The 71,327-nt window shown below is 43.6% G+C and overlaps 2 protein-coding genes across 2 annotated transcripts; one reads left to right on the forward strand and one right to left on the reverse strand.

Annotated features, from left to right (window-relative positions):
* Positions 1 to 2,685: 2,685 nt before the first annotated feature.
* LOC120514101 (2-epi-5-epi-valiolone synthase-like) lies at positions 2,686 to 6,639 on the reverse strand. The gene is made up of 4 exons (XM_039734231.1): positions 5,947 to 6,639; positions 4,336 to 4,569; positions 3,432 to 3,684; positions 2,686 to 2,825 (listed from the first exon to the last, which is right to left on the reverse strand). Exons 1-4 carry the CDS (start codon positions 6,637 to 6,639, stop codon positions 2,686 to 2,688), a joined length of 1,320 nt encoding a protein of 439 aa, XP_039590165.1.
* A 10,661-nt stretch (positions 6,640 to 17,300) lies between these two features.
* Positions 17,301 to 45,165, forward strand: LOC120514102 (D-threitol dehydrogenase-like). Its single transcript, XM_039734232.1, has 9 exons — positions 17,301 to 17,367; positions 18,284 to 18,516; positions 25,374 to 25,553; positions 26,253 to 26,312; positions 27,573 to 27,789; positions 32,667 to 32,875; positions 33,389 to 33,461; positions 38,484 to 38,601; positions 44,613 to 45,165. The coding sequence occupies exons 1-9, from the start codon at positions 17,301 to 17,303 to the stop codon at positions 44,806 to 44,808; spliced, it is 1,353 nt and encodes a 450-aa protein (XP_039590166.1). The 3' UTR covers positions 44,809 to 45,165.
* Positions 45,166 to 71,327: the final 26,162 nt, after the last annotated feature.

The raw sequence follows: 71,327 nt of genomic DNA on the forward strand, positions 1-71,327 counted from the left end.
GCCGTTTTATGTTCTTTAGCATATTTTAATATATAATTAAAAATGTGCCTGTCTGCTACCAAGCAACCGAGCACGTCAGGGGCTGATTGTGTTCTGTCACCCACAGCAGAAGTGAGGGTAAAAAATAATAATAATCATGTGTTCACTTTTCAGTCCTAATTGTGCTTCAGCTCCTTGGATGTGTTGCCACAGACACAACCACTGGCTTCTGAAGGCAGAGGCAAAGCCAACATGGGGGAATGGCTGGCAGGTGACCCACAGCTAGGTCACTGTCACCAATAGCACACTGGTCCTCGATGCTGGGCTTTTAATGTGATTCTGTGACTCTTTTTAGTTCAGTTCATCTCGACCCAGCTAAGCTGCACCTTGGCTTTCCCTGGAAATGGAGTTCCAAATGCCTCTGGGCTCCTGAGAGTCTCTCCCAGGACATTTAAAAGAAGCAGCTCCAGATGATGTTTGTATTGTACCTCCATGGATGTAGATGGATCTGGACACTGTGCTGCAGGACACTGACTTGGGCAGGTGATAATCCTGTGCTTCATTCATTTCTAGGTTATCTGTGTGAAAAATGGCCCACAGAGCTGCTGGAGAGGAGGAGGACCATTTATGAGAGTGCCCAGGTGATTACTGTAAGCACAACATTAAATGGCTCTCAGCACCTTTGCCCCTCAGACTGCTGTCCCTGAGGCTCTGTGATGCTCCCCAAAAGTTGGGGTCACAGGATATTTCAGGTTGGAAGAGACCACAGTGGGTCACCTGGCCCAACCTCCCTGCTTGATCAGGGTCATCCCAGAGCACAGGATTGTGCCCAGACAGTTCTGGAATATCCCCAGTGAGGGAGACTCCACACCCTCTCTGGACAGTCTGTTCCAGTGCACAGTCACTGCACAACAAAGTTCTTCACATTCAGGTGGAACTTTCTCTGCATCAGTTTCTGCCTGTGTCCTCTTGCCCCGTTGCTGGGCACCAATGAGCAGAGCCTGGTCCATGCTCTGTCTCCTCCTTTCAGACACTCATGGGCCCTCACCTGCTCTCCTGCCTGTTCTGTCAGAGCTGGTGGATCCCTGAGAGAAGCAGTGATGCTCTCCCCACACACTGGCTGCTGTCAGTAACCCACTGAATGAGCCTGTGTTTGATGCTCTGGAAAAAGGAGACATGTTCACTGATATCCTTAGCCCCAGCTTATTTAACTCTGGGAATTATGGGTTTATTTTTAAGAAGCTGTGGCTGTGAGGATATGCTCTAAAGCTCCTTGGTAAGATGGTACCATCTGTGTGAAACCCTGTCCTGAAACTGGAGGGATGCACTGCTCTGGAGAAGGCTGGGCAGGGCTTTCTGTGTAGTTCTAAGCACCTCTTCTCCAGGATCAAGAGGAAAAGGGATTTATTATACCAGATCTATGCCACACTTCTCCAGTCTGTGTCTCTCAAGCACATGCAAAGGTACTCAGGCATGCACTGTGGGCAGCAATGCAATCATTAGTTCAAAAGTTTTTCATTTTAGTAGCTTTTATTACTTCAGCAAAACAGAAGCCAGCACGTCAGCACAAACTGGTGTGGGACAAAAACACCGGGGGAAAAATCAAATAATGTTGTAAATAATTCAAAGGCTGTTTGTTGATTGCAATTCCTTTGATTGGACCTCCAGGGAGAAGGATGGCATTACTTTTACATTTTTCACCACAAGCATCCATTTTATAATCTGCTCTGAGTCTGCCAGGATCCTGAGGCATGACACTGAAGCTGCTTGAAGATGATGAACTTGCTTGGAGTCCTCTAATTTCTCTTGGTTTTCCCCAGCTGGCCTTATCTAACCAGAAAAGGCTGAGATGGGAGAGGAACCAGGGTCTGACAGGTACGAGGAGCCCTGTGACAGATGTGGGGACACCAGGGAGTTCTGCAATATTGCCAGGAGCCCAATTTTGTTTTCAGGCAGCAGTGCTGCAAGCTGTGCCCTGTTTGTCACCCCGGTGGCTTGCAGGGGCTACAAAGTGAAACCACCACAAACATTTGGGCAGCAAGGGGAGACTTGCCAGCAAGTCCTCAGTATCTGGGAGTCCCAAGACAAAGGGCTGCCTTACTGCCAGGAGGCAGCCCCCACATGCTCCACAGCAGCAATATTTACTGATCTGTGACTTGTGATGGTGCCTGTAATCAGAGTGTGTCATTCCCTTATACTGGGTGCAAAGGCTGGCAGATTAGCTTCTTTGTTTTGCTCTTTTGAATGCAAAACAAGAAGAACACCAAGAAGAAAAGAATGACCAGTGAAGGTGATAACCTACTTGAAATATTTTATGTGGCATAGAAATTTTGCGTGGTGCCATACCATGGTCTATGAGCCAGCTACAGCTGCTTGTGTCAGGGGTCCAAGCAGAAGCAATGGTGGGACACCAGTGGCAAGGGACATGGCAGTTACCAGCTTGGATTAACTAAATAAATGAATAATCCTGGTCGCTTTCCCTGAAAGAAGACCATTTGCTATGAACTACACTACTGGCACTCTCTGGTTTCATTTGTGGGTGGTCACTCCTTCAGGAATAGTAGATTCCCATTCAAACAAAACAATTGAGAAGGCAAATCATGTCAGATGCCAATATTCTGCTTGTTCCATGCAGCTCTGGAGTGTATGCAGTGTCACAGGTGCTTCTGGATTTATCTTTCTCAAAATTCAGTTCTGCCCACTACCTTACAGTGGCACACAGCTCAGGCTTGGGGCAGGACCATCATCTTGGGCTTGCAGCTCTTCTTCCAGCCCCATCTTGCAGTCCTTGACCCACAGCTTGTATGCTCTTTCCAGGGTCTCTTCACTGGTGTCATTGAATATGTCTGGAAAATAAGAGTTGTGGTTAATAGGAAATCCAGAGGAGCTTTTCCTGCCTGCAAACACTGACTGTGGCAGAGTTGCTCCAGTTTGTGAGAGCCTTTTGTCTTATGTGTGTAGACTGAGCTTCATGGAAATAGTGTGAAAAGGAAAGAGATGGCAGAGATCACAACCATGCATTGCTTCTGAGCTAGGGGTTGGTTAGCTTTTATTTTTAAATATTGTGAGTATTTCATCCCTCATATTGAACAGATATGATTTAGTTTGCAAATATTATTTCTAGGCACAGTAAAAAATTAAATTCCTTTTGCCAAGGATATTTAACAGGTATTTTCAAGTATAGCAGAGGAATTATTATTCTCTTTTTCCCTTGCTGGTTTGTCTGCCAGAGCACTGCATTTCCCTTTGCAAAACGAATTGGTTAACCATAATGCAATCAATTAGACCTCATTCCTTAACGGAGTTCTGGGGCTGGTACACAGGAGGGATCCTGTCTCTCGATGGGTTTACCGAGATGCGAAAAAGAGTGCAAGAAATGCAAGAAATGCCCAGCTGCCAACCGCAGACCACATTTCCCAGGCTGCCACTGCCTGGGCTCCCTGGGGCTGTACCTGCCACGCCGAGGCCGGTGGGCAGGGGCATCCTCAGCTGTCCCCCGCTGTGCTTGAGGCGCTCCCGCAGGGCTCTCTGGATGAGGGCCCAGCTGCAGCCGCCGTGCCACACCGGCAGCTCCAGGCCCCGCATGCACTGCAGGATCTGCTCCTTCTCCTCGGCGCCCAGCAGCCCGCGCGCGTGGGCCACGTACGTCATGAATGCCATGTCGACGTTCACAGCTTCCCCGTGCATCAGCGACGGCAGAACCCTCTGCAGCACAGCAAAGGTGGGTGGCAGAGCGGGTTTGGGGTGGCAAAGAGGAAACAAGTGGGGTTTATTGCTAAAAGTGTCCCTGCAAATCGACATTTGACTCACTGCGCTTGCTGGATGTTGGCGTCTTGTGATTTATGGGTTGCTAGGATGATCCGCTTTACACGTGATTAATCGCAGCTAAAAGCTCCCATAGGGATCTAGGATCTAATTCTCTCATCTAAATCACTGATAGAGCGCCATGAGATGGAGGGTTGAGCTCTGGGTAGTGGATAAGATGTAGGTGTCCCCCCTCATTCCTCAATGGCAATTTCTCCCCAGCAATACGGGCTATGGCCTCCGTGCCTTGCTGCTGTTACAGTTTGTGTTGGTGACTTCCAGTGGCTTCACTGCAATCTGGTTTTCTTTGAGCTTCAGTAAGTGCCCAGTAAGAAGCAACAACTGGATTGAGGTCTGAATTAGAAATGAGTGGAGTTGTGGGGGAAACAGGGCAGGAGAAGGAGTCCCTTTGATACCAGGCCGGATTGTTGGGTGAGCTAGCATGTGCAAATCTGGAGTTTCAACTCCTTTTCACAAGGTTTTAATGAAGCCTATTGAATTTTTTAATTTTGTCTTTGAAGGGGATATTGCAATATAAAGTTTGTCACTCACCATTTCTAGCTCTGGGCTAATAAGGTGGCCAAAATCAACCAGTCTGTCCAGGTCATCCTCCCAGAGGTTGGGAGCCAGCTCTTCCAGCATGGTCTCAATGGCAATCCTGGTAGTCTGCAGTGCAGCATCTCCTTGGTGAACAAAGCTGTTGCAAGACTGGAACTTAGTATCCAGTAGGTATTTTCCATGGTTCTTGAGCAGGTCAAACAGCCCTTTGTGTTTCATGAGGGCCATCTGGGACAAAGAAGAGATAATTAAGGATAATTGATCCTTGTATGTGCTGTTGGAAACTTGAGTGTTTCAGTAGATTGGACTGCAATAACATGTTATACACTAGTTCCCCTGCTGCTGGGCAGCTCTGCCCATGCTGGGGGTTTGCTACGTGCTCCCATAGCCCAGCAGGTTGTTTGTAATGAACTTTGGTTATTTGTGTGCCTGGAAGGAAACTTGGGACTGGATGGTGGCCCTTCCCAGGACAAGGACTGGGTGGTGGGGACCAGTGGAGCTGCTCTTTGGGCAAAGGAAGGAGGGAAAACACTGCAGTATAGCAAATATGAGGGCTTAGAAGTGATGTCTTGTTAGAAGTACATATTTTTTCCGTCTCTGACTCAGGCATTAGCCCCACCCTGCAGTGGGGAATGGTGACCTGAGGGTTTCACAGTGCCTGCCAGAAACCTCCAGATATCCTGGGGATTTCTCACTGTGCAAGCACTGAAAAGTGCTGTTGATGAACTCATCTCTAATACACTTTAATAGCTTGAAGTCTGCTTTATCAAAAGTTTCCAAAGCTCTCCAGACATAAAGCCATTTACTATGCACTTTCCAGGTAATTTTAGAAGTAGAATTTGCCTCGCAGGAGATTGATTGACCACACTCGACATACCCACTGAGGTGGGTGCAAATGATCTTGCAGATTATTAATCCCCAGCATAATGAGCCTCAGATTCTCTGCCAGGAGTTCATTACAGAGTGCTATGGATCAGCCTCAATGGAAAGATGAGGCTTTTCTTCCATGGCTTTGCTGTGTTTCCTGTGAGTTTTTGCTGTTTCTGGCTGTGAGTTTTGGCGTTTCCTCTGCAGGGTTAGCACTGGACACTGAGTGTAAGGGATGTTCTAACAAATTTAGCAGCTGTAAAAAAACTATATATAGATTCAATGATAGTTAAAAGTCCTCATGCACCCTCAATGGCCCACTTTGAGTCCTCTAAGTTTTTTATACAATACCATGGATGCTGCTGGACATTTTACTTTCCAATACTTAAAAGGGGAAAGAAAGATGAGGACAGACTTTTTAGTAGAGCCTGTTGTGCTAGAACAGGGATAGTGGTTTAAACTGAAAGAATATAGAATCAGGCTAGTTGTGAGGAACAAATTTTTTACAAGGGGGGTAATGAAACCCTGGAATGAGTTTTCCAGGGACTGGTAGATTCCTGCCCCATTTCTGGAAACACTTAAGAACATGTTAGGTGGGGCTTTGAGCAACCTGAGCAAGTTAAAGTTATCCCTGCTCATCACAGGGGGATTGGATTTGGTGACCTCAAAAGGTCCCTTCCAACCCAAACCATTGCATGACTTTTCAGTTTTGAAAGCTGCAGCTGCAGAAGGTCATACCTTTAAAATTTCCCCGAGGCCGTTGGAGATGTGTCGCCGAGGGATGCTCTGCAGGAAGGATCTGTCCAGGAAACTCGCCACGGGTGGCGTGTAGCCCCCGAGCTTGTTCTTACACTGCAGAAAGTTCACCCCGTTCTTGGCCCCCACGCTGGCATCCACGTAGGAGAGGAGGGTGGTGGGGACCCGAATGTAGGGGGTGCGTCTCCTGTAGAGCGACGCAGCGAGGCCGACGATGTCCAGGCACACGCCCCCGCCGATGGCGATGATGGGCTCCGTCCGCCGGTCCAGGCTGAAGCTCTGGACCTCGTGCAAGATGTTCAGCACCAAGTCCATGGATTTTGTCTCCTCAGTGGTCGGCAGGGCGAGGATTTTGTGCTGGACGTTGTTCTGCTCGAAGTATTCTCTGACTTTGGAGCCGTAAAGTTTGTCGACGACTTCGTCTATGACGATGAAGCGCCGCAGTTTCCTCTTGCTGGCCGTGCCCAGCTCTGTCTGCTGGGGGTCAGTGATGTGGCCCCAGAGCAGAGTGGTGTTAGAGGGTTCCAGGATGTTGTATGTTTCTACCACTTTGTAGCAAAAATAGATGGGAGCTTCAACGATCCAGGAAATCCCACCTTCGGAGATGCATTCACCTCTGGCAAGGAACAGAAAACATGGTTTGAAATCACTGTATTCCTGGTTTGACCTTTGCATGTCTGAGCTAGTTTAAGGATGTAGCTGGGAGTTGAAGAATGTGGAGTACCCTGCCTGTGCACTGAAGAAACATGGGGATGTGAGGGTGGGATACCCCCTGGGTATCAGGGCTCAGCAATTTTATTCATGGAGAAGCTCTCCAAAGTCTTAATGAAGAGTTATATGTCTGAATTTCTACACAGCATTAAAAAGATACAGTCTCGAAGGGCTGGGACATGTTTTTCATGCTAGAAGTTGAAACCCCGTAAAGAATGATCCAGCCCAATCATCTCAGCTTTCAGAAAGGGAGTGGGGAAGAGAAGACGTTGCCAAAATTTTCCACATTTATGGAAGGAGCATCCTCTGATGGTGTATCTGGGTGGTAGGAGTTAATTTATTTCTGTCTATCTATACACAGACACACATCTCCATTCAGACCAGTGTTTCTACAATGCCTTAGTTAAGCTAGCAGACCTCTACCTCTAAATAGGTGTGATAGAAATAGGAAATGCTCCTGGAGAGAGAAAGAAAATGGTTTGGGGATTGGGAAACATTTCCACATTGGAGTTTTCAAGGGTAAATAAAAGCCAAAATTAGTTATCTTTCTAAACTAATGAAAAACATAGTCCTACAACTCCTTTTTTCTGTGGGATGGGCAAAGTAGGGAAAAAACAAAAGGCATTTTATGTAAGACTGGTTTTTGAGCTGCATTTTGGTAAAAAATGACTTTCTGTGATATTCATTGGATAATCAGATTTCTCTACATGCCCAATTTCTTTTCACATGCCTGAACATTCACTTAGAGGTCAAAATAGATGCTTCTCTGCTTTCTTTACCAAATTGTTTCTAAGTCTTGAACTGTTAAAGACTCTAAGCCCTTAAACTCCATAGCTGTTAAAGAAAACCAGTGAGGATTTACACCTTCCAGAAAATTTCTTCTGGGCTTTTCAAATATGGTATCAGAAAAAGCATTGTTGTGTACATTTCAATGTAACATCCTATAGCTGTACTTAACTCCATGTGCATTCATGTCTGGTGTGTGACCCTTCTAAGAGACAGGATGGTTTGGAATATTTCTTGGTGGAATCAGCTTTGGGTGCTGGATGTTGCAACCAGTACCCATTGCAACCCCTCTGCTCTGTGAAAATCATAGGGAATTTGGGGCTGAACCTGCCCTTGTGGGAGCATATGTCAGCTGAGGATTTTTCTATGTGTTCTTGGGCCCTAGATTCATCCTTCTATTAACTGAGGTCCATCAGGCTGTTTCTGGGTCTGCCAAAGTCCTGCTCTATCTGCTGCAGCTCTGCCTGATGCTCATGTGTGGTCACTGCCAGCGCTGGTGAAGGTCCCTCTGACCTGGCTGACAAAAGGGTTAGACTTGTGCCATTAAAATCTGAGCATGACAAAGGCTGGAAAACTTCTGACATGCAGAAGAGAGCCGTATTAAAAAAGATCTGCATCATGAATGGAGCTCCATGTGCTTGTGAAAAGGAGCATGCTGTAATTAAAAGATAATTAGCTGGAGAGATGTACTATCAGCAAAGAGCTGTGTGTATCCCTGGGGGAAAGTTTTGTCTTTGCTCTATCTGAAGCAGCATTAGGTGACTTCTGCAGTTTGAGGGATGTGTTAAGGGTTTTGCTCCTGTCAGTGACAGTTTATTTTTCCCACCTACCCATTTCATTTGTCTGCAACCACCTCTATAAACCCATCTGTCTCCCATGCCTTGGCGTGAGATTTTGCGCGCACACAGATTGAATTTTCACAGAACTGGAGAAAATGAGCCCAAGTGCAGCACACAGATGTCCCTGCGTAAGCTTTTCAGAAGTTTAAAGAAAATTCCTGTCTACAAAAATGGAGGCTATTGATAAAATTCCCTCTGTAACTCTGAGCTGTGTCAAGGAGCGCTGCAACCGCCCGTGCTGCCATACTACCCATGTTCCAAAGCCATGTTCCCAGGTTTGTACACATAGGTCAGGTTGGACAGGGCTTGGAGAACCCTGGTCTAGTGCCCATCTCAGGGGTTTGGATTAGATGACCTTCAAAGATTCCTTCCAGCCTGAACTATTCTATAATTCTGTAATTCCGTCATTGCGGGTTGAAGCCGCCATGGCACCCAAGACGGTTTTTCCATCCCACCAAGAAGACAGCCCAGTTTGGCCAGCCAGAGCAACACAGGCCCCTTCCTATACTCACATTGTTGCCTCAGACAGAGTGACCTCGTCCTCATCGTTGGAAAGGGCTTCTCCCTTCTTGATTCGGCTCCACGTGCTCTTGATTCTCACCAGCTGGAAATCCGTCTGCCGGGGCTCCTGGGGCATGGTGGCTCCTGGGACTGCTGCAGCACACGCCTCTTCTGTCACCAGCATGCTTCCAGAAGGTGAAATCTCCCTACCCAGAGATCTCCCATCACTGGGTGCCTTTCAGGTGCTTTTTAAAGGCTGCAGGGTGACCAGGCATCAGGAGGGGAGGTCTCGTCTCCATGTGAGAGACTAATTACAAAACTGAGATTACCTAATCTGGGATGCATGTTAGGGGTGGCAGGAATGTTTGAAGACACGTGCGACTACCAGGATGGGGTTGTGTAATCAGCTGCTTTTATAATGCTTAAGATGTACAACAGAAGTGCATACATTTACTTCCAACATGATGCCCTACAGCAAATTTAAAGTTATGAAAGGCAGTTTGTGTGATTCTTCACATCATTCAGGAATCTCCTTTGCTGAGCAGAGCCTCTGATCTGGCTGCAGCTCTATGCTGCTCTTATGGGATGAGACAGGAGCAGAAGCATGGGGATCAATACCAGCTGGTTAAACCTCTTTTGAGTTCACATTCCTGGGATTTTCTTGAATTGAGGAACAAAACTATATATATAATGGATATTTTAGCTTTTGTGGTGGGTTTAAAAAAATTATCAGAGAGCGTTTATCTCCTGAAGGGCTGTTTGGGACATGAGCTGGGTTTTGATCCCCACGTGACTGGGGGATGCACAATTCACTTTTCCATGTGATCTTCCAGCTGGGGCTTTTGGAGGGCCTCAGGCTCAGGTTGCCACACAAAGTATTCCCTTGGCACTCAGCTCTGTGTGCTGAGCAGAGGAAGATCTTCCTTTGATTTCACCAGTAGTGCCTGAAGGCACAAACCTGTCTTTGCCACCTTCTCAGACGTGTTTCTGAAAGCTGTCCTTGTTCAGAAACAAAGATCAAGAAAACCAAAATCAGATGCAAAAGCAGAGAGGGGAAAAAATGGGTCTTAAAGAACCCATTGGACAACTCTGTGTCATTGCTTTGAAGGCTTAATTGCAGCCAAACTCACTTTGGAACCTTCATCTATCTCAAAATTAATATTGAGAAAGAGCTGCAAGAAAAATCTCCAAAGCCATGTAGCCCTGCTCCAAGAAGTGTCTAGCTCCTGACTCCAGTCCTCACTGCTGGCTTCATCTCCAGATGGCAAAGTGCTTTTTAAAGAGGACAGGCTGTTAACCCCATTTTGTATAAGAAGAAAATACAGTCTCAGAAGTAAAACAACTTTCCCAAAGTCACCTTAAAGCTAGTGTGTGTGAATTAGATGTCACACTAAAGCTCGTAGCCTGTTTACCAAATACTCGTCTGAAATTTTAACTCCCAATCTAAACACAATTTTTATTGCTTTCTGCAGGAACTGCAATTCTAATGCAGTTTGTTATTTACTAAGTCATAAAATAGAACAATCTTAGGTATGCCAGGAGGTCTGGTTTATTAATCTTGTTTATTTGTTTTAATTAATAACAATACAGTCAGCTTTGAGACTTCTTTTATTTGCTTTTCTTTTACTCCTTCATCGTGTGTATTTGCTTATTTTCTATTTATACTTCCCTATTGTATTCTGAGGACACTGAGATATCTTCTGTTACATTTGAGAAGCTGACAAATTAACTTTCCACAATCCAGCTGCTTGCCAGCACCAATGACTGCCATGTCTCTTTACTTCCATCTTGCAGAGGGGCTGCCAGGAGTCAGGGGCAGTGAGGGGCAGTGTGAGCTCCCCCAGCCTGTTCACCTCCCCTGCCCAGCCCTGGGCTCTCTCTGCACACTTTGCAGGTGCATTGAGTCTGTCCGTGAGTGAATGAGCCCAGGGTGATACCCCCCAGAGGTGACAGATGCTGTTTTGGTTATGGGGCAGTCCATATTTCCTCATTACCTTCAGTTGTGTTTCATCTGAATGAAGAGGAGATGGCCAGCGCAGCTCAGCTCCATCACACGCTCTTTAAGGACTTTGCTTTAACTCCTCACCAGCCCTTTCTGCCCAGCTCTGCTGCAGGCCACCACAGCCTTTGGGATACCTGGGATGTTCCCACTGCTTGCTCCTGATGCCTCCCTCAACCAGTCCATTCCTGGGACCCTTTCTTGGGGCACAGACCAACTGGTACCAGCCCCAGCCTGTGCAGAAACTTGGCCCCCAGACCAGGGGCTACTCCAATGTGTGGCTGTGCTGTGGTGACCTTGTGGCTAAGGACCACTTGTAGACAATCTGGGGTTCAGAGTCCTGGGGCATTTTTGGCCCCATACCTGGTGGTTTAGCCGGGGCATGTCTGTGATATGTAACTAGAAGGTTATGAAACTGCCAATTACTTTCTTGAGAGCCAGCAGCTTCCCAAGGTCAGGATGTGAACTTGCTCTTATGTAAAGCAGAGGCACTGAAAGTCGGCTCTTTTGTTGTGCCTTTCTCATGTCAGATGCTGTTGGATCTCACCTGCTGCTTGTGCTCTGGGTGGGACAGGAGGGTGCAGCCCCAGCCTGGAGCCATCCTTCCCAGGCAGCCTCTCCCCAGGGCTGGAGCTTTGCCCTGGTGATTGAGGGAGGAGACTTTGTCCCCTCACCAGGCACCCAAGCACCAACCTCCTGCTCTGCAGAGGCAGCAAACCCACCACAGCACCCTCTGAGACCAGGGGACAAGAAGGAACATGAATAACCCTTCAGGTAAACTCCCTGTGTGGGGTGGGGAGCTCTGGGAGAGCGGTGTGACAGCAGGGACACCGTGTGATGCCCTGGTCCTGGGTCCCCACCTGCCCCATGGAGAGGGTACCTGCAGGCCCTGTGGCTTGGCAGCAAGGAGCAGAGGGTGGGTTTGTCAGGGAGAGGAGAGAGGCTCAGCACAGGAGCTGGGTTTGCAGGAACCAGGACTGGAAGGAGTGGGACAGTCCCAGGAGAAAGGAATGGTGGGGTGGTGGATGCTTGCAATGTCAAGAGAGCTTTGGCTGTGAATAATTTCTGATGGGTTGTCATGCTTGTTTTAGAAATAATTTCTCTCCCTAATGGAGCTCTGGGGAGATTCAGCTTTTCAACTTATTTTCTAGCAGTAGAACCTGTACCTGTAGAAAATGCATCAGCTAGTGTACATTTTCCTTGCATTCCCCTGAATTTCAGTCAGAGTTCAGATCACTGGTTCATGCCATGAGCAGCAGCATCCTCTGGCTGCTTCCTCAAGCACCCACTCCATCCCTAAGCTGCTGCCTGTCCCCAGGCCATCACTGCTGCTTTGCTGCAGGCTCTGGCACTGTGGATGCTGAGGCTAAGGCTGGGCAGGCTGAGCTCTGCTGGGACATGCCCCCTGCAATGTCTGATGGTCACTCTGCTTTTGGCCACGCTGCCCACCCACCCCTGTCCCCACAAGGGCCATGACAAGCCCTGTGCTGGGACATGTGTTTATACACCAAGGCAAAGAGCTGAGGGTTGGGATAAGCTGCTGTCAGTGCCTGAGGTGCCTTGGTGAATATGATGGCTGGAGCTCTTGGGGATGGTTTTGGCAGACTGAATTTCCAAGTGCTTAGCACTGAGCAGCTCCTGCCAAAGGGCTTGGCACAGGAGCACCAAACAGTCTGGCAGCAAAGAGTTCAGGTGGATCAGGTTCAGTGCTCGGCCCTGGCTGGGGAGGGGGGCTCTTTGGAAGGCATTGCTGGGGCTGCAAAACAGATCCAGAGCCTGGAAGGTGAAATGAGGATAGCCCTAAAATGGGAACCAAAGATTTGTTCTTTTTGGTCTCGTGTTTTTGCTTTGTTTTTGCCAAATCCAGATTGTCTTCTTGTCTATGTGCATCCTTCAGGGTGGCCCCCTGCAAACAATGAAGTGTTCTCCTCTTTTCTCCACCTAAAAAGTGCCATCTGAGCATGAACTGCAGAGTTTAATTGTGATTCTGGAGCAGCAGGTCCCTCCATGGCACTGCACTGCCTGTCTGCTCAGGGGACACTGAAATCCCACATGTACAACCTTGCAATCCTGACTTTGGTCTGAATCAAAAGTTCCTGATTTCAGACAGAGTAGAAGCTGCAATTTACTGTTCAGCTTAGTTGTAAAACAGGGTGGCTGTGCTCTCAGCACCTGCCCAGGAAGATGCTGGGAATCATTCTGCTATCAAGAATGGTCCATTTTAAGAATTGCCACCTTTTCTTTCTTTATGAAGCTGCTGGAGACTTAAAGCAGCCCTTTCCTGCTCTTTCATGGAAGGGCTATTTTCATCATTTTCTTCCTCTGAGTGAGCTGTTTTTCTTTTCTCCTATTGATGATAATGTACAACTAGATGGGAAATGGAAAGAGATGTCTGTGCATAGGGACACAGTCAGGAAATCTGATATAGTGCTTAATATACTCCAGCAGTTTTTCTGGGATTGTGTAGAGCTCTGCATTGAAATGAAGCACTTTTTCCTGGAATAACCTTAAAAAAAAAAAAAGTAGTTACATAAAGTTTAGCTCACCTTAGTGCTCAGGGCCTTGGGCCGGGCAGCCAGCCCTGAGCTCTGCTCTGACTTGTCTGGTGCTTGCATAAATGAGGGCAATTCTGACCTCTGCTGTTGGCCCAAAGCATCACCAAGCTGCACAAAATGCAGCACTCCCTGCAAAGGTTGTGTAAGCTTGGATGGAGGGCTGCCCCTGGCATGCCCTGCCTGCACCCCCTCCCTGCAGCACCTCTTGGCTCTCATGTTTGGTGTTATAACACAGCTTACAAAACCGCTGAGGGTAAGTCTTCTTTCCTCCCCTTTGTGTGACAGGCAATCCCTGTCTGTTACTTATCCAGAAGCAGAACATGATGATTACTGAAAGCCTACATGGATTATAAACATGTTTTTACCCCTAAATTAGCAAAAAGTGCTTGGCAGGGAGGATGAGCAGATCTTCACCTCCAGCACTCTCCAGCTGAGCAGTGGGAGCCCAGGGATGCTTCCTCTTGTAGTGGTGGAAATGCTGCAAGAAGAGTTTGTGTCCTCTTCACTGGAAGTGCAGCTGGGCTGAGGTCAGCAGCCAGCATGGTTTGGGAAAATTCCTGCAGCTGCAATTATTTATAAAACTGCTGGAACAGATAAAACCTGCCCCTGACAGTTAGAGATTGGGATGAGATGAAATCATGGCGTTGTATCACAGAGTCTGGTTTGAAATGGGCTGGTTTGACAAGATCTTAAAACCCATCACATTCCATCTCCCTGCCATGGCAGGGATACCTTCCACTGTCCCAGGCTGCTCCAAGCCCCATCCAGCCTGGCCTTGGACACTTTCAGGGATCCAGGGGCAGCCACAGCTGCTCTGGGCACCCTGTGCCAGGGTCTCATCACCCTCTCAGAGTAGAATTTCTCCCTAATAGCTAACATAAACCTATCTCTTTCTGTCTTAAGCCATTCCCCTTGTCCTGCCACCACATGCCTTGCAAATGGTCTCTCTTCATCCTTCTTGCAGGCTCCCTTCAGGTACTGTAATGCTTTTTTACAGAAGTAGAAGAGATGTCCTTTTTTCACTCACTCCATGTAGTTCTCTGCAGCCTTTCTATCCCAGGCAATAAAACCCTGCCAGGGGCACTCCGCTCCACCCCAGCCTCTTGGCCTGTGTCTCACAGGTGCTTTCATAACCCAGCACGTGCTCTCACACTGGAGGAGTGGGGGAGTTCCTCTGGACCGTGCCTCGCCCTCTGGGGCCACAGCTTGCTGTGATCCATGGTGGATTGCTGCCATGAAGGTTTTCTGGGATCTCAGGGCAGGTTCAGTGCCATGGGCAGCATTGGTGATCTGGATCTTGGAGAGGTTTCCACATTTCAGAAATGATGACATGTGTAGTGCACAGCAGCCTCCCTGGCACAGACACAGACTGGGGACACTTGTACATCCCATTGACACAAAAATCCTCCTTTTTACAAAGCTTCACCCACTGCCTGCATCTCCTGCCTGGTTTGGCAAGACCAGTTTTAGAAAGCACTCTCTTTCCTTCAAGGAAAATTGGACCTGGAGGAGCAAGGTTTATATGCAGTCCTTGGTGTTTGATGTTTGTATTGGATGTTTGATGTTTGTTTTGTCTTTAAAAACAAAATTCATGTGTTTAAAACATTCTTATTCTTGATCAGCTCTGAGGGGAAAAAGGGAGAATGCATGCAGCAAAAATCTGTCAGAAGTATAGGACGTTTTTAGTTTGCAAAGGTTTTTGTGATTGTTTTCATAGCCCATCAAACCCCTATATTTTGTATTTAAAAAAAGCAGCCCTGTGCTTATGTACTTTAAACTCCACTTCCACTGATTGAGCAGTTACAAAATCATTATTCTCCCTTTTAATTTCCATTTCAGAAACTCCGGCTGGGCACATTGCTGAGAACCTTCTCAAAGCCAAAGAAATAGCCCTCAATGACCCTCATGTACCTGAACAGCTCAGGAATTACTTACAAAAAGCTCTTGATGTTGCTCTTGGACTAGACCCTTACCTGGATGCAATGGCAGCTTCCCAGAGGTAGCCTGGTGCTTTTGTCTGTGATGGGACGAATATCTTGCCAGATTTTCTGTCCAGAACATGCCAGAAACATGGGGGACAGCAGCAGGAAGTGGAATCACCCAAACGTGTAGCAAAGTGTGCATGGAAGTGTGTGTGAGCCCACAGCCTGCAGGAAAGGAGGTGAGAACAAAAAACTTTAAGTGTAAATTTTTGGAGATATTCTCCCAACTGATTGCTGGCTGTCAGTGTCTGAGTTGGAGCAATCCCTGGGGAACACCAACCTCCACACTGTGCTTGCTGGAAGGCTCAGAGAGTGAGCCCCTGGATCCAGCTGGTGCTGGGATAAATAAAGAGTGAGGAAAACCTGCACCTCTGGATCCACCCTCTAATAACAGCCTTTATGTGTGGCTTTTATCTCCAAGCACTCAACAAACATTAATTAATCTGCTAACTAAATTACTCTGGTAACTAAACTAATTAATTAAACTAATTTAAGGTATCATTAATTCAGAAGTCCAACTGATACCCTCATTATTCTTTTTTGAGCTACATTATATTACCCAGCCGTGTGGGGTCTGCTAAACAATTCCCATTTATCAGTGTACATTTTGATATGTGGAAAAAGCCAGTTCTGTCTAAAATTGACAATGTGTAAACTGTTCCAGGCTGTGGATTATGGGAACGCTGAGCGTTCTCTCTGTTGCTGAAATAATAGCTGATAGTTGTTTGACTTACACTTGCTGTAGGATAATAGCTATACATTATCTTATTAAAGTTGTTAAAGCATTTGTGAGGGGCAGAAAAGAGGTTATAGGAAATGTTCTACTCTTTGAGTCTTGGATTATCTGACTGTGGCTGACACGGGTTATGAATTCTTTCTCATTTTACTGAGGAGTGGAGGGGGACAGCTGGAGGAAAAAAATCCACTGAAATGGCTCCAAATTCTGGCCCAAAGAATGATCACCATCCATTTCAGGTGGTTACTTTCTTCACATAGGGTAATCTAAGCTGTCTGGAGGCTATGGGCTGCTTCCAGTCCTCTATTGCCTTCCCTATGTAATAGGTAACATCTCACTTCATCCAGAGTCATTGTCACAGGCCTGACTTCTGTGAAATAGCGTCTGGAGGCACCCTGCTTTCTGAGAACTTTGTGAAGAAAAACATTTTTTTCCCCCTGTCTTATAAAAAAAATTAGATTTTATATATTTTCCCCTGTTATCTGGAGGCACCCTGCTTTCTGAGCACTTTGTGAGGAAAAACATTTTTTTTCCCCCTGTCTTATAAAAAAAATTAGATTTTATATATTTTCCCCTGTTCTGCAAAGAAACCTAATTTTTGGCTGGAACAAAACTAATAATTGTAGAACTGAACAAAACCTGGCCAGGGTAAACGGAGTAAATCACTCCAAAGCTGCAGATAGATAGAGATCTGTCTGGGACCAGCTGAAAATGGGAAAGGTTTGGGGTTGAACAGTGGGGAATTCTTTCCTTTAGTCTCATGTTCCCTCCTTCCCAAGCTCCTATGACTGGGGTGGCTGCCAGCACTGAGATGTGCTTATTGCCAAACAAGGTTCTCTTAGGACTGGAATTTAGGATACTTGTGATGCTTCTGGGCTAATTTTTCATGGTCATGCACAGATGGAGGTTTTCCAGGAGTTCCCTCTTGGTTGCTGCTTTTTATGCTGGATGCTCAGATTTTGGTTATTATAATAATATCAAAATGTCTTTTTTTTATTCCCCCCCAGAAAATCTTCACCTGAGCCCATCCCGGGGGATGCTGAAGGAGTTGGGCTCAGATTTTGGTTATTATCATAATATCAAAATGTCTTTTTTTATTCTCCCCCAGAAAATCTTCACCTGAGCCCATCCCGGGGGATGCTGAAGGAGTTGAAAGCAGAGTCAGGCTGCAGGAAACATGTGCCTCTGGCTCTTTGAATGGCAAGTTGCTCAGCCAAGAGGGTGAAAATGCACCAGATTGGTGTAAAGGCTCTCACTGAAGTTGAAGTTATCATCCTCTACTTTGTCTTGAGTAGTGAGGATGAATGCCATGGGAATACTCATAAAATGTGGGAAATTACTTATAAGAAATACATGAGCTTCCTGTGGGCTTTGATCTTCCTCTGTCATGAGTGTTCCTGTACCCTGCCTTCCATGCCCTTGTATTTGCTCACACGTGCCCACACACAAGTGCTTTAATTCCCAGTGCCAGCCCCATCCCTCAGTGAACAGCCAAGAGATCATCACCTTCCTGGAAGGGAAAGGGATGGAAAAGTGCTTCTGATTTGGGTTTGGGATGTCTGATAGGGGTTTATATGCTTGTTGTGGTGAAGGTGGCTATGGCCAAGCACCTTTACAAGCAGAAATACTCAGGCTTGTATCCTCTTATAAAGCCTATTACACTAAATCTATTCCCAGATTCATTCTTCCCAGATGTTCTCATCTTTGGAGTAATACATCATCCCAGTGAAGTACTCTTATAATCTATTACACTAATACATTGTTCGAAGGACACCACTGATGATAAATTTCTTAAATGATGGTGCTGTCTAGGGATAATGACTCTAAGAGCAAATGCAAGGTAATGTAGTGATTTTTTTTTTTTTAATGCTGGATTCCAGAAAGAATATGGAGCCATCTCAAAGCCATTTTCATATGGGGGGAATGTTAAAATATGCAATATTTCAAGCACTATTTAACAAGCACTTGAACAATAGCAGCATTGATGATAAAGGTTCTACATTTAAAATCAGTCCTTTTATTCTGTTGTCTTTTAGCTGCATTTTTAGGTGAAATTTTGTCAGATTCTGTGGTTAAACCTTTATTTGAGAGTGTTTTAAGATTAGAGTTTTTTAATGATCACTTAAAAGGCACATCTAATTTTCACTGTGAACAAAGTAGAGTCTTTCTCACGGTTTTATTTTCAAATTTTCATTCTTGTCTTTCCGCAGGCCAAATTTTTAGGATGTTTGTCCACATGATCAGAGCCAGGAAGATTTTATTAATTGGCAAGCTTAAAGGTTGCAGTATCCTTGCTATTGCAGAGGAATTGCCAGACAATGGCAAAATCTTTGCCTGTGCAGAAGAGCCGTACCTCGGAGTGAACAGCCAGGAGGCATTTGATTATTCCTCAGATGGCAAAAAGATAAGCATGCGAGTGGGACCAGTGGCAGATACCTTGGAGGTAAAATCAGCCTGCCCACATGATGCTGGGTTGTGGCTCTGGTTTGCTTGAACACACTCTTGCACCAAGGTTATTTCTTATTTCCAGTGTGTGCTGGGGCAGCTCTGTCACACAAGACAGTTTTTCTCCCTTTGAACTAAAATCCTGCAGCTTTTTGATCAGAGGAATCACAGGCTCTCAGTGTAGGTCGGTAGGCTTCAATGGCAGTTTAACTCAACAAGGGTTGGCTTTGTTTTGGGTCCCTAATTCCAAATATTACAAACAGGAAGAATGGATCTGTACCCTGCTGAGCCAACTTTTGAGAAGGACAGCTTTCTCCCAATGTTCACAAGAGCTAGGAAACTCCTGGAGAAGTTTGTAATTCTGCCAAAACCTCACACTATTTTTCCCCACAGCAAACTCTTAGATGAATTAGACCCCACTTTCTCACTTCCAGAGCAAAGTGATTAGCCTCTGACAAATAATGCCTTAGCTGGACTTGTTTCATTCTGACTGGTGACTTTGTCCCAAGACAGAGAAATCTTCTGATTGCTGGCAGCTCACATTTAATTCCAGTTTATGGATCTCCAGGAGGCTGCTGCAGGTCCAGCATGAGACAGGTGGTGCCCATACCAGGTTCATTAAAAAGCCTTTCTATTATTAATACAAATCAATTTGATCTGATTTCACTTTCAATCAGGATGTGTCAGTGTGAGCCTGATTGTAACTTTATTTGCATTAGCAGGCACCATATTTATTTCTGAAATGAAATGGCCAGGAGCTTTCTGACCTCTGGTTTTCATGACCTCCAAGTTTGATAAGAAAGAAACAAAGAGCTTTGCAAGTATATGAAAAAACCGAAATGTTACAGATCACCTGCAATGTGCAGCATTTAAAATCCCAGCTCCCTGCAGTGAGTGTGAAATTAATTGAATTGCTGTTGCTCTCTAGTGCCCATTCTGTGCAACTGACTTACTGTGACTGAATTAAAATATCTAGAGGCAGGCAGAGTACATGCTGTGTAGAGATTAAAGAAGGGAGCAAAGACATGAAAATTAAATCCTTAAAACAGAATGTTGCAATTGATTTTATATCCTCCAATTGCAACATGAAGGCACATCCTGACCCCAGTTCTGCAGGTGCTCAGAACTTCAAATGCCTCTTGGAGCTGTTGGGAACAGAGATGCTCGTGTTTGGCAGGAGAGCTCCCAGCATGGGGACACCTTTCTGTGCAGGATTTCTGCACTGGGCTCTGAACTTTTGCTATTCAGTGTGGCAGGCGTTTTGTCGTCAGTATCAGGACAATCAGGATTGTCCTACAGGTTTAATCCACAATGGCTGTAAATGCTGAAGCAATGAATTTGGTGGCCTTTCTGGTGCATTTGCATTTTGGGCTTCTTGAGGGCTGCCCAGCTGCAGTGTGGCAGCTGCATGGGATGCCTGGGGATGTGGAAGGGGCTCAGCCTGTGGACAGCATGCTGCCTTTTCCCTCCCAGACACCAGTGTAGGTTGGAGAATGAGCAGGCTCCTTTGCTGAAAGGCAGGAGGACACAGGCAGGAGCTGGGGGGTGGGATGGCACAGCAGGGCTGTCACGGCTCAGCTTCACAGAGGAGGTGGAGAACACTTCAGTCCCTCATGGTCTGTGGGGAGGCAGAGCTGGCTAGCATTTGCTGAGGAGCACAGCGAGGTTTAGAAGAGCTGGATTCTGGCAAGGGTTGTCCTTGCTGCCTGCAGAGTCTGCAGCCCTAGGTGTCATTCTCATCCCTGTGTAGAAACTGGAGGGCAGAGCTGGTCACCCACCAATTGCTCTTTGGAGGTGTCTGGTGCAGCTTTCTTGCTTGATGATGATGGCTGAATCTTGCTTCTAAGCTGAGTACAGCAAGGCAATATTTCTGCTTATCTGCTGCTCCTCAAATTTTCACAGAAATACAACTCCTGGAAGCAGGATTTGCCTCACTGCCCTGGCCCATTCAAAGCAAGAAAATGTCATATGGTCTATAGATTAACTACCTGTCAGGGGATTCCTTCTCTGCTGCATGAACCTGTGATTCAGTGTGTCCAAACTGGCAGAAGGAGTATGATCTCTCCCTTCTGGTGTAAAACTAGTCTACCAGGAGCTGCATCCCAGCCTCAGGTATCGTCCAGGTGCTGCAGGATGTGTCCAGGGCTGTCCCCACAACTGCTTCTGCCCTTTACAGGAAGCTGCCAGATCTTGCAGCAGTTGCCATAAGGATAAAATCTGTGCCAGTGCACCTCAGACAGTGGGGCCATAATGTCACCCCTGTGGCTTTGGCTCCTTCACCCAAATCCATGGCCCAGCAGGGCTGGGAGTGAGCAGAGAGCAGAGCAAAGGCAGCACAGCAATCCATGGCAGCACCTTGGCCAGGTTCTCTGAAGCCTCTTGGTGCTCCCTTGTGTTGTCACACAACACTGGGGTTGGCCTGTTTCCCTCCCTCTTGTCCCACATCACAAAACATCTGGGATTTTGACCTGTCAAGGGATGCTAAGTCTCAGACAGGTGCCAGATATCTCAAATACATGGTAGGGTTCACTTGATACCTGAGGGCACGGTGATAAAATTCCACCTTCCCCACGTAGAGGAGAGACACTGTCAAGCTGGGTGAGGTCCCCAGCAGAGCACAGAGCTCACACAGACCACAAACCCTCTGTGCCGAAGGGCTTCAGGAATTCTACATTGTATTTTAAAATGTGGACTGAGGGGAAGCCTTTCTTCAGGTTCAGTCTCAGGTACAGGTGTCTTTGGTGGGAATTAGCTACCTATTTAATGTGTCCTGGGCCAGTGTTTAAAAACATTTCCCAACAAATCTTCCCTGAAGTCTGAACTCTGTTGAGCCATGCCTGGATAATGTGCCTTGCCATGGATCTGCTACCAGCAAGAGCCTGATCCTGCACAAAGAGCTTCCTTCAAATCCCAGTGGATTTTGATGAACAATGGATGCAGGATTGAGTCTGGAGGGAATGCAAACTATCAGGAAATTATTCCCATCCATTATTTTGATCCTTCCATTTTCAAATTGAAAATGCAACACAAAAATAACACGGTGTTTGCAGCCAATTCTGCTGATTGCAGGGCAGTGTGGAAGCATGTCAGGGTTTGCTTTCTTCTTTTTTCCCTCCTGTTAGCAGACAGAATAGGTGAAGAGGTTGAGCTGCAGATCTCATTTCTCCTGTTTTGCTGCTTGTGAAGTCTGCCAACAGAATCCACCTTGACAAAGTCAAGGACTCTGCGTTTAATGTTGAACTGAGTGAATAAATTATGCATGAAATTGTGTCGGAGTCTCTAGTGTGCTCTAGAATTGCTCCTTTTGATATGAAAGGTTAATTCAGAAAGGAGTCCAAAATAGCTGGAAATTGTGGGGATAAGTGGATAGTATTCACTGTTGTGAGCTGTTATTACTAGAAATTGCATTCCCTCTCTGGCTTCCCTAGAGATTTTGCTTTGCTGGTGAATATAAACTGTTCTCAATAGAATAGCATTTAGGAGTAACAAGAGTGTATGTCCACACACAGTAAAATATTCTAATGGTGTTTTAAAAGGAAACTGTACTTTTTCATGTATTCTGTGCACCCCAAGGATGGATTGCTATTACATTTAGGTCAAGAACAAGGCACAAGAAAGGTAATAAGTTTTGAGTACATCTTTATTACAAATATGCTGACTGTATGATCCATATCAAAGGAACTGGGCAGTCATTTTTTTTCTGATTGAGTTTGTATGTGCCTTATGAGAGTGTTGTTTCTGATCAGGACTCCAATCAAGTTTGCTCTGAGCTTTGGCAGAAGATTAATTCGTGTTTTTATTCAGGATGTCCTCTCCCTGATCCTTTGCTGTATCCATCAGCAGTGCTGCTGTGCCCTTTCTCATGGTCACTTTTGGTACATCTCCTCAATGGAATGCAGTGTTACACTTTTTTTTTTAATCTGAAAGGAAGTTAATGACTCACTGTAAGCAAAAGCATTAATTTTAGCCAAGTTTGTTCTGAATTAAAACTCTTATTGCCATCTGTTACCATCTATGATGACTCTGTAGCAAGGAGCAGGGATTGCACTGTAAACACTCAGGAAATTAGTTTCAGCAGGATATTTTGCAGGCAGATTATTTCCTTCTGGATCTCAGCTTTCCTCACAGTTGGAGGCATTTGGGCTCTGCCTCTCCAAGAAAAGGACAATGGCATCTCCAGAGTGCTGTGAGGTCCCAGGCAGGGCCTGGCCCAGTCTGTGCTGGGAGGGCCAGGGTGTCAATCCCTCATTTTAAACCCCCTCATCCATACTGGACAGCATGGAGCTGTCCTCTCAACCACTGTGCCCGTCTTTCCAGTGCTTGGCTCTGCAGTTAGAGCAGATCTTTTATTTTCTGGCTGGTTTTGTCCAGCAGTGGGTGCTGGCAGTGAGGAAACCCTCTCCAGAGTGGTGCTCTGGCCATGGTGAACACCTACCTGGGTGACCTGTGTATTGCTAGCCAAGGAGCTCCAGGAAACAGGGAATTTTCCTCTCCCTGTGGCTGTCATCCTGCTGTTTAGAGGCTGCTCAGAAGGTAAGTCTGGTTTAAGGAATTTAATGGATTGCTCTTATAGCCCTGGAGCTGTTTCTAGCTAAATATGGAAAACCCAGCAGCAATTATGAACCTGTGTAAACAAGAAGCTCAAATGATGGCAGGTCCCAGGACAAACTCAGGTTATTCCTTCCATGTGTCAGGTATCTGGATGCCCAAGTGACCTTTCTGCTTGGCCATTCAGGACTCAGTGAAGTGGCAGAAGAGAAATGTCTTAGAAACCATGGCCTGGCACACCCAAGGACAAGCTGGTGTGCCCTGGTTACACATCCAACCCAAGCACCCTCCTGGGATGGATGCTGTGATGTTGAAAGGTGGTTTATCTGTATCAGAAGACAGATAAGAAAGAGATAAGCTGTCAGCAGGTAGGCAGTACAGAAAGAGGGCTGAAATGAGAAGTCCAGCTAATATCCAGAGAGCTGCACAACTCCATATGGACCTAATGAAGTCAATGCATAAAAGTGAGATTCTTTTTCATTAGGGAGCCATCCCACGGAGCAGGAGTAACATATGTTCAGCCATGGCCACATCTGTTTCTGAATGTCTGCCCCCCACCCCCTCCACCCAGGAAGGTTACAAGTCAGAAAGTGGTGATAAGTCATGATAATTACTTGAATTTGGCTTTGGCTCTTCTTGCTGAGGAATGAGACCTCTAACCTCTCTTTGTGATGGGCTCCTGCACCCAGCTTTCATCTTCTGACCCCTCCTGAAGTACCCACACTGGACACAGTGACTGAGGTGCAGCCTGATGTAAGATTCTCTTCCACAGTAGCAAAAATGTCCCTGCTGCTTTCCACCAATGTGGCTCAAGAGGGAACCAGGGCAAGATTTTCTTGTTGGTCATGAGATGAAAAGATTAATCCCAGGAATCCAGATGTCCCAGTTTCTCCTACATTTATAATAAACCAGCATATATTTGGCCTTAAGGTCTTCTCTCATTACAGTGTAACGTGTCCTAAATGTGGGCTCGTGAATGCTTTCAGCAGAGTTTCTGTGCTATCAAGCATCCACAGTGAAATGTGGCTATCCAAGCTTAATTCCCCACCACTAACAAGCTCACAATGACACCAGTTTGCACAACAGAGGAGTTCAGAGCTTCAACAATCTGCTTTCCTCAATTTCCTTGTCTGATCCACACACTCCTGCCTCAGAAAGGCTCCTGAAATCTCTCTCTGGGAGACATTAACCTTACTTACTCCCAAAACCAAACCAGTTTTTCACATTCTGTTGCCTTTTTTGATGCTTTTGCTGGTACTTCCCAAGGGATGGCTCATCACTCCTTGTGCACAATGTCTCTAAACACAAAAGGGAAATCTGGATGCAAGAAGCACTGTTAAAAGTCGTGGCAGAGACAGTGACTTCTGGAAAACAGAACTGTTTCTCTTTTCCCTTGAAATGCAAAGACTTGAAAGCATTTCTGCTCCCTGAGATAGGTGGATGAGCTGTTGTTTCATTGCAACACACACAGATGCAGTTAAATAGTCCCAGATGGAATCTGAAATATTCCATAGCAGCCTCTTGGGCAGCGAGTGCATTAACTGCCACAGGAGAAGGCTGTAAAGGCTCCCATCTGGTCATCCATCAACACTTTTATACATTATCATCAGCAGCCTGCTTGGAGGGAAGGTGTGCCACATTTCTGAAAATCCAATTAGATGATAGCAGCCAGTTCTCTTTTATCCTCTCTGTTGCTGAGCCATCCAAAGCATTTTTTTAGATTAAAGAAACATCATTTTCCTTCACAGGGGCTGTGCTGCTTTATCTCTATCATGACCTGTTCTTTCATGTGCTTTATAATTCTATATTAATTGGGATTTCAACCTTTTTCCTGCTACTGAAGTGGGACACACTAGTTTGCAATTCCCAGATCTGCCTTATGCCTCCTTTTTTCCCCAGACTGGTATAATTGCCACTCTTCAATTTGTTGATAGTTGCTCTTTTGAGAGGAGAGGACTTGCAGCACCTCAGTGTCAGGGTTTGATGTCAGTCTCACCCTGATGGATCAATTTACTTTGACTCAAGGTATGCAGGTGTTTCTCCTGTGACTCTCAACACCATAAGCTGGGATGAGCCATCCTCTTTTATATCCTGATTTTCCTTGAGAAGTTCAGAGATTCATTGCTGAAGAATTGTTTGCAAAGCATGGAAAACTTCCCAAGATTTCCAAAGCATTTCTAGCAGTGTTACCTTAAAAGAACAACTTTCTGTCTGGTTTGGGGTTTATATAAACAACAAATTAATGGCAACATGTTAAACTTTCAGGTAAATAATTAGTGTTTTCTCCAATATAATTTTTTTCCCCAGGCATTACATGCTGAGGATGAGCACTTTGATATAGTCTTTATTGATGCTGATCAAAGGAATGCTGTTCAGTACTACAGCTTTGTCATGGATAACCACTTGCTGAGCATGGATGCAGTGATCTGCGTAGAGAATACACTCATGAAAGGACAAGTCTACCTGGAGAATGTATCAGATGAAAATGTACTAGCTGTCAGAAAATTAAATTCAGTTATTAATTCAGATCCTCGTGTTGAGCAGGTTAGTGCAATGCCATTGGTTAAGGTGCCCGCAGTGCTGTATCTATGGATTTTGCAAAGTACTCTTTAAAATACTTCTTTTGTTGGTGCCATTATCCAAAGGACCTAAAATGAACTCAGATTTTATTATAATTCACCTCACTTGAGCTCTAGGTATGAGTTTCTATATTCAGGAGTGGTCCCTGCCCTGTCTACATCTTATAGTGTGTTAAAGGCAAGATAAAAGGAGAGCACTTAAGAGTAAATAATCAGCTCTACAGCACAACTAAAGCATTACCACTCTGCTTTAAAGGTTCTGGGGGCTGTAGGGCATCACCAGCACAACAGGAGTCAGCAAAGAGAATAAAAAGAAGAAGTAATAGGATGCACAAACAATATGTTGTGATTTTAGAAACTGGAGAGACAAGACTGCATTTTTTTCCCAGGCGTTTGTGTAAGCAATGAGTTTGGAAGAGGAATGGGAGCAAATACAAATGCCTGAAATATTTGTCTTGGAGGCAGCTTCAACTAAAGAACAGGAGTAGGGGAAAAAGTACTGAGGCCTGAGGGTTATCCTTCATATCAGAGGAATTTGGGTGACAGAAAGCCAGGTACCAAGCAGATGAGGATTTTGTTGTATTTGCAGGTGATTTTGCCTGTGCAGAGTGGACTGAGCCTGATCCGAAGGAGCCCTGTGCCTCCAGATGCAGTGATTGAGTCCAAGGTGGGTATTTCCTCTCTGTGAGCATTTCTGGGAATATTTTTGACTTTGCCAAGGACAAGGACAAAATAATTTTCAGAGGTTTGGTGGCAAGAACCCAAACATGTGGCACCATGATCATGGGTTTAGCAGCTTAGAGCTTGGCACCCTTTAGCATCACCAGTCCAGGGCTGCACTAAAGCTGATAAATGCTGATTCCTTGCAAAGCCTTTCAGATCAGCTGGTCCTGTGATGAGTCTCTGCAGGGACTGGTGTACTGCTCATCAGGTTTCAGTGCCTGGTGCTCTTCCATCCTTCCCATGCATGGGAAGATGGAGCTGAGGACCAGCTGTAATGAACCAATACAAAATTTCTGAAATAGTTCATCTTTTTGCTCCAATGCAGCACAGGATGCCCTCCTGTGCTCTCTGAGTTGCGTATTTTCATGGCCTTACATTTTGCTTGTCCCAAGGAAAAAATCGTGCTTTTATCTTTCTCTGTTTTATGTAGTGGGCATCATCCAGCTGTAATGAAATTCCCATCTGGAATCTCAATGGCCTTCCTCAGTAAACCCAGACCCAAACATGCTAGTTGTTTTGCAGTTTCTGAGCACTCCCAAAGCTACACCCACTGGTAATTCCTGGCATTTCAAGCTCAATATTTTAAACATCTTGTATTTTGCATTTTGATTCCAGTTGGGGGAAATGATGTATGGCAGCTGATCAGATGACAGCTTGGTTTAAGTTATTGGCTGATATCTTTATTTGTGCACCAGCCTTGTGAAGATATTTTGATTGCACTCTACTTGACCCAAATCCTGCCTTTGGAACCTTGTTCTTACCCTCTTAGCTGAGCCTGAGGGCAAGATTGGCCCCGGGGATGAAATAATTGGAAGACTAATTAGTCAACTTCTGAGACTTTGTACCCAAGCCAGCCCTGGGGATGAAATAACTGGAAGACTAATCAGTCAACTTCTGAGACTTTGTACCCAAGCCAGGCTAGGAAATGCCATACACTACTCTCCTGAAAATGGAATGGTTGTAGCATCTCCCTAAAGCACAGCCTTTCTTCAATTGTCTGGCACCTCAGTGCTCTGTTTGAACTTAATATCTGTATGGATAAGGGGGCTTTTGGGCTTGAATTAGTGGTACTTTTTGTATTAATTAATGGGCCAAGAAGACATGGATCCCTGCTCATGCTCCCACCTTGGTCTTGCCAGCAGAGTCCTCCACAGCTGTTGGTGAGCTCTGCCCCTGACTGTGCAGGGTGTTTGTGTTGTTTCAGATGGAAGTGGTGAAGGATGATGTCTTCTGGGGCTGCAGCCGGCGCCGCATCCTGGAGCGGCTGCGCTTGGACGGCAGGGTGGCCTACGTCACAGGAGGAGGGCAGGGAATTGGCAGGGCCTTTGCCCACGCCCTGGGGGAAGCTGGGGCTAAAGTGGCTGTGGTGGATCTGGTCCTTGCCAAGGCAGAAGCGGTGGCATGTGAGCTCAGCCTCAAAGGTAAGCACTGAGCGTGGTGGGCGCTGTAATGGGTGGCTTTCCTCCTTCAAACCTGATGCTGCTCTGCAGAGCAATCCCTCCCATCCAGCCCTGGTGGGGAAGTGGTTGGAGTAGAGGATTTTCATGCCATGGGCATAAAGCTTTTCCTGCCCTGTCAGTGTTGTGCCAGCAGTCACTGATACCACATCATCTGCGAGAGTTATTTATCAATATAAACTCCTCTAGAGAGGCAAAGTGATCCAAACAAAATTCTTTGCTAAAAGTGTCCAAAGTGGTGAGCCATTGCTGACAGCAACAGAGAAGGGTCACCCTGCACAAGTGAGATCTGAATGACCACACTGAACAGAGATGGTGCTGCTCAAAGTAAATCATGCAGGCTTCACTATGGGTGAATGAAAGATACAGCCTACAAACTCACCCTCTTCCAAACCCTCTTCCTACCACGAGCCAAAACACCAAAACAGGGTAGTTGTAGTGTCAGTCTGAATCTCTCACTGTGCTCTTTAAATTGAAGACAAGTCATTTTTCAAGCCCTCTTTCAAACATGTATGCAAAGTCAGATGTGGGAACAAAATACTGATAGACATAATAAGTAAAATCCCAAATAAGAGGTAAAATCCTCTACAAGCCACTTCTGTTTTAGCAGTAAAAAAAGAAAATGTAACATAAAATCAAATTTCCCCCTAGAGCTGTGCTAAACTGCAGTTGTAAAGGGGGAAAAAGGAAACTGGAAATATATTTTTAATGATAAAAGAAAGGAAGTATTATTCAATTTATAATTCATTCTGTGAGATTGCACCTGAGCCTTCTTCAAAGTTCAGTACTTCATTGTCTCTAAAGATGGACAGTTACTCAGGAAATTTTCACATTCCCACCTGGATAAAGTCAACAGTATTTGTTTCCACTCTGACTTCTGCAAGGGATTGGACCATTAGAAACCATATTCTCCAGCAAAACCAGCCCCTGCAGATGCATTTATATCACTCAGTCTCGGGAAGAGACAAGGATTGGTGTCATTTTGGTTCAGGTACCAGAATTCTCTGAGGCTCCCCAGAGAACATTTAAAACAAAACACCCCTGTCTGCACAACCCCAGCTCTGCTAAGCAGGAGACACTTCACATGGAGTGTCAGTGCAATGGTTAAAGCTCTGATCCCAAATAATGACCTAGAAGAAAGCGCCCAGTTCCTATTACAAATTTTTGAGTCATCCAGTCCCTCCTTCCCTGAAGCTTTTCACTCTCTTATGCACCACAGCCAGATGGTTTTGGCACAAAATAGCTGTGCCCTACACCTTAACTCTCCTTTTGGACATTGTTTCCCTGGGAGATCCTGCATATCAAGCAGAGCTATTCGGATAGAAATGGGCTACTTGATAGAGCCATGAGACTTTGGATGCCAACAGCCTATTGGAAAATGAACTTAACTCATCTCCAGGGCATTTTCAGTAGGAGTTTGATCATCTACCCTTCAATGGCTGCCCTACATCTCTGCTCCTTCAGCAGTGGGCTGCCAGCCTGGAGGAGGTGGGGGGTTGTTCCAAAATGCAGTCGGAGAGGTCATGAGGCATAGCAAATATTATTGCAGTCTAAAGTAAAGAAAATCTCACTCCTCACTCTTTACACATCTTTATCCTTTGAGGTCAAATATTATCTATCAATTTGACCAGTGCAGCTGGTCAGGGCACATCTCTTCCATCTCATGATGGGTTTTGAGGTTTTGAATTTATTGTCGTTCCCTGTTGGAACAACCCCCAAACTTTGTAAAGCTTTTGTGCAAGGGAATTATATCCAAATGCCCGTTTTTGGAAAGGATCTGAAAAGGTCAGGTTTTCAATCTCTTTTTCTCCAGAGGTAACTAGAGATTCTAGCCTGGACCTCAGAAGCTTTCCCTTGAAAACTTTTTGTTGAAATCAATGTTTCCATGAAACATTTTGGCTTCAAAGAAGTATCATGCTCTGTTGGAAATAAATTTTGACAAAAAGGTTCAGCTAGCTTTACACTCAAAATATTCACATGAGTAAATTGAAGCAATCATAACATTAATACGTATTTTTCCTGCTGTAATAAGGAGAAAGGGGCTGTGATTTTTTTTCTCTATGGCTGTAGATCTCTAACTCAAAGTTGGGACCTCAGTGCCCCAAGTCATTCCCATACTGATACATTTTCAAAACATTTTGCTTAGCTTGCTTAGAGCTGCTCTGCTTCTTATATCAAGGAGCCCTTTCCTGCCTTTTGGGATGGTGCCATCATTTCATGATGAGTTTTAAACATCAGAACGCCTGTGATCTCAGTTTTAGCTTTGTTAGACAGCTCGGGTGTACGTCCCTTGGCTGCAGGGCTCTTTGTTTTTAGATCCTGTGTGAATACCTTTTTCAACAGTTACTAATGGATCCTGACTGAAGAACCAAAAATGATGAAACATAACCAAAAAATCCTAAGGGTTGCCTTCCACTACACACACCTCTGTCTTCAGGGGGAATCACTGCCTGTACCCTAAGGGAAGAATTAGTCTGATGGGATTTTTAAAATGTGCATTTTCACTGTAAACTATGCAAATGCCTTGTGCAATGTCACTCCTGATCTTCTTGTCTATATGCAACATGTTACTTCCATTTATGCCGAGACACCAGACATGAAGCCCGTGGCAGGGGGACGTGTGCTTGTCCCTGCAGAAGGACACCTCAGGCATATCCAGCACAGTGATTGTCTCCAGCACAGAGCCCCTGGGCTCCTCTCCTGCCCCCCTCATCACAAACCTGCCTCCATGAGCCCCACAAAAGTGAGCAGAGCACTGTGGAGAGGCACTGGCCCCACCTGTGCATCATCCTGTGCTGGATGTCTTGTGTCTGTAGATTTGAAGCTATATTCCCATAGTTTGTTTTATTTATTATTTTTAACAGGTGGTTTGAGAGGACAGTGGAGAGACAGAAAGTGGTTTCCTCCCCCCTCTCAGAGTGCAGGAATATCAGATAAACTGATTAACATGGAGTGTGGGACTCTGGTTTGAAGTGAGCTTGGTTTCACTTCTTCTTCACTAGACACTCACATGTGGCACCTTTTGTCTCATTTTTATAAACTGACCTATAAGATGAAGCTCTAAATGGGGTGAGAGTTGGAGGGCAGGTGAAGAGTCTTTCTGTTACCATTAGTAACACACTTGTACCCATTTTATCTGTAAATTGAAAAAGGAAGATTGCAGCAACTCCCTGTGTGTTACATGTCTTGATAACAATTAGGAGGAGCAACAGGGGCTGTCTGGCTATCCTTATTCTTTCAGCATGTTTAGCATGAAACCTGCCATAAAATAAGAGGTCTTGTTTTGTGGCAGAGCATGCATCCATTTTTTAGTTGTCAGTGTTTTTTCTCTGCCATGGAAATCAAGAGAATGGTGCCATCCCTGAAAGGGACAGGAGCTCCCATGCCCTGGCACCCAGAGTGGCATCACCTCAGGCTGTGCACTCTGACAACTCCTGGAGGCACTGGAGGTGAGGAGGAGCTTTTCCATACAAAAGACTCTTTCCTGTAATTTTTTTCACACACGCACCACTGGGCAATTCCTGCTTTGCCTTGCTTTCCTGGAAACCTCCATCTCAGCTTCATTTTGGGAGAGTCTCCTCCTGGAATAGGATTATCCCTTCTTTTAAATGTTTCATCAGAATGATCTAAAAGAGGTACCAGTGTGGAACAAATTTGTCATTTATATAGAAGAAATAGATCTGCTTTAATAGCTGCAACTTCCTTCCCAGACTGCTGATCATGGTCCAACCCCAGTGGCTGCCTCCCTCCTTCCTTAATTAAGACCCATTTCACCATGGCCCTTACTGGTGTAGCCTTGTTTGGCTTTGAGGATGGGTATAATCCCAGTGGCAACAGATGCCTCAGCAGGCTTCTTATGCTGTCTAACAATAAGGTTATTTAAAGCTGATTTTTATGATGAATTAAATGAAGTTATTTACAGATCAGCCCTGGTGCAAAAGTCAGTGGCTTGATTATTTTAGGAAAAAATGCAAAGCTTCTTCATGTTTCAAATTTGGTAAATCATTCCCAGATGTTTGCATTATTCTGGCAGTGTGATTTGCAATAAATAAGTCACTGTGACTGCCATACCTGTGCACCTGCAGGTATTCCCACTTAGCTCCCACCTAAAACTGGTTTGGTTTGTCTGAGGCTCCCATCTCTCTGCATGCTGTAGCTCACCCAGAGAGCAGTTTGTGACAAATTAATTTGATTTCTGCAGCATCTTTGGGGGGACCTGGCATAAGAAAAGCCTCTGCAGAGTGGCTGGGAGCTGGGAAGCTGCAGTTGAGGGTTTGGACAGAAGATGGTGCAGTGTTCCAAGCTTCGTCCTGCCCGACGGCAGCCGTGCTCCCACACCTGGGCTCCAGGCTGCTCTCCAGCAAGCAAACCTCGCAGCAGTCAGCAACTTTATAAAGGCATTGCAGTAACAAACACGCGTTCTGCTACTACTTGTGGAGCAATGAATTAAGGTGGAATATATATACACACACATATATGTGTAAAATACAGCCATACATAAAATGTCTCTATATATATGAATTAAAAAACAATAATAAAATAGAATTTTTTTTTCCCCTGTGAATTCCCATGTTGACTCCATCATTCTTATTTCAATGCAGGCATTAAAAGCCTTGCCCTGGCAGCAGATGTAAGCAAGCCTGAGGATGTGCAAAGGATGGTGGATGCAATCGTGGCTCGCTGGGGCACAGTCCACATTGCATGCAACAATGCTGTATGTGTAAAATACAGCCATATATAAAATGTCTCTATATATGAATTAAAAAACAATCATAAAATAGAATTTTTTTTTTTTCCCTGTGAATTCCCATGCTGACTCCATCATTCTTATTTCAATGCAGGCATTAAAAGCCTTGCCCTGGCAGCAGATGTAAGCAAGCCTGAGGATGTGCAAAGGATGGTGGATGCAATCGTGGCTCGCTGGGGCACAGTCCACATTGCATGCAACAATGCAGGAATCAATCTGAACTCTGCAAGTGAAGAGACTTCCCTGGAGGAATGGGACAAAACTTTTAATGTTAATTTGCGAGGATTATTTTTGTGCTGCCAAGTAAGTGTGAAGTGCTGCACTGGTTAGTTTTGAAATTGATTACTAATATTCTAAGTGTTTACTTTATGTCAAGATATAACAGCACTTTATTTATAATTATCACAATAAAATTGGTCCTAGTTTTGGTGGAGTTTAGGAGAGATTTGCTTTATATTAATTACAGATTTTGGTCAATACATTCAAACCAGGTGGTACTTCTTGGCAAACCAAGCCCAGGCATTAAAGAATGGCCAAAATTTTTTTGAAGGGTGGTTATTTGAAAACCAGAAAACTTGGAGGGGGGAATTCCCAACATTTGTGATTTTTTGGAAAAAATTTTGGAGAGGTGGAGGGGTGTGAAATGGCAATGGGATTTTTCCCTGCATCAGCCATTTTTATACCAAGTTTTTATATCAGGTACTAAAAAAAATGTGTTAGCACATCAACTCTTCTGAAAAGACTAATTTATTATCATGTCATTATTAGCACAATCACAGAAAGGGTCACTGGTCTTTCCTTTAATTTCTGTCACAGGCTGCAGGCCGCATTATGCTGAATCAAGGATATGGAAAGATAATTAACACAGCATCTATGGCAAGTTTAATAGGTGAGTGATGAGAGCTAACAGTTGTGCTTCAGAATCCATATTTTAATTACTACCGATGCTATTTGAATCAATTAAACCTGTATTGGGAAGGAGTAAATCACTGACATTTCGTATTAGAGGAAATGTCCTACAAAATTTTTATTGATATCATTTTTCAACATTTATCTGTCCTCAATGTTTTAGAGCACTTATTACTTTTTATAGAAAAGGCGGAGTCACCTTCTCTGACTCTGGAGCAGGAGAGGTGCTGCTCCCTCCATGCTGTTCCAGGCAAACTCCTTGGCACGTGGGAAGCTGAGCCCACAAGATGCTTACAAGCCACCCACAGGATTTTGTGCCAATATTTTCCCTGGTACCCATGGGTTTTATAACATTCTCATTGCCAACAGGTGCCTGCACCAAGGCTGCTGAATCAGCAGTGTCATCAAAAGGACCAATAAACCATTGTAACATATGGAATGAAATCCCTACTGCTGAGCTAATCTGGAAGGCTGCTGAGCTGAAGCCCATGTAACAAAAATTGATCAATTACACAAATTAAGCATAGCCCTTTAGGAATTTATTTTATTGGTCTGGACATCTGTTGCAGTATTGTCCAAATCCAAAAATCAAATGGTGCCTTGGGTTGCCAAGTTAGGCAAGAAAATCTAGTAGCTATAAAAGTACAACTGAAAACCCCTGTATTAATATCGTGTCCATCTGCTGAAGGTTACATAAATATGCAGTCTTTTTATTTTCCTTTGGAATAATGTTTATTTTTACTGTGCCCAGTTTGACATTCAATGTCATTCTACTCAGTTTATTGCACAATAACTTTAAATGGTTCTTCAAAAATCCATTTATAATGTTGTTGTTAATATTTTTTCAAGTGTCTTTACCAGCTGTTTTACTTATGCTTAAACACAGGGACCCAACTTTGTAAAGTTACAAAAATTCCCCAAGAAAAGTAGTTCTGAAAAGATTGTGGGGCTTTAAATTTCAAGTACTTCAGGCTTTCCTGCTCTGCTCTGAGCAGTCAGGCTCTGGTCTGTGCTTCGGCTGTCACCATCCACATCATTGTCACAAAACAAAATTTCCTGGGATGTAGTCCATCCTGGGGAAAGTTAGGAAGCTCTGGGAATTGGCACAAACTGGGGATCTGCTGGTTTGGCACACAGCTCCCAGCCCTGCTGCAGCCCAGCAGTGGTCTGCTCTGCTTAAGGAGAGGCTTTTTCCAACTTTTCCTTTGGGGCTTGGCACAGCTGTGCCGAGCTGGGTGGTGATGCCATTCCAACACAGCATCCATCCCAGCCCCAGCTTGGAGCTCCTTGGCTGGTGAGCCAAGCCCAGGGGGTCACATTTGAGAGCAGTACCTGTCCTGGAACAGAAAGGAGCATTGGAAAGCAGCCCTGAGAGCAAGCTGGAAGGGTCATCCCAAGACGCATTTAAATGTCAGTGAAAGTTAATGCATGTTAGGCCAGAAGTTAAGAGATGGAGAGATGTGTTTACCTTCTGAACCTGTTTGAATCTTGGCATTGAGAAAATCTAGTAGTTATGAAACTACGACTGAAAACCACGATGTTCATATCATGTCCATCTGCTGAATGTTAAATAAATATGTTGGTTGGTTGGTTATTTAAGTACGTTGGCCAACTGGCATAGTATGAAATGTTTCTAGAAATAGTTAGGGGATATTTTTTTTTGTTGTTGTTGTAGGTTGAGTCCTTCCTCAGAGATACAGGAAAATGAGGAGACACTTAGCAGGATAGGGAGGTTTTTGTTTGTGATTTTTCCAGATACACTGCTCAGAATCAGCTTTAATTAATCGAAGATAAGCTGCATACATTTTGCATATGTGCATTTTGATTCTGGTGTTCCAATGGAATTATTCCAGGCGTTCGCTCCGGCAGCGGCGGCTGGGCCGTTCACACAGGTGTAACTCAGAGCTGTAATTTTTACAGTGGATATCTTCAGTGGGAAGTGGTTTGCTCTCCTCTCATTAATATTGTGTGGCTGCTTCAAGGTCAGGCTGGGAGCCTGATGCACCAAACAAGGGTATGAAAGCAGTGTCAGGTTGTTGTGGTACAACCCCACAGCTCTTCCCTCCCACTAAGGATGGGAGAGAGAATCCAGGAGAAAAGGTGAAACCTGTGGGTTGAGATAAAGACAGTTTATTAGGACAGAAAAGGAGAGGTAAATAATAATAAGGAAAAAAGAACTTAAAAAAGAAGTGGTGCACAGTGCAGTTTCTCACCACCCATTGACCAATGCCCAGTCAGTGTAGCCAGCCAACCCAGCCCAGTTTTGTTTTTCAGCACAATGCCATGTGATTTGAAATATCCCTCTGGCCAGTTAGAGTCAGCTGTCCTGGCTGTGTCCCCTCCCAGGTTCTTTTGCCTCTGACCTCCTCGCTAGCAGGAGGCCCTGAAAAGTTCTTGATTTAGAGTAAGACCTGCTCAGCAGCAACTAAACCTTCAGTGTGTTAGCATTATTCCTGTCCTAAATCCAAAACACAGCACTGTAACAGTTACTGGGGAAAAAAAACCAAAACAGCCAAAATCAGAACAAAGGTGTTTAAAACATAATACAGCTGAAGTTGGCAGAATTTTTATCTGCTTTCTCCTCTCATCTGTCTTGAATAGGAGTGAGTGTCCTTGCTTACCAGAAGCCTTAGCAATGCAGATTTTTTGGTGACACTGCTGGAGGCATGGCTTTATTCACAAACCCCATTTTGCATGAGTTTGGAGGGTACAGATTTGCTTTTCTCTCTGTAAGAGACCACCTTAGGTAAGGGAAGAGGAGGTGGTATGGGGTGCTTAGCTGCAGAAATCCCATCCAACACCAGAGATTCACAGCACCTGTTGGCTTCTCCTTGAGTTCTCCCAACTGAGAGGGGATGAGTGTCTCAGCAGGAGAAATTTCATGCTCCTAATTACCTTCTTTAGATATTCTTATAGAGACAAAAGTCCATGGAAGGACTTTTGATAGCTGTGTCCCATCACCCAACTCAGAAGCTGATTCTTGTGACTTGCAGCAACTTGTTCTCACCCACATGCACTGTAGGTGCAGAGCCAGTGCCAGAACTCCTCTCCTCTTAGCAAGTGATCACCAAAATGATTTATCACAGACAGACATGTTTGGAAAGTTTAGCAAAGAACTGCTTTTGGGAGGTTACAAGGTTAACTACCGAAGTTGTATGTAACTTGGAGCTGATGCATGGCAATTAATCAAGAAATTACGTTCCACTTCTCTTTGAGAGCCCCCACGGCGTGCTGCATCAGGGGGCAACAGGCACACACTGAGGGCAAAGCAGTTCTGCTGGTCAAAATGCAAATTATTTCATATTGAACAAAAAAGAGCACAGAATAAATGCTGGCAGAGGAGAGCCATGGTAGGAAACGATCTTTTTAACAAGGAAAAAGCCTCTAAATTCTGAGCAAACCTGAAGCATATGCAGAAAGAAAACCCTCTAATTGTTGCTGCTATCATGTGTGTGTTTTAAATATATTCACAAACATCTCTGTTCAAGGCAAAGGTCCTTGTTCACATATTCACTGATTTGCAGCAGGGCTTTTTGGCTCTTTCAGAGTTTGGGTAACTCAGTTATCACCTTCTTTCCACCCTTTACATTGACGTATTCAAACCCAAGACTTTAAGTCAATAAAATCAGTAGTGGGTGTGTTGGGATGCCATGGGTGGGAGTGATATAGAACTGATGCATCAACTTAATTTATTGAGACCAGTTTAATGTCAGCTACCAGTGCTGCTTATGTGCTTTTATCAAAATGTTGGGAGCTGGGTTGGCTACTGAATCTTGCACAAACCCAGTGATTTCCTTTCTTCCAGGGCTCAGCATTATCCAACCCCACAGGCTGGAATTGCCTGTCTTTGTGACTACTGATATTTGCCCTGATTTCTCCCTCTCTCCCTCCATCAGAGTCAGCAGCTCAGTGAAGCTCTGTGCTGATACAGAGCTAATTATGGATGGATGCTTTGCTCTGGATTTGTTTAATGAAGTCCTAATGGCAGCCAGAAAAGTCCAAGGAGAGATATTTTGTGGGTGTGAATGCCAACACCTGGACTGACTTGGATTGACTCTCGTGGGTTTAAGGCACTTTACACCCACTGGGGATTTGTCCTTAAGTAGCTTTCACTGAGCTGGAGAGGGGCAGAGCCACCCGAGCACACGGCACTAACAAGCTTGAACATTGTAATTAGCAAGCTGATCATTTTCTGTCTTTGACTGACATGTGACATCTCTGAAACACTTTCAAAAGCTTCAGATTTTGAAAGTGGTGGGTGTTCTGAATTTTTGGGATGCACCTGTGTTCACATCCACACAAACATTAGTTAGATCATAAGATGTGTTTGCCTCAGACTATGGATAATTTAAAAATTAGGGAGAATAATTTGTTCCAAGAAGCTATATATAATAAGTTATATAAAAATCTATTATACACTTATATCATATTCTATCATACAATGTCATATCAATCAATTTACTGTTACATTCAGCTATCACATATTATCTACCACATAATATTATAAATAATATTCAGATATTACATAACACAGAATACATATGTTAGACATTATATTATTGATTATATAATATTTTAGAATATATGATAATATATTTTATTAGTGCTACAGTGCACAAGTATATAAACATACTTATGTGTATAATATATGAACGTGCATGTGTGCATATGATTATTTATCTTTCTTCAGAGCAGTCAAGTATTGCATATATATGTTTAATACATTGGTTTTGTCTTTGCCCAAATATGGGATATTTTAAATGTCTTTATTTTTATTTTTACCATTGTTTTCCAGCAGCCCATCTGCTGAGACAAAATTGTTAGATGGCAAAATACATATTTAGGGGTTTGTGTTGTAGGTGGCTGAATTCTTGCTGCTCCCTGCCTGGTACCTGGGAAAAGGGCAAATAGCTCATCTCAGTGCAGGGGGTTGTCTGTGTAGTGCCTGAGCTATTTTAATTTGGGAAGAATAAATAATTTTCTTCTTCTGAATCCCTTGTAGTCCCTCACCCACAGAAGCAGTTGGCATACAACGCCTCCAAAGCTGGGGTCGTAAAATTAACACAGACATTGGGAGCCGAGTGGATTGACAGAGGAGTAAAAGTCAACTGCATTTCCCCGTAAGTAAAACGTAGTCTCATTTTGAAACTACAAAGGGAATGAAATGTTCTACAAAGCTCAAATGAACACTATCTCAGCAAATAAAGTTTCTAATTAGCAGGTGGATTGCATCCCTTTTTATGTTGTCTTTTCCTTAACAAAGGTTTAAATACTTAGAACCAAGCCTGCTCTGTTGCTGTGTATACTCAGGGATTTAAGGAGAGGTTTTAGCATTTGGTAATAGGTTTTCCAATAATGTGAAGGGTAGTTTTTAGCATTTCCTTTCCAAATGAAATATTTCCTTAGTCTGTCCAAGCCTTCTGTGGTTAAAGAAAGGGGTTTTGACATGTAAGAGACAATACTTCTTTTCCCTTTTTACTTGAGACAAATACAAAGACACTTTAAAAGCTACATTTTATTGCTGTTATTGAGCTACTGTTCAGCTCCAACAGACACAGGAGGCCAGGTGTAGTTTTGTAAATATATATATATATATAAATTATAAATTTTTCTTATTTTTGGAGATTTCAAGCTCTATGTTTTAGGGTATTTATTAACAAAGAAAAGTTTTCCTACCAGATCCACTTTGTCTCTCCCTGTTTCTCACACACATGCCCAACCAGTCATTTTATTAAACAATTAGCAGTGCATGATAGTGCTGAGCAGAAACCCAAGTGGATAGCGTTAATTGGAAGCGGTCAAATTCTGTAGACCATTGAAGTCAATCAGAGTAACTAAGAAGGGCAGGATTTTAACCTAGGAGTTAAATTGTAATAATGAAGATAATAATGTAGATCAAATTAGGGAAAACAAATTACATATTTTAATCCACAAAGTGGAGGGGGAGAAAAAAAATCACAGAGCTTAATGGCAAGTGCTTCTGTTTTTACCACTGCTCTGCTCTCCCCTTGCTTGTGCTAGCTGTCTTCCTTATGATTATTTATTACTAATTATACCAGAGACTCCAGCCGTCGCTCTACGTGATCCACAGATTCTTTCAACAGCATCTTACTTCCTAATGGGATTTTCCCCGTGCCCATGCTAGCAGCACTGTAATGGTGCTCCTACAACTAGCACTAGTGAATTTACACTGGCTTTCGGGAGCTGGGGAGATGAAGGGAATTAGGGAAGCTCAGCAGGACCTGGCAGGAATTGTGTCTGAAAACATACGGGTAATCTGCACCAGCAGAGGTGGGATAGTTGTGCCACATTCACAGCAATTACAGATGAGAAGGCTCTTTCTGGAGGAATTACCCCTTTCTTAGGAGCTTACATAAATTTAAAAAATAGGCACCAAATGATCAAAACTCATTGTTTTGTACAGCTTGGAAGCAAGAACTCACTTCTAGAGAAGTTAAGTTTCTGGAGACAGTTGCCAAAGCATGGAGAAAAAATAGCTTCTCTTTCTACTTTTCAAGGCAGCACAGGGTTGCATTTTGATCATCTCTACCTGTCTTAAACTCTAGCTCTGAGCTCAAAATCCTACAACAAAAAGGGGATGATGTATTGCCTTTTTGGAGGAATAGCCAGGAAGGACACACGGAGAACAAATATTTTGCTGTCTTTGAGGTCCCCTGTTGTGGACAGAGCAGTTTTCCCTAATGCAGGTAGGAACCTGGACTGAGCTGCTTTGGACACCAGCAGAACTTCCCTCACAGAGCCTCCAGGCTCTGGCTTGGAGGCAACCCCATCCCTCATGATGGGATTGCCCAGGGACCTCTGGGCATGAGGAAGGAGCCTGCAGCAGCTCATGGAGCTCAGATCCCTCACCACATGAGCAAAAGCCACATGTTTCTGAGTGAATAACTATTCACATTTGTATTCCTATCTGTGTGAGATATGAACCTGCACTTTCAGTGCACATTTGGACCCATCCCTGGAACTGTGGACCCCACTATTGTTGCTGTCTCTTGATGTGACTCACTGAGGACCAGGGACACGTTCAACCCACTTGATCTGAGTACCCAGCACCAGCAGGAGCCTGTGTTGTCTTATAACAGGATGGGATTTTAAGGAGTCTGAGGAGAACAGATGTAAATATAAGGCTCAATAGTACCCAAGATCAGCTCTGGATAAGTAAAATATTTATGTCCTACTTTGCCCCTCCCAGTCATGGTTGCATTAAAGCTTTAAGGCGCTCCCAGTGTGCCTCTGTCTGAAGCTCCAAATGCTCCAGTCTGGCCTTAAACATTATTTCACCATGCAAACCTTTTGGCCTTTCCCCCCTCTTCCTATCTGGTCACTTTTTATCAACTTAATTTCTTAATGAGTGCATAAAACTTATGCAGAGCAATGCATAAAAGTTAGCAATGCATAAAATGTTATGACAGAGTCCTTAGGATGATTTATTGCATTTATAAAATTGAACATGCAGGCTTCTCTTGCTGGCCAGGCAAACCTGATGCCCATGGAGAGAAGGTGGCTGAGATTCCCTGGATGCTTTGGCTGACTTATGCTGTTGCTATCGTGCAGCCTGTGCTCAGTGCTTGCACCACCATCCAGTGCCATCACATCATAGCCACTGCATAGCTGGCGCCAAAAAATGAAGGTCCTGGAGTCTTCCTGAAATGAATGTGGGGGTTGAACTGCAGAGGGCGCCTGGCTTTAATCAGGGAATTTACAAAGCACTGAGTGATGTCCAGCTGCCCACAGGGTTTAGTCTCTTTGCTGGTTCCAGGACATGGAAGTGTGTTGGGTGTGATGGAAGAGGAAATTCTGGGAGGTGTCTGGTTTTTACCATGTGCAGCATTGAACACATAATTTTTGCAGCCATTACAATGAATCAATGTCCATTTTTTTTGCTAATTACTTGATTAGCAAGACATGAAACTCAGTTATGTGATGACCTTTGGGATGGGCAGCTGGAAGTTAATATTAAGGTCAAATTGCAGCCAGGCCAGCAGCCCTGGGGGATGAAGTGTGTACCCCCCGATGGGATGCAGGGATTTGGGTGTGGGCTGCTGGGCAAAGAGCCTTTGTGTGCCCTGCAATCTGCCCTGCTCCTCTGAAGGCAGCCATGCAGTGCTGCACCAGACTTGCAGCCCCAGAAAGCAGGCAGGGCAGGATCACTGCAGGTGTGGGGAACACTCCATAAGGGGGAAGGAGAGGCAGAGCTGGCAGGTGAAGGAGCACCCCAGCATCACCTGAAGGCATCCCAATTAAGCAGCTTTACTATCCCCATTAAGCAGCAGTCGTTGCTGGTAAGTATCTTTGGACTTAAATCTTAATTCCTTGGGAGATGTCCCAATTAAGTGGATCTTGTGATTAAACACTTCCTGATTAAGTGGAGTGTACTTAACTCATTCAAATTAATAACTCATCTGAAAGAAATCAAGTTACACACAGATGGAATCTTTTTTTGCTCTCATTTGGGGATTGAGTGCACGTAACAATTCCAGTTAAGTATCTGGTAAGTGATATTTTTTCTAATGCGTCTCTCAAAGAGGAAAGGTTTCAGGCAATTGTTTTTTTCTCCTTTTTTCTTAGTGGTCTTTTTTTTCCCCCTTCATGTCCACCATTGTCCTGTGTATCAATAATGAAATATTGATGCTCATATCTAACATTAAGGAACCAGCAGTTTGATATTACATTGACATGCAACAGAAAGTACTGATAGGCTCAGCACTGCATATGAGATGAGGTAGGGAATTAATGCATTGGCAGTTGTCTTTGCTGGAACTGGTTAGGAGCCAACTAAAATCTGCCTAAAAGGGTTCGACAACATTAAATTGCCCAACTTGGCACCAAGCTTTCCCAGAAGATGTGTAGTATCAATGACATGCCTAATATTTATAGTGCCATCAGTATGTGTGTTTGCAACTTTTAAGTTTTGCGCTATATTTTTTTCTCATTTCTATAACAAAAAATTTGTAGTGTAGTTTGGTTTCACATCTAAATTTTTGCTACGTGGAGTGAACCTAAAGAAAGGTCCAGCAAGAGGCACAGCATGGTGATTCACAGACTGCAGTGATCAGACCAAAGATCATTTTTCCCAACAGATTGAAAAACGTCCTCTTTTTAGCAAAATCTGTTGTGCTGGAGGACTGTATGTTTTATTCCCTAATATGCATTCCCTTGGGGTTAAAATGTATCTGTAAATGAAAAAAAAAAAGAAAATCATATGGATCTTATTCTGGTCTCTGCTAGTGTAAAGCCAGAATGATGATGATGATGGTGATGGTTTTGTAAGCTCAGAGAGGCACGTAATGGAAAGGAGTTCAATATATTTCATGTCTGCTGCTCAAAGCACGTTTCTCTCTGAAGAAAACCAGTTCTTGAGGAGTTTAGGAAAGCAAAGGAGACCATGGGGCTCTGCTTGAAGGAAATAAGTAAAGCATTCTCAGTCCTATACTGGAATGTGCTTGATTTTGTTACATTGCCAGAACTTAAGTGAGCTGCATTGCTCAGTGTTTCTGAACTGCTCTGCTCTTTATTGACAATTACGATAAAACATAAAGCTGATATTTAAATCCTGCCTGATTAGTGCGAACAGAAATGTTTGGGGGAAAATCTGAATTAGTTCCACTTCATAACAGAGTAAATAGTGGATTTCAGCCTTCATTTAAAACAAAAGGTAAATCTCATACCCAGAATCCAGTCTGTCTCAAAAAATTATTTCCTTGGAAGTCTAAATTGGGATGCCGATGAAGTTTCAGAACAAAACGAGTATTTTTATACTTTGTTCATTTCATATTTATCACTAGCTTGTTTGCTAATTTTCATTTGCAAGAGGCAATTCTTCCAGCTAACTGGCTGCCTCAATGGGCCACTGATTTCTTTGAAGTGACAGTCTGTAAATATGCATAAAAAAGAGATGCAATTAGCGTGTGTGTGGTTCAGTGCAGCCTGATTTCATTGGCAAGTTTACCCACAGTGTTGATAAGCTACATTATCTAGAAAATTGGCCGCTGAAAAACAGCACCTCTGATTGCCAGCAAAGGTTCCAGATAACAGGGTGCTGAAGAGAAATATAATTGAGGTTGAATATGTTAACCAAGGTGTCACATGCTCCTTAGAAGCGCTAATTTATCAGCATGTTGGAATTTTTATTAACATTTGGAATGCATTTCTACCACACTAATGAAGTGGAATTGGCAGTTCAGGTTTTAGTTATTGTCATTTCTGAGAAGTTAAATGTAATTTCTCGTTAGACACAGTTATGTAAATATATTTGTTCAGGGGCTGAAAAAATTATACATTTCGCAAAATACAAATATGTTGTTAAGGAGGAGTATGACAAATCAGTTGCAGTTAAAGTCATAAAAGCCAGCCAAATTCTTGCCCTGCATTGTGCTTCCTGCAGCATCATTTTTAGGGTACCTGAAATAAACCAAACTTAGCAGAGTTTTAGTAAATAGTGGAGTCAGTCATTAATAAAAAACAGGCATGACAGGTAAATCAGTGTGATTTGTTGGGTGTTGGTTTAAGGGGGATCACACTGGCTGTGTTGTGCTTATGTCTGCCCCTCCTTTTTTTGTGTGGAAAGGCTCTGGTGTCCAGAAGGGTGCTGGCTTTTGTTCCCCTCATTGTTTGACATATGGGGAGTTGGTCTGTATTCAGTTTCTGGGCTGTACACAAGCACACTGTATGACATTAGTCGTAGAGTGATGAGAAATTGGTGGAAGGACAACAGTTCCCAAGAGCCGTGACAGACCCAATTCAAGGCACATTCACTTCCAATGCTGTGCTTATTTCCTAGAAAAGAAATTTAAACTGGTGATTGTGAGTAATCTAAAAGTAAGGGGGTTGTGCTATTAGCTAGGAAGATTGTGTGAGTGTATGTGTACTTGAAAGGAAACCCCTGAGCTGCCCACCAGCAGCGAAAGGTGATGATAGGAAAGGAGCGCTATGGAAGTTTGCACCACGACTTTCAGCAAGGACAGAGCCGGCTGGACGTGCTCTTCTTCTTTGTGCTGTTACCCTGCTTTCCTTCTGAATTAACATTCTGAATTAACATAAAACACCTCTAGGAGCTGCCTTTCCTTCTGGGCAGGACTCATTGCTGAACCCTTGCCTCGTGTGCTCGCTGCAGGGGCATCGTTGACACGCCGCTGATCCGCTCGCGGGAGCTGCGGCCGCTGGTGCGGCGCTGGCTGGCTGACATTCCGGCCGGGAGGCTGGCCCAGCCCACGGACCTGCAGGCTGCCGTGGTCTACCTGGCCTCCGAAGCCTCCGACTACATGACAGGCCACAACCTGGTCATCGAGGGTGGCCAGAGCCTGTGGTGAGAGGCGTCCTGCTGTCTCCATTCTCACGGGCCTTGGAAAGTGCATATTAGAGTTAAGCTGACTCCCAGCTTTGGCTTGTGTGACTATGTGGCCAGCTAATATGAAATTATTGTTTTCTTCATTCAGGTGTTAATTTGGAGACTTGTGTAATGCACAAGCAGAATAAGGCAAAAAAAAGGGCAATCTTTCAGTTTTCCAGCATTTTCGTGTTTTTCACTGTGCAGTCACATTTCTGTTAAATTAGTATTTAATGATATAAAAGTGCATTTACTGCAGTGAGATTTGGCTATTATTTAAGTTTAACAGGGGGCATTTTTAAAGCAATCAATATTAGCTGGTCTGTGTAGTTTATTGTTCTTAGGCAATTTTTTTGAATTCAAGTTGTTCCAGTGACATCTGTGAGTGGTAAAAAACAGTTGGATGTAGTGTTAAAAAAAATAAATTAGTTCATTACATTTGAACCTGAATGTTGCCATTTTATATTTACTGGTGTTCTTTAGTTTTTGACAGTGTTTTTATACAAACACCCACATAAATGCCCCTGAAAGAACAGTGCTGCACTTAATAGAGATTCATGGTTGGTAATTATAATGGCTCTAATCCAAACCTATTGAGGTAAGTAGGGACTGCTCATGTATGTTAAGTTAAATGTGTGTTTAAGTGTTGATACAACTGGGTCTTTGTTTTCCATGATAGACAGAAGTAAGCAAAGGTCATCTTTCAGATAATTTCTTTTTCTTCTTGTAAAATTCTGAAGACAACTCTTGGGTGTAAACCAAGGCCAGCTCAAGTGATATTGATACAGTTCTGTTGGCTGAAGAGCCTGTTTTGCTGATAGCATTGGGTTCATTGCTTATAGGCAGTAAAACGTGGCACAATGACCCCACGGTTCTGATATTGCTCTGGATAAAGACAGACTTCCATCCTGAGGGCCCTAAAGCATAACCTAAGGAGAATTTACGGGAAGAAATTCACTTGCAAATCCTTGTGTCATTTGTTTTGCATTTGGCAGCTCTTTGTTACCATAACATAAATAATTGTGGATGGATGTCATTACTTTGATTAAGTGCTACAAGCCCATGCATTGGCTGGCCATTATTGTGGGGAATTGCTGTAATGGCTTCAGACTTGACATTCACTGCTACGTTGTAAGGTATGCGCCTCGCTGACGTACTATCATTGTTATCATGGATAAAGTGCAAGAAGATACTTGTCTTCATTAAATTTTCTATTAGACCATTGATAATTAATACATATCTCATGTTTCATCTTGAGTCGTTTTTCTGGGGAGTGCTGCTGTTAAGCGACTCAGGGCTAGAGATTTTTGGCTTGAAATCCTTGCCTTGTGTGCATGATCTAATTTATTGACAATGCTCTGCAAACTCACAGGCTTAAGTAGAGCTTGATTTTGGATAAATCTTCAAGAAAAACAATTAAGGATTTAAACGTTTTATTATTTTTCTGGGCTCACAAAACCTTTTCTCTCCTAGCTCCCACACTTGCATCATTTTGTGTCATGCTCTGGAGGGCTCAGTGGAGTTCTCACATCCCTCTGGCTGGCTTTTCACCCAGAGGTTAATGTGCAAACATTGGTGAACTCATCAGGAGCTCTTCCAAGGGATCCTAGAGGGGCTTGTATACTATTGCTTGGACTGCTGGTGAACAGTTTGTTACAGCTTCTACCTAAAGTGTAAAATAATGAACTTTAGTTAATTTGAAACAAAAACTACAGTTGGCACTGGAACTATGAGCAGTGTTTTCACTTTCTCAGCAGAAAACAAAAGACTGAATGGATTGTGAAGGCTGAACTTCCATTCCTTGCCTGGAGATGGTTGAAGTTCAGCACCAAAAGGCACAGGCAGGGCACTTCAGGAAGCTGAACTTCACTGCCCTGGTTTCGGGAAGACTTTCAGCCAGTAAAGGGCATGCAGTGATTTTCACAAGTTTCAAGTTAAAAACAAAACCCAGACATAAAAAAAAAAATCACCTAGACTTAAAAAAAAAATAAAAATCAAAATGATCTCTTAACTAAGCAGCCTCCAGTGTTTGGACTAGAGCTTGTCTCGCCTGCTCTGTTTGCCCCCAGGCTCTGCCTTTGAAGGGCTGAGTGGGCAGAGCAGAGGAATGAGCTTACCTGCACAGGCTGGTGTGGAGCTTGGCTCCTGTTTGGGGGCATTGCTGTGTGCCCATGTGGGCCCTGGCCCTGCCCCATGTTGGCCCAGAGAGGCTGGTGGAAGGGCCTCCATCACACAGGACTAAGCAGCCCAAGGGGACACAGCACATGGTGCCAAGTGCTCATGCTAACTGGCAAATACCCTCACAGTACTTTTGTTTTTCATGGCACCCTCACTTTGCCCAGAAACATCCTGGAGGAGACCATGTGTCAGAAGGGAGGTGTCTTTCTCCCTGTATGTATGAGCTGGTCTGTCTCTTCCTAAGAAAACACTTTCATCTCCTCCACAGCCCTGTTGAGTCATCAAATGGTTTGGGTTGGAAGAGATCTTAAAGATCTTCTAGTTCCAACCCCCCTGCCATGGACAGGGAAAACTTGCCCTTGACCAGGCTGCTCAAAATCCCATCCAGCCTGACCTTGAACCCAGGGCTTCATCCATTTGGGATCTCTGGCAATGACACTGTGGCTCCTCACCCTTTCCCACACAATTTCCTGAGGAAAATGGCTGATTTCCACTCAAGGGCAGGGCTGTGACCATGCAGGGCTGCTTCTGTCTGGCAGCACCAAACTTGGCATTTGGGTTGGGAGTTGTGGGGTGGCTGCTCCTTGGGCATGGGGCTCCCCACACTCTGCCTTGTGCTGTGGGGGAGACTCATTGCTACAGCCATGGGGTCTCTTCTGAGAGGCAGCCCTAAGGCCAAGTGGAAGTGCCAGTTTCTATTTTAAGGGAAAAACAAAGGTCAAGAGGTTTATGTCAATGTCTATAAGTATCCAAAAAGAAGGTGTTGAGAGGACGGTGGTGATGCCAAGTTAAAGAACAAGAGGCAACGGGCACAAAATGATTCCCAGGAAGTTCCACCTGAACACAAGGAAGAACTTTGCTGAGCAGTGACAGACCACGGGAACAGACTGCCCAGAGAGGGTGTGGAGTCTCCCTCACTGCGGACATTCCAGAACTATCTGGCTTCAACACCGTGTTATCTTTTCTAGAATAACCCTGCTTGATCATGGAGGAGACACGCTGTGGTCCCTTCCAGCCAGAACCAGTGAGATTCTGCGAAGAATGTGAGCAAAGCCTTCCCCCCTCCTAGCAGGGGGCAGGGGAGGCGGTGTGGGGGCATGCGGAGAAGGGGCATGCGGAGCAGGGGGATGCTGTGCGGGGGATGCTGTGCGGGGGATGCGATGCTGTGCAGGCGGAGGCGCCGTTCCCGGCGGTACCTCTAGGAGGAAACCTCAACCTGTGTTGTGTCTGCGGGAGCCGGGCTTCCCGGCTCTGCTATTCAACTTTCATACTGCAGCTAAGTTAGTACTTTTGATATTTCTAAGTTTTTTTTTTTTTTTAAACATTTATGTAGAACACCACATAATTGCAGAAAAGATAATAGTCACATACCCTAGGGCTTGGTGTACACTTATGTTAAAAGTACAGCTTTTATTGGCAACTAAAGTAATAACCTTTCCATGTCAAATTGCTTTAAATTAAACTTAAAAAAAAATGCTGGCTGATACCCACACTTAGTAATTGTCAAACATTAGCATAATGTGGAATACTAAAGCTGCTTAAATCTTGGGTTTAAAAATAATTATTTACTTAGGTAAATTCTCTATTCAAAAGCATAATATTAGATTTTTTTTTTTAATACAGTCTCCTTAATGTATATGTTAAAATGCAGACCTGAGCTTGACGTGGAAGTGGGGCTGAATGTTACTGTGGTCTCTGTGAGAAAAAGGGGGATTTTATACCTTTAGGTTGTCCATCCATCATTGCTTACATGGAAGGAAATATTTTAAGGTCGTACCTCTGAAGGCAGAGGTGCTGTGGGTGACATGTGGTGACCCAAGGACAGTGACCTGCAGTACTTGCTGATCGTACCCCCTGCTGCAGCCCCGGAGTGCAGCACAATGTTTCTGCTGCTGGATGACGTCTGGGAGAAGGATGTCTCAAGGATGTGGGTGTGGAAGGCCAAGGGCAGGAGGTCAGTAAAGTGTTTCATCCAGGTGCATTTCAAATTTCTGCTCCAGCACAGAACTGGAGCACATGTGGTGGGAACCATTCAAATTTCTAGTGTGAAGCACAAGAGGTGACATTTCACTATGAGATGTGGCTCTCAGGGCTTGCTGCTGTGTCTGAAGGAAACTGGACCTTCCAGGTGCTGTGAGGACACAAGTCCTCATGGTTTTCTGCTTTTGGGAGGCCCAGGCTCTGACATGCCCACCTTGTGGAGTCCATCCCCTGGCCAGCACTTCCCTGTGAAGTCCACCACAGCACTGTGAGTCTACTGGTTCTTCCTCAGAAACATGACAGTGGAACATTTCCTTAAAGAAATCAGCAGTGCCCTTATTAGGGCAAAACATTTTTTTGGCAAATCCCCACACCTTTGACTAGCAAGTTAGAAAGGGATTGCCCTTCCCACTGCTTTAGGAAGCTTTGGTGGGCTCTTGCTGCCTTTCCAGCAACTTTTCAGAGGAACAAAATGGAGCAGTACTAACCAGTTACAAGGAAGTTATGAACTTTGAGTTAAACAGTTATTGGGAGGGGAAACACAAGGAACTGAGGACTGAAAATTAGATAACTTTCCTAGCCTTGCCTAATATCAAAAGTGTTTTACACTGTAATTATAAATCTGATTATATACTAATTTCCACACTGTTTCAATTCTTTAAAGCAGGGAAGGAAAGTACATGCTCTTTGTTGGAGAACCCTAGTGCAGTCCAACAGCATATGCCTTCTCACCACAACAGATTGGAATTCTTCAAAATTCCTCAATAACAGTGGGTGTTTGCTGCTGGATTCTCATCTGCCTGGTGTCTTTTGTCCATTCACACCTCTTTCCTCCTTCTCTAGAGCTCTCCTTTCCCCACCTGTTCTACCTGACCTCTTTCCCCGATCTGCTGTCAGTGCTACTGCCCCATCACACCAGGGAAAAGAGCACTGCAGAGGGACCAAGTGCAGACTGCCCAGAAATGCCTCTCAAGTCCAAGGCCTGGATTTAACCTTCATTTACTTGTCCCCTGATCCACTCCATCATAATCCATGTTGCATTGGGTACCGGGACTCCTTCTGTGGTAGCAAAAGCAGGAAGGGTCTTGTTGATGAGTGAGTGCAAGTAACTCCCACCTCAGTTCCTTGTATTTGAAAACATGAAGGTGTTGTTGAATACATGCTGGGTGTGGGGATAATATTCCCTCCCTGGGGAGATGTCCTTTGGGACACAACCCCACACTGCAGCTGCAAGTGCTCTCTGCCATGCTCTATTTGCTCCCCTCTCTCTGGCATAGCAGGCTATGTACAGACACACTTTGTGTCTTTAGGAAGCCTCATTAATTCACAAGATACATATTTTTTTTTTTCCTCAACAGTTTGTAGCAGCTTCTTAGATGTGTAAACTGGCATTTTCAGATTTGTATTAAAATACTGAGAAATAGATTTATGTTTCCATAGGCTACTTCCTATGTCCAGACAGACTTCTGACACTACCTTACATGTACAGTTGTTGCATAAATGATATGTTAACGCATGAGAGAAGCCATTCACTTGAAACTGTTCAGAATGATTAAGGGCTTTAATTACAGCTCTGATTGAAACAAGGCTTTTGGTAAATAGCAAAATGGCAAAGCTACACTGTTTCATTACAAGCCTTCCTTGATGACAGTGTGGTTTGTCTCTGTTTCTCCATTTATTATCATTACACTCATCCAATTCTGCTGTCCAAATCCCACCTAAGAAATGGTAAGAGGCTCTACTTTAATGCTTACCTGTGAATAAGATGTTGGAAGTGTTGGTTTACTTTTGACACGCTGCAAAGTTCTTATGCTGTAACAGAGGAATTGGATGTGGGGCTTGGCTCACTACTATATGTTACTTTTTCCAGACCTCAGGTAGATGTACATCATCTTGCATGAAACCACGCCAATGCCTTTCAGCAGGAATTCTCAGGGCAGTGTGATGATCATCTGGGAGACCACTTTTCTCCTCCTTTGCAGGGGACTGTTGCCTCTGGTGGCAGAAACTTTGGTTATATTTAGATCCTCCAAGCAGCACCACGCAGAACACAAGCTTCAATGAACTTCAGCATCTTTCTGTCCAAGCATTTCACAAGCTCCTGAATCGTCTACATAGATTTTTTTTTTTTTTAAATTCTAATTTTAAACAGATCTTCCACTGCAGAAATGTTGGAAAGTCTCTTCTCAGTGCTAGAAATGGCTTGAGTGGGTCGCAGATGCTCGGGAGTCATCCTCCCTCCTTCTCTCCTCCGGTACTTTCTGGAGTTAGTCTAAGTAGTCCTGAATGAAGAAGCAAATCTTCTCTCTTCCGAAGATCCTCATAAATGTGCTTGCAGTTAATATGAGTCCTTTTATATTCTCTCCCTTCAAATTCTTTGGATTAAAACAAATACCGTCTGGTTCTTTTAGCTCTTTTGATTATATATTCAGAACTATTGTGTATCCTGGAAAAGGAATTCTTTTCAGTTTTCACTTTTCTTGACAACAAGCTGAAAATTTTCCCCAAATGAAAATTTCCTGCAAAAGTCTTGGTTTGTTCCAAGACCCATTTTTCAAATAAGTAACGTTTTGATGAAAAAATGCCAACCTGTTCTACTTAACAACTGTTCGTGGAACTGACGAGAGAAAAACAAGGAATTGGAGAAAAAAATTACCGAATCTTTTATGTAGAGTTAATCTTTGAATATTCCTGTTGTTTCAGTAACAGACAAGATGTTGGTACAAGTAGATGAATATTTAAACATTAGCGTTGACACTGACTTATCTTCTTGATAACATATTGATCGTGTTCTTTCTATAGAGATTATTCCGGACTTCCCATGGAGTCAGGGAGCAGCTTAATGAAGTCACAGGCTGGATGTTTATGTAGGTATTTCCTTAGAGGTTGGTTACACAATCTGTGCACAGAAAAAAACCCCAGAGATACACCTCAAATGCAAAATCAGTGCCTGTTCCTGCCTTTTTATCATGGGCAGCATGTGTGATAAGGTGGAGAAGGTGTTGTGATGCAGTCTTGACTTAATATCTGTTATTCATTGCATTTAAAATGACCAATAGCTTTTCTTTTTACCAAGGCATCTGGAAACTGATTCAGGATCCGCTTTGTATGGAAATTGATGTTTTTCAGGCATCAAAATGATAAAAAGAAAAGAACACCACAGCCCTTCCCAGTGACACCTGTAAATCTGTGCCCATGATTTTGGGAAGCCTCTGAAGGATTCTGTGCCCAGAAGGGTGTCCCAGTGCAGGAGCTGTCACCATGTGAGAGGATGACTGCCAGGCAGCCATCACTGCTACAAAAGCTAATGGTGATAGAAGTATCCTGCTTGGATTAATACATGATCTGTGTTGTATTAGCAGCACCAAATTAATTTTGCAGTGGATGGAGATGTATAGAAAAAGAGGCTCTAAAATGAAAAACATATTTATTGCAGTAGGATATATGCTAGTGTCTTTCAAGAGAACTTTTTTAAAAAAAAATGAACAGTGCTAGGAAGGAAAAACATAAGTACACAATAAATCATGACTCAGAGCAAAACTCTCATTGACTTTCAGAGGAAGGCAGGATTTAATTTTCACTGTAGTTATTAAGAAATGCCTCTTACTTATGTGGAGATGAGAGGCGGAGAACACTGATCTGTGGGACAGTGAAGAGTTGTTAATGCCATTAATATTTAAAGCGGGCAGTATGTTTGGGGTTCTTCTTATAAATAGCTGCTTTTTGCAAGCTTTGCAAAGTCATGCCCGTGCTCCAAGAGCCTAAAAATCTTCAAAGAATTATTAGTCAGCCTTGCTGTTCTCAGCCTCTTTCTTGCAGTTCTTGACGTTGGGCTTCTTCCAAAGGGTGTTCAGGGCAGTTGCAGTTTTGGGCTGTTGAAAGTGTTTTCACTTGGGAGGTGCTCCCAGTGAGGTTGGAGGTGCCAGTTCTTGGTGGGCCAGGTGTTTCCCCTCCCCATTAGTGCTCTGGAGACCAAGCAGAGAAGTTTCTGAAGCTGGGGAGTGTGGCCTTCCTCTGCATGCAGAAATGCTGAATGCCAACTCAAAGTGGTAATGGAAACGACCCATTCCCCAGGACATTTTTGTGCTTCTCTGAACGTCAGCATCAGGCAATAGGGGAGACTTTATGTCACAGGATTGCTCTAAGTATAGTTTGCTAAATTATCTTCCTTGTCCAGGCTCCATACAGACATTTTTAGGTTTCAGTCCAATTAGGTTTACCCCTAATTTGAGATCCAGCCTTGAATGAACCCTATATTTGGAGCCAAACTTGAGATGTATTATACAATTTTTGATAATACAAGGATCTGGAATTTGGACAGTGCCAGAAAAAATGCATATATTGATCCAGGGTTGTTTTAAATTAAACTGGGTTCCCTTAAAATATTCATGAACTGGAAAGGGTCAGTTAAAAGCTTCAAGCTAAGAGATTTATAACAGACTTATCAAAGCAGATGCGTTTTGCATCATTTCTAACTTTTGACTGGTGAGAAGTTTAGATTTTTTATAAATACATATACATTTTCTCTAGCAAATGTGTGTGTATATTTATATAGATATAATTTTTTTTCAAATACATCCCCATATGCACCCTCACTCTCAGAACATTTTGCTTTTACTCTCCCGGCGTTTCAGTTGCTTTGCCTCAGCTGTGCGCCGTGTTGCCTTCCAAATGCAATGCATCATAAATTCATGATGGTTTGCCAAGTAAAAGAGGGCATTGAGCTTCCTTATGAAGAGGATATTTTTGCAAACTGGACCTCATCTCTATCCCAGTGGAATTTTCTGATGCTTCCCTATTACTCCTGTACAAAACTTTTAGGGAGTTATAGATCAGACATCAAAACCAGTAATTAAAGTCCAACTTACTCCACTTCAATATCTGTCTATCCTTTTCATTAGGGAGCAGAGACATTCCCTTCCTCTCCTATAACAGTCAGTTTAATGACCAGCCATCAGCTCTTCTGCTTCTCAGATTTCTAAGCCTTCCAGGTTGAAGGATATTGCTTGTGCTGTTGTGTGCCCTGTGAGGTGTGTGTTGTGTCAGTCCCATACCAGTCCTGGGTAATCCAAAATATCGGCACACATAAAATTAAGTGCAAAGCAGCAGTTACCAGGTGACCAGTTTGGTTTTCTGCTTGGAGTCTGGATGGATGTGGGCATTGAAACAGAGCTGGTACCTGTTTGCTGGGAGGAGTCACAAGGGACTGGGAAATTCTGAAGTGTCTGAAGTAAGCCTGGTGTCTTTTAGGGATAATTATTTTATTCAAGCATATTTTGAAACCTTCTAGACTGAAATAAGCCTAAAGATGCCTGTGTGTAGCACTGACCACCAAGCCAGGTTTGATGCTGGAGGTCATGGCATTGATGCAGTTTGTATCTGTTTACCCTACTCTCCACATGTCCTGCTCCCATGTAGTTTGCTCTTCTTTTCTCATAACACCCCAGACCACCATCTGAAAACCTACTGCAAACAATAAGCACAAGAACACAGCACAATTTTCCTGGAAAACACATCCCCTTTAGGTTTTTGTTGGTGTTGTTTTGTTAGTTTGATTTTGAGCATTGGCAGAACCTCACTGCAATGTCTCCAGATAATTTTGAGTTAAAAGAAGCTCCCAAAAAGCCTGGAGAGAGGAGAAACCTGGCCATATCAAGGGCCTTGTTCCTAGAACTGCTTCAGTGCCTTATGGAAGAAAAACAACCCTGGGAAAGCAATGCAGGTTTGGTAGACCTGACCTCACACGTAGGCAGGGTTTAGCTGTGTAAAGATCTAATGGACCTCTATAAACTCCTTTCAGCTTTGGGAGTGGGCCTGAGAAAACCCTGTGCAAAGCAACACTAGAGTGGTATCAGCACTGGTCTCAGAAGCAGGCACATGATGCTTTATGGAGATCCTGGGTCTCCCCGCTGCAGGACATAAGGGAGCTTTTAGCACTGGCAGATGAGAGCTCACACAGAGGACAGCTGAGGAGTTTTCATTAGTCTGTGACCTCTGCTTTAATGACCTCTGCTTTAATGTCCTCAGGAGCAGAGAAACTCCTGAAGCTCTTGCTGGGGTGATGGGCCTTTGCAGAGATCTGGCTCTTCACTGCCATTCAAGCCTTGGAGGGGTAATTATGCTACAAGTGATTCACCAGCTTGTAGGCTTTCAGCTGTCTTTAATTTTACATTAGACAAAAAGTGATAAAGAACTTGTTTTCTGTAATCTATGGATTTAACTTTGAATAGCAGGTGGTAAATGTTCCAACAAATATGTATATATATCAAATCAGTGAGTGCCCAAATATTTACATCTTCAGCCAAACAAAGGCTGGAGACTCACGTTGCCTGAGGGGAAGATTGTTTCAGAGAAACAGGTTGAAAGGAAATCAAGAATGGGAATTACAAATCCTCTTTCAGAGATGAGGGGTTGTGGTGGAGAGGAATCATGTTCCTGATAGATCACTGGCTTTGGGAGATAAGCTGGCTTGCAGAAAGGGGTGTCCCATTGTGTTTTGGGCTGTGGTCTTGTTTCTTTGAGTACTGTGCACATTTGAATCGAAGTCTGCACGAGGAGCACGCCAACACTAGTCAAAGTTTGTACCAGGTTTCCCAGCATGGGCTGTCAATCTGGTTGTATGGCAAGGGGATGTGATCTGTAGCTGATGGATGGATCTGTGTTGGATGGCAAGACTAGCAAGTCTATCAGCTCTCCACTGCTAGGGTGGCAATCTGTAGGGACATCAGTGGTTTTGTGGTGGTCCATGGGCCCCAGAAGTCTGGGAACTCTCACATTTGTGTTGTAAAGTCCAGCAACAGGGGGACTGGTCTGCCAATTACAATTTTCACACTGATCTGCCATTTAAAGTCTAAGAATGGCTAAAATGATGATGTTTTGTGCTTACCAGAGAGCTGCTAAGCAGAGCTAAAACTTCTCTGAATAGTGAAGTTTGTCCAGATGTCCAGCCTCTTCTTGAATCTCCTAGGGTTGTAGGCTTCAAGGGCTTTCTGTTGCACTTGAAGAAATTGGGAAAATACAAGCCACCATCAGGTTTTAATTTCCCATTTTTATATTCCTTTTATGTTTTGACTCAGGGAAACCAAAAGTCCTAGCTGATCTCTATTAACTGCTTCCCTTGTATATCCTTTCCTTTAAGGTAAACAATTTAACTCATTTCCAGCTCTTCCCATAATGATTTTTGTACAGGTTTGATTATTCTATCACTCACCTATAAATTACTTTTGAGTAATACCGGTGTGTCAGCCCATAACATGGGTTCTGATCCATACACTGGAATGATTAATCAAATTTTGTGGTTTCTCATGGAAAAGTTGTGCATCATTTGCATATGCAAAACTTCAGTAGGACTCACAGAAGTTAATGGTATATTTTCCTACTGAAAAAACTCCCTGATTTTTTTTCAAAAGGTGTTGCATGTCTGTTGCCAGATTATCAGTGTAGAGGATAAAATTTTGTATGTATCTGCACACTAGTGAGAATTCTTAATCTTCAGGAAGCTTTTCTAGAGCATCAAGAAAAACACCATTAGTATGAAGCACAAGATTCAAGTCTGCCTTTGACCTTTGCTTGTGGGCTATTTACAAGAAGCTGGAACCAGACTCCCATTGCACTGCCTGAGCAGTGCAAAAATAAGGCAAGTACAGGATAAATGCCAGGATGAACAGGTACACTTTGCTAAGCTTTGGATGTGTTCAGTGACAGATGCTGCAGCCTGGAGGTTTTCATGGGTATGTGTCACCTGTCATGAGCTGCAGATAGATCCAGGCCCTTTTTAGAGTCAGGGAAATGCAGGCAGGCACAGTGCTCAAGGCAGAAGGAGGAAAACAGTGAAGAAAGTCATCTCTCCTTGCCTCATGGCTGATGCAGCCTTTCCTGTACATCAACCTCTCTTGTCCAGACTTCAGTCACCTTTTCATTTCTTTTGTTGCTACCACTTTTAGAGTCAGACAGAAGCTGCTGCTCTTCCTCTTCAAGGCTCTTCTTGGTCTCTCTTGACCTATGTGTTCATCACTTTAATTCCACCATTCCACCAGTAAATAGAGATGGGGATTTTTTTCTGACTTGATGTAATTGTACAGAGGCTTCTTTCTCTGTTGGTTAAACACTGTAATAATGTACAAGCCTCCTTTTCTTCCTCCAGCTCCTTCCCTTGCTTCCACACTTGAAAAAATAGTTATGGCTAGATTAAAGGGTTACCTACCCATTTCCAACCAGGAATAATTGACAGAACCCTTACAGGACTGGTACCTGGTGTTTCTTGACCAGAATAACTGAGGCAATAAGGAATGTATTAGTCATCCAGATATAAAAGTAGGAATTTGATTCATATAAAAAGTTTACTTGGACATCCTTTACTGGCCATGTCACATTTGCAGGATTCTGAATAGCTTGGTAGAAGAGAAAGACCAGATTGAATAATGGAATGATTGAAAAATTAAATTATTAATTGTTGTATATCTCTGAAGCATAGCAAGTAGGAAAAAACCCTGTGAAGTTGAAGGGACATTGAAATTTTTTTTGGAATTAGGTTTCAATGTATCTGTAACTTCATGAAAGGAAAGATAAAAACATTCTGGAATTCAGCTTTTCAGTTTGCTATATTTTACCATATGATTGAGTTTAAATGTATTGGTGTATTGGATATGTTTTTTCCATTTAAAAAGCTCTTGTAAATGAACTATTTATTTACATGAAAGAAAAGGATTTCCAGTGCAGCCCACAATATTTCTCCCTCCAAGCCTGCCTTGAAAGAAGGTTGCCTTTTCATATTTGGCTCCAGCTTTCAAAGTTCTCAAAATGAAAAAAATAGTATTCTTAAAACGAAATAAAACATATATATTAGTATTTCTGGCAGAATGAAAGAGCACTTCTCCTGAATAGACCTATTTGAATGGCTACTCAATGTTTTGTAAGAAAAGTATATTAAAAAGTTGAAAAAGCCTGCTGAATGAAGGTAAGGGAGAGAAACAAAATATAAAATGTGTCATGTGAAAAAAAAAAAAAGGGACCCTTTATCCAAGAAGATCTTGGTAAAACTTTAAATGGAAAAGTGACACTCATCAAACGATTTCTATATCATCTGCACTGAATAATTTACTTTTGGGTGAGATTCACTAACATCATTGCAGAGGAAGTGTAATTGAAAATTATGAAAGCTATATCTTTATTGTGTATTACAGCACATGCCTTTGATATGGCGTTATGTCTGCCACAGCGGGAAGTGTTTTTCAGAAAAAGTCAAATCTCTGGGACAGATTCTCAGTGGTGTAAATCAGTGTTACTGCACTGACAGCATCATATGTGAGAAAGCCTCTGCCTGCTTCTTACATGGGTAAAGCTAGGGAAGAGCTCTGCTATTTTGTTTATTATGGACGGCTCCAATGTGATCTTAAAATTTCGGGGTCTTCTGCTCAAAATTTATACAAATATCTATTTCTCCCAGTGCAGTTTAAGCCAGCCTGGTTAATGATCACTACTCAATGTCACAGGTCGCCGTGGTACATCCTGGATCTAAGCAGCCTCTTATTTGAGGTCTTGACCGTGCACTGGCTTTGATAGCACAGACACTTCAGCTTCAAAAGGTGCTTCAGAAGTGGAGTCTGAGCAGGAGCTGGTCTGAATACAGAACTGGTGTCTAAATCAATGAAGATATGCTGGCTGAGGACTTGTAAATGTCTTTTACGAGGTACATGGCAAGTCCAGTGTATTTTTTTAATTCCTCCAAGAGTATCTGAATGGCTTAGGCCTCATTCCCAGGTGATTTAGAGAAATTTCGCCCCCTTACCAAGGGCTGGCAAAAATGGGCAATGCTGGCTTAAGGCACTTAAGCAATGTTTGAGCAAAATGTTTTAGTCTGGCCACTAGTGCAGGGCTGAGCTCAGGCTGGGCACAGCCCCAGTGCCCCAGGAGGATGGCCACCAGCTCCTCCAAGCTCAGCTGCTTCCCAAATGACTTGTGCTGGTGGAGAAAGTCTGCCCAAAGTAGAACACCATGAGTGACATTAGCATTCGGAGAGCATCTGTTCACCCATCCCCAGTTAGCGTATGACTGTCAAACTGAGACACACGTCTATTCCCAATCCAACTCCTTAACCCCTGCTTTGCCTAACCCACTGCCTCGTCTCCCAGGGCCCTTTCTCAAGGGAGAGGCAGGCCAGAGCTGTGTTCATCCAAAGGCACATGAATTAATGATGAAGGCCTGGCTTTCTTATTAGCAAATATCCATCTTGGCAGTGCAAGGAGAGTGCCTGACCCCGCTGTGGGCAGCTCTCAGATGTACCTCATATCTGCCTCTCCTGGCTCTACCCTGCTCAGGGACGTGGGTTTGCTGTTCTGGAGGAGAGGTGGGAATTTTGGCAGCCTTGGCAGCTAGGAAGTGTTAACCATCAGGAGTGAAAATCTGTGAGGGTGGTGTAGGGACCTGGACTCAGTGAGGTGCAGATTTCTTCCAGCATCTTCAGGTGAGCCTTAGCTAAAGAAAGGCCAGCAACCCCTCTTGTAGTCCATGAGAAACAGTGCCAGAGAAAGCCCAGGAGAACATATTCACAAAGGGCAATGGCACAAAGCACTTTTTGTTTTAATGCAGGTTTCCATTTAGTGCAATTTCTGTACATGGCTGACAGAAACCCTAATCTGTCCTGCTCTCCTGAAGTGTGTGTGTGTGTAGATGAGTAGAATCTGAGTGCTAATTAACATTTGAATAATACTTCAGAGCACCTTGTGTAGCAACTGATGTTTTTTGAAAGAAAATAAGGTGTTTTTGTTACTTTTAAGTAGAGGTCTTTCTCTGTGTTGGGGATAACTCCAGAGCTGACACCATTAAACTGCCAGCATTTGCCAAGAGACACCACGCAGTAACCATGGGTTTTGCTGTGCTACCCACCATGGAGTGCTGGCTTCTCCAGGAGCTCAGGATCAGGACTTGTGGTATTGATCCAGAGAGGGTTTTGGCTTTCAATATCCTTTCAATGCCATTCATTGACAGTCCTGTGAGAAATTCATCGCATGCTTCATCCCTAGGCCAGCAAGGGTGTTCAGTTAGCAGCTGGCCTTGTGGTGGAGTATGGGTTTGAAACCCTCAGGGATGCAGGTTTGACTGTCCAAAGGGCTCCTTGTGTGACCTTGGGCAAACACCTCAATCCCTCTGCTCATGTGGCCATCTGCCCCCTGCCCAGATGTTTGGGGAGGTTCTGGCACTCTTGTGCCTTGATCTTGTTTTCAGCTCTCAGAGTGCAACTGTGATGTGAATATCAGTGCTTAGAAGAGTGCATTGCTTGCTTTGCTTCTCTTTTCAGGAGCTTTTGAACTTTCTATGAGTTCATTTATTTCCAACCACAGAATGATTTTTAATCAAGTTGGCTGCTTAAAACTTTGCAAGCAGTTAAGGGGGTTTGCTCAACAATGGCAAATTATTGTTTTCCAAGACTAGTGAAAAATGCCAGTGTACTTATATTCCAGTCCCTGAAATGTTAAAAAACCCCATTCTCATAGGTGTTTTAAATGTAATGCATTTTCAGATACCATTTATAAATGTCCAGTGGATAGAATTTTATTATTTTTTTAATTTCCTTCATCTGATCTAGGTCTTTGATAAATACTACAGACAAACTGAGTGCTGTAGGATCAATCTTGACAGTTCTTCAATAAAAGGCTGTGTGGTTCTTCGTCAGTGTCTTCCTTTCAGTGACAGCTGCTTTGTTCTTTTTCAGTCAGATTTTCTAGTTAACACATCAAAAGTGTATCTGTGTACATGAAGTACTGAGAAAACAGTTCAAAGAGGCAGGAGATTCACTTTTAACTCTTCACTGCATCTCCCTGCACTTGTCACAGAAGATAGCTTATACTGAAAGCTTCAGAACAAGGTGAGTAGTTCACCAAGGAGCACTGTGAAGTACAGCACGTGTGGATTAGTCTTAAAACACAAACTGGTCAGTCAATCCACTTACCATCCCAAATCAGCTTTCTTTTGAGCCAAGCCATTAAGTGATAAGAAGTTTTCAGGTTTAGGCAGCAAAAGCCTCACGTTGGACACAGATAAAGCCATATGTTTGATCCAGCACTGAAGTTTTGTCTGATGGTTCTTGCTGTGGTGTCAATACCTTAAAACTAATTAAACCGAGTTCAGTGTTCAGTTTAAACTTATTTCTTTGGAGGGTTGCCATCAGCTTCTAAACCAAGGTAAATAGTAAGGACAAGCAGCTGCTTTGCATATCATTTATCTTATCTACTGTGACTGAAAACTTATTTCTGAGTGCATTTTTAATTGCTCATGCTTCACCCACCAGCTCAGCAGTGTAGCACAAAACTTGGGATGCTCTCTGCTACTTCACAGCTATTAAGCAGTGCTCAGGTAAGGAGCCAGAGGAGCAGAGAATGTGCTAACTCAGGAGAGCACATTCCAGGCATCCTGTCCCAGTCTGAGCAAGGTTTCAAACCTGTGCTAAAATCTGGTAATGGTAAATCTTACAGGAAATTCTGCTTTTGAGTGCCTGTTCTCATGAGCTGTCTCCTGAGTAAGACCAGAGAAAGCAGCTGGGATTAGCAGGGATGTAAGCTTCCTCCAGGATTTCTATCAGCCCTGTGGCACTACAGTAGTCACAGTTGCAAACTCTTAATTGCTCTGATTTCTCTCGTTCACCCTGTTTTTATTGTACAGCAGTTCAGAGCATCCTTGTGCCTCCATACCTCAAAGCTGCTCTTTGTACCTTAAGCAAGAGGATGTGTCACACGTTGGTGGGAAGGAAGAGGAGCTGCCACTGTCCCAGCAGTGCCAGGAGGCAGGAGGGGAGCAGTGACCCCATCCTTGCCTCCCTCTGTTCCTCCCCTGGCGCTGCTCCTCTCCCCTGTGTGGTCTGGGGTGCAGGTAGGGGCTGCAGCCTCTGCTGGGGAAATTTCCTGTCTTGGCCAGACCTTGCCTGTGAAGTGTAAGCTGTTAAAGGCACACAGGAGCTGTGTTTGTTCAGAGGCAGCTGTGTTCTCCCCAGCTCAGCACTCCTCAGCAGCTTGCTCTGACATGTCCTCTGTTTGACTCCTGCAGATAATGGAGACCAGAAACACGAATCTTCCTGGAATGAGCCCCACCAGACAAGCTCTCCTCAGGCTGCCCTTGCTGTACCCTCCTGTGGGACAAACAGCCTCAGACACGAGGCGACAGAGTGTGTGGGAAGACAACATCAAAGCCAGGGCTTGTTACAGACCCTTCCTGGAGTCCTGTCATCTCAGGAGTGGGCTGGACACACCGGTGGCAAAACCACCACATTTCGACAGGATGGGATTTATATGGTCTGGGGATTTGTGTAGCAGCTCTGGAAGAAACCATCAAAGGAAGGACAGCTGGTTACAGGAACAGATAAGGAGGTATGTACCACAGAATAACGGAAACAAGGGGGAGCTGGTGATTTATGTGCAGTGGAAATCAGTCATCATTAAACCAGATGGGTTAGAGGAATGAGAGGGTGGAGCCCTGGGAGGAGGGGAGTGAGTCCAGCAGACACATCCTCCAGGAGACACAAAAAACAGTTCTGGGCTCCTCTTGGGTATCAAGGAAGCATGAATATATGCAGGAGGGGTCCTCAGATCCAGGGTACATCCAGCTGCTCTGCAAACATCAGTGAATGAAGCACCTCTGCCTACCAAGAGTCTTTATTCCACACTCTGGTGGGACACAGATCTGTAAATGAGGAGGCAATGCTTAAATGACTTAAAGAGAAAGATGGCCACATCTGAAATTTTATGTGGACATGTTTTGGTTACAAAGAAATCATCAACACAGTGAAACTGGCTATAATTAAAAACAAGAGGTGGAGAGAACACTAATGAATGGTACAGAGCTTCTGGTACAAGAACATGTTTTAAATCAAATAGATAATTTCAAGCTCAATGTTTTTGGAATATATTCTAGTATGTGACTTGTAATCATTATTTCTGGAAACTAGGCTTCTCCCTCTCGTCTATACTGTATTGTCAGATATTACATGAAATTTGCCTAAACCCAACAAAATAAATACTACTGCAGATATGATTTAGGGTATAAAATTAGGCCCTGAATGGATTATATAATTTATTTTGATATTTAAAAATGCCCAACAGAAGACTCCTTTGGGTTAGCTGGCTATGTGTTTAAATAAATTTGTTTTGTAAAAAGATGACTTTGCAGGAAGGAGATATCCAAGGAGTAGCTGAAGAAGACAGAGTACAGAGTAGCTGCCTCCCAGAGAAGACATATGGGTGCAAGAAAGAGATGCTGGAGCAACCAGGTCTGTCACTTTGTCCTCCCTTCATTGTTTCTCTGTGCTTGCATTTCCCAAAAGCTGGATGTTGTACACCAAGTTTGCAACTTCTTTCTTGGTTCCTTGAACCTCCACACCCATTTTGCTTCCACAAACAGGATTTTTTTTTCTCACTACATTGGCTGGGATATAAAATCTGCTGTGCTGGCTCCATTTTAACCAAACTCCTGAATCTTTTTCCCACCCTGAAAAACATCAGTGGGAATAGCCTCATTAATTTCAGTGGTCCTCTGCCATCAGCTGGTGTTATTAACAGTAGTGAGTGAAGAATCTGGAAAAATGTTTTTTATACACTGTCAGCCAGGTAGAAAGGTGGCAAAAGTAGTGCATTAAAAATCAGCATTTATTTGTCAATATCAGAGTGTGCACTGTCAGTAACCTCTGGCTACACTGTTTTATCATGTCAATATTTCATAGCATCATAATGCTATTATACGGCTGACTAATGGGAATGGCTATTAGCAGTGTTGATGTAGTTTGAAAATAGCAATCCATATTTTATGGACCAGAAAGAGACCGAGCCTTTACCTTAGACCTTAGCAAGCATAAAAAGGAGATAATGTAAATGAAATTTACCTTCTCATTTCCATCTTCCCCCAATTAGTTCATAATTCACATATTGTCCGTCTGCTTTCATGCTTTGAATGCACTTACACAAATTAAAATATCCTGAGGAGGTCTGTTGAAAACTCATCCTTTTCTAGGTTGAGGTAACACAGACAGCTCTGCTCTGCAGCCTTACTAAATCACAGTTGTCCTTTATGTTGTGGGCTAGGCAGTATTTTGAATGATTTACTAAAGTTACCAGCTGAGGATATGGACCATCACTGCAGGGTGTCTTGGCAGGCAAGAACATGGGACTGTGACTCCCCAAGGTCTCAAATGCTGACCATAATACCTGTGACCACAGCCAGGCTTGGGGCAGGTGGAATAGTTAAACTGGGAATGTGCAGATCTTACATATTGTATGTTTCATTGGATGTAGAGTCTTCTTTCAGGCACTGGCCATGTTTACGTGCCTGAATATGCAAAAATATGAAATGCTTTTGTGCCCAGCAGAGAAACACACAGCTCTGTCCAAAATCCCAGTTCCCCTTACCTAAAAATGCAGCTCCCCCTCAGCTTGGAAGGCCAGGAGGAGACAGACACATGTCTGCTCTGAATCTGTGCAAGTTTCCAATACATCCTCTGGAAGGGCCAAGAAAGAAACCTATTAGGCTGTAATCGTCCATCTTCTGCACTAACCTGCACTAGACCTTCATGAAGTTAAATCTATGACATTAAAGAGAAGAGAAATGAACATTGCAAATGGCCTGTGAATAGCCTGACTCTGAGAAGCTGCCATAATGTGGTTTTACAGAGGCCGACTAAATATACTTTAATAGTAACCTAATGGTGGAGCTAGAAATTAAATAGATTGTGTGTTAATTAGGTATTGGTTAATGCTATTATTTCACTTCATTATTCCATATTCCACTGCTGAAAACGGGAATCCATCCTGGTGCTGAGAGGCTGAAGTTGTCCCAGACAGTGCAGAGCTGCAGAGGATTCCAGGCATGTAACTCTTACACCCACCTGAACCTTTTGGGGTGTGACACAAACACATTTACTCAGTGAGAAAAGCTGGAATAACACATTTGTACTTTGCTACTTCAGCAATTAACAGCATATTATTAGTACATGATGAACTTCTTCCTAATGAAAAAAAATCTCCCCGAGCTAGAAGATCATTAGTAAAGTATTCAGAGAAGGTGATGGGAAGATTTTGTCAAGACATCCCATTAAAATGTTTTACATTTTTTACCTTGGCCTTTATTGTCCCCATTACACAGTATGCATTATTTATTAAAAATGCTGGCTACACAGCAGTGGGCAGCAAATTGCCCTTTAAGCCAAGTATTAATGAACAAGTGTTAAAACTTCCTAAGAAAGGGAGTATTTGGAATCACAGCCTGCTGTGTCCCAGAGAGAGAGATGAATTGTCAAAATTCATTTTACATGATGGCCACACTCCCTGTGAATGCAGTGGCTGATCAGTGCTGAGATAAACTTGGTGGAAAGAGTGGTAATGTAACTTAGTGAAACTGAATTTATCCCAAGGCTTCTTTAAACTCCTTTGTCATGACTGCTTCCCTTTGGATCAAGGCAGTAACTGTACACAGCATCTTCTTTGGTGCATTAATGGGCAAGACTTGCACTGCATTGTCACAGCAGCCAGTTCTAGAAAGAAAAGGAGGGGAACGTCAAAGATAATGATGCTTTCTCAGAGGAAAAGAAAGTCTTACCTATTTGAGTCAGCATTGTGGATGCTCAAATACTGGATGGTTTCCTAGTCAGATTTTGCAGAAAAAAAAACCAAACCCAAAACCTCTTATTTTCTTTTTTCCTCTTGAAATCAGATGATTTAATGTTCTAGTTATGACAAAAAGCTAGTTTCTTTTTTCTCTTTTTTTCTTGTGTTGGTTTTTTGGGTTTTTTTTTGGTAGTCATGTCATGTTTGAAAGCCTACACTTTGAAAAACAATTGGCATGCCTTCACCTGTCCCTTGGGACATTTTATTAGCTCCTGATTCACAGTCAGCCCAAGCCTTTGCTCTCTGGCAATCAATTCTCTTGGGCAGCCACCCAAAAAGAGCAACTAAACCCAGCAATCTCCTTCTGAAATCCAGAGTGATGTGCTGTTTTTTGTACCATCAGCTGTGCTGGGGAGGAATTCAGCATCCCTGAGATGCCTGCCTGGAGGTGCTGTCCTCCCTCCTGAGCTGAAATGGGGGTCCAGCACCAGGGGACAGGAGTCTAAGGTCAAGGACATGATGTTTCAGCCCCTGGGATCTCACCCAGCATGAACAATTGCAGCTGTTGATTTGCAGGATGGGACAATCAGATAATTTTCTTCCTTCACTGTTTTACTGTTAGCACCACTCCAGGATTTCATTCCATGCAATCCATGTGACTGCAGTCTATATTCTTCCTAAACTTTATAAAAACCTTCTTTGACTACTTTAAACTTCTAGTGCTTTTAGAAAAGTTAATTTTCATTCTTTTCTTTCTTTCTGCTGGTTTATCATTTCCCAGCTCCTGCTATGACACAGCTACAAATCCTCTGATGCAAAGCCTGCACCATCGGAGACCAACAGCCGCTTATCCGAGTGCGTAGGGAAGAACCTGCTCCTCAGTAATTAATGCAGGAACCATCAGATCATATGAGACCCCAGGCTATGGAGGCATAATTTTGTAGGTAAAAATGACCCACAAGAGCTGCCCTGGAGCTAAATGCAGTAATCTTTACAGTAGGTCAGAATGAAAGAGCAGGCCAAAGGAAATGCCTCCTTCTTGCTCGTGTTCTTTGCAGGCTGGTGCATGTCTTATATTTTAAGACATTTCAAGCCCTTTCTGCTCTAATTACGTACACTGGTCTCTTCCTCCCACCTCTTCATTTTTAAAAATTTGCAGAGATCCTCCTTTCAAGAGGATCTTTCAGTTGGCAGTGGGATTTGTAAGCTGCTGACTGTGAAACCTTCCTGTTTTATCTATTCCAAACTAGCACTGCACTATTAAAACAACTCTATTGCTTTTCATGCCGTTCAGCTAGCTGGGTTGGAGTGCTGCAGGAGCAGTCCTGATCAGAGAGTGAGCTTTAAAAGCATATGATTTAATCTAGGAAATTTGAATGGAAATATTTTAGGGCAATGTTTTCACTTTTTCTGGTAGTTAAAAGGCATTAGGAAATGTTAGCTTGGAGAAGAGAGTGCAAATAAAGCATTTGTACAACACAGATAAATTATTATCACCCTATTTTACTGAAACAGAAATCATAAGGTTTTTTTTAAAGAAAATTGTGGATATGAATTTGTAATCCAATATTTATTGGCCTAGGTTTCTTCAAAATATATGGTTTCCAAATCTGAATTTAAATATTTATACTCTAGCACATATTCCTGATATAGCTAATATAAGTAATATATTTATCTTTCAAGGCAGCAATATTTTTTCACTCAACCTTGACTTTCAAGTTAAATATGCGGGTGGGAAGTGGTGCTATCTGGAGGTTGTTGTCACTTATTTCTATGTAAAAATCAAGATAATTCCAACTACTCTTTTAAGAGGTAGCATTTTTTATTTCTATGCTCCAGCTGATCAAGCAGATTATAATGGTTCATTGTTACTTTTCATTTTTCTACCTTGAGTTAGACAGATTTTTTGCATGTGTCTTCCAAAATGAGGAGGTGAATTTCCACAGCCACTGTAACTGTTAGGAAAAAGTTTAATGATAAATTATGCTTTTCCCTGTAAAAATCCAGGATAACATTTTCATACACGTGAAGTCGGTCTTGCATCATTCTCACACTTTAAGGGGCATATGATGTGTGTATATTTAGAAGAGCATGAAAGGGATTTAGGGTAACTGAGACTCTTGTCCATATCTCTGAGTAGGTGGAAACATCTGTTTCTGTTGGAAATTTTTGATAGATCCCTGAAATATTCTTGTTTGGTATCAAATTCACTGCATTTATAGCCATTTACTACTGCTGAGAACGTGATTGCAAGACCCACCACTTCTTGAGTTTCCAATCCTCAGTTTCCCTTGGCGCTGAATTTTCTTTTTATCAGACAGAATCCATAGATACAATAAATTTTACTTTATTATTCTTGTGTTCGAGGAATAACTTTCCCCGCAGAGAGCCCTTTCCTCCATCATTTTTTCTTCCTTTCTTTTACATTTCACTGTTCTGTACAGCACAAGAAGATGGCAATGGGATTTTTTTTCCCCTCTGGGTAGGTGGCTCTTGCCTGCACTGGCATCTTGGTCAATGACTAAGGGACCCTGTGCTCACTGCTGGGGAGGGGACAGGTCCCTCTCAGCAGGTGACTGACATGGGGAAGGGACATGCCAAATGGCATTCTTGTCCTGGGAAGCAGTTTTGTCCTCTTTTGGAAAGTGACAATGCTGCTTTTCCTCTCTCCTGCTGAGGAGGTTTGAGCCAGCTCTGGGAAGCAGCCCAGAGGTGTGGCTCCAAAACTGATCCTTGTCCTTATTGTCCACAGCACAGGATGTATAAACTCCCACGTTCAGAGGGAGCTGACACTGGGTTTCACTGAATTTTTGCATGTGTAAACCACCAGTTAGTCCAAAAAGAATTCAATGGGCTGAAGATTCTGCAGCTGCACCTCACTGACTGTATCTTGAGCTCTTCATACAGGAGGACAGCAGTGAAAAGTCTTCCCTTCCCCCTTCCCAAAATGGAAAGTGTCTCATACAGCAGCTGTGCAAGAGAAGTATTATTCTGTCAATACAATGGCCCTTGGGATGTCAGTGGTAAAAGTTAAAAAATCCAAAGTCAAGAGAAAAGCCTAATACAGTTGCACTGACTTTGCATACACTTTGAATGAGCCATCACTATGTCAATCAAGTGTCTAACACAGAGCAATCTCACAGTGTCAGTGCAAGCTCTGTGCTAAAATCAATGGCAGAGTTCCTATTAATATTTGGAATTTCTATTTTCTTAGACTCTTAAAGCTATTTTCATATCTCTTGAATATTCAGTAATGCATGTGAGAAATATTGCTGCTCTTCAGCAGTCTTGTTTTCTGCATTAGAAGTTGTGTGACAGTAAAGGGTTTTTTATAAGCCCACTTGCTGTCTCCTTTTTTTACAAGGATGCCTTGAAAAGATCTCTGCTCAGTTCTGTGCACATATGCTAAAAGAAAAAAAATGTTCCCTATGTGGTGAAACACCCTGAGGTCTCCAAACCTGCTATCACTGCCCCTTGACTAGAGTCCAAGCAACCTCAGAGAAGAATATTTTGGTGAAGGCTTGAGTGTTGGTACAGAAAGTCTTCTTTCTGCCCCTCTACAGGCAGCCCTGACCCAAATCCCTGCCAGAACTCACAAAGCCAACCACCTGGAATTATCTGACTCCTCCCATAATTCTGTAAGCTATAGAGGGACTTATCAGTGCCTTTAAAATCATTACCCAATGCCCCATTAAATTTCCCTTCAGCTGAATTATAAGATGGGAAATAAGAGACAGCAAGCAGAGAATATCATTCCTCAGCATGGTACAACCACCTACCCCACCAAGGGAGCAGAAGGAGAAGCAGCACTGAGTTTCTGGAGATAATGCTGGCACATCAGCATTAGGCAATAATGGGGAATGTATTCCTCATCCTTCTTCTCCCCCAGACAGCTAGAGGTGATATATCTTTTGGCACTGTCAGCCTAATCTAGGTCAGTCCTATTGTCAGGCTCCTCAAATAGTACCTGTCCACAGTTAAAATTTATGTTGGAAAAGCATTAATGCAAGCTTTTAATAAGATGAAGAATTTAACAGTATGCTGTTATCTGGAGATGATATATTTTATATACAGGAGACATATTTAATTAGCTCTTGAATAGGCAAAGGGGCTCGTGCAGAGCCATGGATCTACCTCCACTGCTTCCCTTCTGTAATTAGAGACAGCAAATGCAAAGCACACATTAACTTTTCTGGTGGCTGAGCTGCCTTGTGTGGACCTTCATACACACTGCTGCTCAAATATAAATTAGCCCTTGCGAAATGTGCTCAGTGGATAAATAAAAAGGAGAGAAAGGACTCCTTGAAGCTTCTCTGCTAGGTACCCACAGCAGGGGAGGAGCCAGGAGCTGCACGACCTGCAAGCTGATCAGGTCCTGCAGGGAGGAAGACAACCCAAAGAGGTGGGTGAGATGCTCCTGATCCAAGGCCCTGCCTGCTCTCAGAGCCACCTCCACAGCCAAACATTTCTCACAATCCTCTGGTGGGAATGCAGGGAGCTGGGCTGTTCCCACCCTTGTCAAACCCCTCATTTCCTCCTGTTCAGCCTGTTCCAGAGGAATGATGTTCAGACACCCATCGGAAGTGAGGGGGTCACCTCCCTCCTGCCTGGGGGATGCTCTGGAGCCAACAATGTGGGTGAAGGCAGTGACTGCAATGAGCTGGAGCTCCCACTGATGGTCCTGTGCAGGTCTTTGCAAACACCACTTCAGCTGATACCATTTCTCCCCCAGCCCTCCTCTCTTTGCCTCCATGTGCTGCAGAACCAGGACATTTCACTGATGCTGAGCAGTAGCCAAGGGCATCTTTGAAACCCTGTGAGCTTTCCTGCTCATCATGTACAACCCATGCCAAGGCTGTTCTCCAGACCACGGCCCACCTGTGCACCAAAAGGAAGCCCACGTGAGTCAGAAGGTTGCAGGGTGAGTGTGGTGCTGAATGACCCCACACTGCTTCTCCTCCCTTATCTTTTCCTGCCCAGGAGATGGTAGATACCCTTCCCAGACAAGGTGATGTTTCTTTAGGCCACATCCAGCCCGCTCAGCCCCGTGCACAGCCCAGACCTCAGGGTGCTCTGTTCCACCGGGGATGGGGTCACATCTGGCAGCTGATGGCTGAGAGACTGTTTCCCTTGGACCCCATAATGTGACAGCCAAGGTAAGCACTGCTTTGCTGTGATTTTTGTCTCTGGCTGTGACCTTGGTCTCTGAGGACAGCTTAAATACTCTGTGAGGGACATTTTTAATGCCAAAATACTTTGTATGGATTGGTGATAGCCAGCAAGTCTGTTTCAGAGGAGACACTTTTATCAATGCACCACCATGTTATATCTGTATAGACAAAAGTCAGGAAAAATACTTTAGTCCTCTCATAATGATGATATATATGAGGCTAAATAGACAAATATGTTTTATAAATATAGTCTTCTAGGCTATTAAGGCTTTTCTCCTGGCTGAAAAGATACAAGAAATCACCATAAACTAACTAAATTTAAATGGCTTCTGTTAAAAAAAACCCCTCGCTATTAATAAGTTGTTGAATAACAGGCATTTAAAGAAAGGCATAACTCTGATATTAAATAGATAAATGTAAAATAATCTGTGTGCATTTAAATGTGAAGATCACATTAAGAGTAGAAAATTACAAAAATTTAAATACTGTAGGAGGTTGTTATGTAGGTAGTCTATAAAAAACAGGCAATTTGGAATTCCTCTAAAGAACATAAACCCTAGATAGAGCTGCTAGTTCCTTTGATAAAGACA

Source organism: Passer montanus, unplaced genomic scaffold (assembly GCF_014805655.1).
Source record: "Passer montanus isolate IOZ18808 unplaced genomic scaffold, ASM1480565v1 scaffold9, whole genome shotgun sequence".
NCBI lineage: Eukaryota > Metazoa > Chordata > Aves > Passeriformes > Passeridae > Passer > Passer montanus.

What these genes read in the sequence shown, in the direction of transcription:
- LOC120514101 (XM_039734231.1), bottom strand. Translation starts at nt 6,639, where the DNA reads ATGCAAAGGTCAAACCAGGAATACAGTGATTTCAAACCATGTTTTCTG. An exon ending in GCCTCGGGGAAATTTTAAAG is followed by an intron (nt 4,570 to 5,946) that starts GTATGACCTTCT and finishes TCTTTGTCCCAG; the next exon opens with ATGGCCCTCATGAAACACAA. An exon ending in CACCGGCCTCGGCGTGGCAG is followed by an intron (nt 2,826 to 3,431) that starts GTACAGCCCCAG and finishes CTTATTTTCCAG; the next exon opens with ACATATTCAATGACACCAGT.
- LOC120514102 (XM_039734232.1), top strand. Translation starts at nt 17,301, where the DNA reads ATGCACCAGATTGGTGTAAAGGCTCTCACTGAAGTTGAAGTTATCATC. An exon ending in AGAATGTATCAGATGAAAAT is followed by an intron (nt 25,554 to 26,252) that starts GTACTAGCTGTC and finishes TTGCCTGTGCAG; the next exon opens with AGTGGACTGAGCCTGATCCG. An exon ending in ATGCAGTGATTGAGTCCAAG is followed by an intron (nt 26,313 to 27,572) that starts GTGGGTATTTCC and finishes GTGTTGTTTCAG; the next exon opens with ATGGAAGTGGTGAAGGATGA.